The sequence below is a fragment of the Dasypus novemcinctus genome, chromosome 18, assembly GCF_030445035.2.
Source record: "Dasypus novemcinctus isolate mDasNov1 chromosome 18, mDasNov1.1.hap2, whole genome shotgun sequence".
In the NCBI taxonomy this organism is placed as follows: Eukaryota; Metazoa; Chordata; class Mammalia; order Cingulata; family Dasypodidae; genus Dasypus; species Dasypus novemcinctus.
This window is the reverse complement of record NC_080690.1, coordinates 75,629,184-75,701,272: the sequence shown is the minus strand read 5'-3', so window position 1 is coordinate 75,701,272 and position 72,089 is coordinate 75,629,184. Positions and strand designations below refer to the sequence as shown.

The following is a 72,089-nucleotide window of genomic DNA, read 5'->3' as shown; positions in this document are numbered from 1 at the left end:
CACAACAAAAAGGGAGACAAGCAAAAAAAACCACAAAGCACACAGAAGAACACACAGCAAATGGACAGAGAGAGCAAGACAGCAAGCAAAAGAAAAGCTGCAAGGTGGGGCGGGGGGGGGGGATAAAATAAAAAATAAAAAAAAAGATATCACAATAAGTTTACTCTTGGGCCTGGTCCATTGGACCAGGCCCAAGAGCATGTTTTTTTGAGGTACATACAGCCCCAAACCAACACACTATACATTGTCAAGACTAGTAAATTGAGACTCAGGTAAATTAAGTAATGATCTTAACATTTAGAACAGTGGCTCTTTTTATTTATATTTGTACCCTTTGTGCCTTTTATATCCTGGCACATAAAACCCTGAGCTTTTAAATGACCGGTTTGGTAGTGCATTTCCTCATTTCTTTAAGGTGACATGACCATGTTATCTCTGACCCTCAGATCTGTCTATCCTCTCCTTTCCTCTAATACAGTTTTAACTGGAATTCAGGGTCCCATACAGAGTCCATTCTTGGCCATACTGTGTACAGATGGTGTGGCAGAAAAGATCAGCCTTTCTCTTTTTACACTACCAATAAGCAAGCTGTCCCAATTAGAAGCTGCCCATTATCCTAGGGGAGGATAAACACTTTAAGCAGTCTGGGTGGCATCCCACCATTAGACCAGGTCAAACAGATTGCTTGCTGAGCCAGTGTCCTGGAGGATGGGAGCCCTGTTTGCTGTCCCTACATTCTGGGGACTGGAAGCCTTATGTCTCTGGACATCCCCAGGGCCTTAGAGTTCTTGGGAGCTGTCTGAGTCTGATTCTCAGACCTTGGCTTCCAAACTGGACTTCCCTGCTAAGAAAGGGACTGGCTAGGGACCTTTCTTTTCCCTACTTTGCAGAGATCTTAGGAGATAGCCAAATGAGGGGGTTCATTTCATGGTCACTCACCAAGTATGAGTCCCACAGTCTAACTCAACATTAAAAGGCAATCAAGGGAAGCGGACTTGGTTCAAAAGATAGAGCATCTGCCTACCACATGGGATGTCCAAGGTTCAAACCCAGGGCCTCCTTGATCCATGTAGAGCTGGCCCACGTGCAGTGCTGATGTGTACAAGGAGTGCCCTGCCACTCAGTGGTGTCCCACATGTAGGGAAACCCATGCACAAGGAGTGCACCATGTAAGGAGAACCACCCAGTACAAAAGAAAGTTCAACCTGCCCAGGAGTGGCACTGCACACATGGAGAGTTGACATAGCAAGATGATGCAACAAAATGAGACACATATTCCCAGTGCCACTGACAAGAATAGAAGCAGACACAGAAGAACATGCAGCAAATGGACACAGAGAACAGACAACTGGGGGATGGGGGAAGGAAAGAGAAAGAAATAAAAATAAATATTTTTTAAAAAGGCAATTAGGAAAGGACAAGTGAGTTTATATGGCTAAAAAACGAGTCTCCAAAAACAAGTCGGGGGGTCATCGGGGGTGATGCTTATACATGCCTCAGCAGGGTACCAGAGACAGCAAAGGTAAATGGAAACCCAGGTGCTGGTTCTCCTGAGGGATGCAGAGACCCACAGGTTCTATGGTCAAGGCAGATGGCTCTGGAGTTCAGGGCCATGTCAGTTGGCCCTACTTTGGAGTTTGTGTTCCTGAGTGTGATGGAGTTGGACTCAGATATAACCTTTCTACACATGCCTCTTCTGTCACTTTTATCAGACCCGTGGTTGGCATTTGGATTGGTGGATACTCAGGAGATCTGAATCTCTGAACTGTCCATGTGACAGCCAGGCCCTGGGCCTCAGCAGACTTGTGGCTCCTACCCTCTGGTTTCTTGAACTTACCCTAGCCAGCTGACAGAGAGATGAAGAGGGTCAACCACCACACCAGGGAGCCAAGAGTGCCTACAGCTGCAAGCAGGAGAATTGCATCCATCATCCAAGTGGAATCTAAACCCCCTTTTGATGTAGAGGGGGACTGGACATAGCCATCACAGGTCCACAAGATGAAGGAACAGAGTATGGATTAGAGTGGACTTACTGGTATTCTGCTGGGGAACTATTGTGACTAGTAAGGGAAGAAACTTCAGTAGTGATGTGGAGAGGGTGGCCATGGTGGCTGCTGATGGTCGGCAGAGGGAAGAAGAGATATGGTTTGGGGGCATTTTCAGGATTTGGAGTTGTGCTAGGATGGATGTTGGACGTTGTGTGTCCTGTTGTGACCCACTGGGTGGACCGGGGGAGAGTGTGGACTACAATGTGGACCACTGTCCATGTGCTGCAGCGGTTCTCCAGATGTATTTGCCGGATGCAGTGGATGGGCCACAATGATGGAAGAGTTTGTTGATGTGGGAGGGGTGGTGTGGGTTGGGTGGGGGGTATATGGGGACCTCATTTTTTTTTTAAGATTTATTTATTTATTTATTTCTCTCCCCTTCCCCCCACCCTGGTTGTCTGTTCTCTGTGTCTATTTGCTGTGTCTTCTTTGTCCGCCTGTTATTGTAAACGGCACGGGAATCTGTTTCTTTTTTGTTGCATCATCTTGTTGTGTCAGCTCTCCGTGTGGGCGGTGCCATTCTTAGACAGGCTGCCCTTTCTTTCATGCTGGGCGGCTCTCCTTATGGGGCGCACTCCTTGCACGTGGGGCTCCCCTACGCGGGGGACACCCCTGTGTGGCATGGCACTCCTTGCACACATCAGCACTGAGCATGGGCCAGCTCCACACGGGTCAAGGAACCCTGGGGTTTGAACCACAGACCTCCCATGTGGTAGACAGACGCCCTAACCACTGGACCAAGTCTGCTTCCCCATATTTTTTTAATGTAACATTTAAAAGAAAATAAACTAGAAAAAAAGGCAATTAAGAAGCAAAGACTTATCTGCAGCTTACAGGCAATAGGCAAACAGCTTCAAGGGCCCCAGAAGTAATGAATTAAGAGGAATTTCAGGGCCTCCATGGGGCTGAGTAAAGAACAAACTTCCTGGCGCATCCAGGGAGAACATCTTGGGGCCTCACTAATTAAAGGAGGGCTTTAATTAAAACTTAACAAGGGAAACCGACTTTGGCCCAGTGGTTAGGGCGTCGGTCTACCACATGGGAGGTCCGCGGTTCAAGCCCCGGGCCTCCTTGACCCGTGTGGAGCTGGCCCATGCGCAGTGCTGATGCGCGCAAGGAGTGCTGTGCTACACAGGGGTGTCCCCGAGTAGGGGAGCCCCACGCGCAAGGAGTGCACCCATAAGGAGAGCCGCCCAGCGCGAAGGAGGGAGCAGCCTGCCGAGGAATGGCGCCGCCCACACTTCCCGTGCCGCTGACGACAACAGAAGCGGACAAAGAAACAAGACGCAGCAAAAAGACACAGAAAACAGACAACCGGGGGAGGGGAGGGGAATTAAATAAATGAAAATAAATCTTTAAAAAAAAAAAAAAAAAAAACTTAACAGAACTCAGCATGGGTTGAGCAGCACCACTTGGCTCTCCAAATAATGTTACTGGATGGCTCTGGTTTCTGGCCATCTAGGTTCTGGGCTTATGTCATATAAAAGAATTTAAGGACATGCCAAAGGTGTAAAGAGTTTACTAAGACACAAGAAAATAAGAAAAGTACATGGTTCATGCCAAGGTATGGAATACAGGCATACTGCAGGGTGACTTGCATGCATGGGACCTCAGGTCAGGGCTTTTTTTTTTTTTTTTTTTTTTTTTACAGATTTAACAACACTCCTTTAATAACAGTCATCCAGCATTATTATCTATTACATATCAAGCTCAGTATAATGTACCAGATGTTTTGATGTTTAAGTTGAAGGTGCTTTAGTGATGCACAGTGTAATTGTGGTCATTTTGTATGTATTGTATATAATAGTACTGCGGAATGTTAGAATTAAATTTAACCTCAAACACCTTCTAGTTCTGCCACACAGAAGTTACAGAAATTCTATTTGGGGGGGATTTCTAAAATTTACATTTTTAATAAATTCATTTATATTTACACTTTATATAATGGAACTATACGATATGTTACACAATATATTTGGTTCATGGTAATGCAATCATACAGTATTTGTCCTTTGTGTCTGGCTTGCTTTACTCAACATAATGTCCTCCAGGTTTATCCATGTCATCATATGCTTTACAACTTCATTTCCTCTTATAGCTGCATAATATTCCACTGTGTGACTACACCACAGTTTGTTTATCCATTCATCAGTTGATGGACACCTGGGTTGTTTCCAACTTCTGGCACTAGTGACTAATGCTGTTATGAACATAAATGTGCAGATGTCTATTCATGTCATTGCTCTCAGTTTTTCTGGATATATACCATACAGTAGTGGTATTGCAGGATCACGTGGCAATTCCATATTCAACCTCTTTAGAAACTGCCAAACAGTCCTCCACAGCGGCTGTATCATTCTGCATTCTCACCAACAGTGAATAACTGTTCCTTTCTCTCCACATCCCCTCTAACAATTGCAGTTCTTTGTCTTTTTAATAGTGGCCCTTCTGATAGGTGTGAAATGATATCTCATTATAGTTTTGATTTGCATTTCCTTAATCATTAGTAATGTTGAGCATATTTTCATGTGTTTTTTTTTTCCATTTGTATTTCTTCTTTAGACAAAGCTCTACTCAAGTCTTCTGCCCATTTTTAAATGTGGTCATTGTCTTTTTACTGTTGAGCTATTACTTGTCTTTATATATCATGGATATTAAACCCTTATCTGACATGTGGTTTCCAAATATTTTCTCCCATCGAGTTAGAGTCTTTTTAACCTTTTTGACAAAGTCCTGTGAAGTACGAAAGTATTTAATTTTGAGGAGGTCCCATTTACCTGTTTTTTTCTTTAGTTGTGCATGCTTTGAGTGTAAGGTCCACCTTACACTCCTACCACACCTACCACAATGTGTTTAAGAGGCTTCCTTACATTTTCTTCTAGTAGTTTCATGGTCTTAGCTTTTATACTTAGGTCTTTGATCCACTTTGAATTGGTTCTTGTACATAGAGTGAGATAAGGGTCCTTTTTCATTCTCTTGATTATAAATATCCAATTCTCCCACCATCATTTGTTAAAAAGACTGTTCTGTCCTGTTAACATGGACTTGGTAGATTTGTCAAAAACCGGTTGACTGTAGAGGTGAGGGTTTATTTCTGGACTCTCAATTCTATTCTACTGATCAATGTGTCTATCTTTATACCAGTACCATGCTTTTTCGACCACTGTAACTTTGTAATATATTTCAAGGTCAGGCACTGAAATGCCTCCCATGTTGCTCTTCTTTTTTATAATTCTTTTGGTTATTCATGTGCACTTTCCCTTCCAAATGAGTTTGGTAATTGCCTTTTCTAATTCTGTATAGTAGGCTGTTGGAATTTTGATTGATACTGCATTGAATCTATAAATCAATTTGGGTAGAATGGACGTCTTCATGATATTTATTTTTCCAATCTTTGAACATGGAACATTTTCCCATTTATGTAGGTCTTCATTGATTTGTTCTAGCATTGTTCTGTAGTTTTGTGCATCTAGCTCCTGTACTTCTTTGCTTAAATTAATTCCTAGGTATTTGAGTCTTTTTGTTGCCATTGTAAATGGAATTTTCCCTGTAATTTCATTCTCAAATTGTTCAGTAGTAGTATACAAAAACATTACTGATTTTTGTGTGTTGATCTTGTATCCTGACACTTTGCTGAACTCATTTATTAGCTCAAGTAGCTTTGTTGTGGACATTTCAGAATTTACTAAATATTTGATCATGACATCTGCAAATGAGAGTTTTACTTCTTCTTTTCCTATATTAATACCTGTAATTTTTTTCTTATCTAATTGCTGTAGCTAGAATTTCTAGTACAATGTTGAATAACAATGATGATGGTGGGCCTCCTTGTCTGGTTCTCGATCTTAGAAGTAAAGCTTTCAACCTTTCCCCACGGAGTATGATGTTGGCTGTGGGCTTTTCATTATGCCTTTAATATTAAGGAATCTTCCTTCTATTCCTATCTTTTGAAGTGTTTCTTATCAAGAAAGAATTCTGGATTTTGTCAAATGCCTCTTCTGTGCCAATTAAGATGACCATGTGGTTTTTTCCCTTCAATTTGTTATGTTAATATGGTGTATGATGTTGATCAATTTTCTTACACTGAACCAGCCTTGCATATAGGAATAAATTCCATTTGGTCATGCTGTATAAGTCTTTTGATATGCTTTTGGATTAGATTTGCAGGTATTTTGTTGAGAATTTTTGCATTTATGTTCATTAGAAAGTGGTCTGTAATTTTCTCTTCTTCTAGAGTCTTAAGTAGCTTTGGTATTAGGGTGATGCTAGCTTCACAAAATGTGTTGGGTAACTTTCCCTCCTCTTCAGTTTTTTGGAAGAGTTCAAATGGGATTGGTGTAAGGGAAGCGGACTTGGCCCAGTGGTTAGGATGTCCGCCTACCACATCAGAGGTCCACAGTGAACCCTGGGCCTCCTTGACCCATACGCAGTTGACCCATGTGCAGTGCTGATGTCCACAGGGAGTGCTGTGCCACGCAGGGGTGTCCCTGCATAGGGGAGCCCCATGCACAAGGAGTGCGCCCCATAAGGAGAGCTGCCCAGCGCGAAAGAAAGTTCAGCCTGCCCGGGAATGGCGCCGCACACATGGAGAGCTGACACAACAAGATGACGCAACAAAAAGAAACACAGATTCCCATGCTGCTAACAACAACAGAAGTGGACAAAGAAGAACACACAGCAAATAGATGCAGAGAACAGACAACTGGGGTGGGGGGAAGGGAAGAGAAATAAATAAAAATAAATAAAATCTTAAATAAATAAATAGATGGGATTGGTGTTAATTCTTTATGAAAAGCTTGAAAGAATTAATCTGTGAAGTCAGCTAGTCCTGAACTTTTCTTTGTTGGGAGATTTTTGATGATGGATTCAATCTCTTTAAGTATAATTGGTTGTTTTTCTGTTTTTGTTTTCGGTACTGGGGCCATTTCTTTGCCTTTTGTTTGTGTTTTTGTTTTTGGGAGGCACCAGGGACTGAACCCAGGACCTCCCATGTGGGAGGTGGGCACTCAGTCACTTAAGCCAAATTGGCTCCCTGATTGGTTTGTTAAGTTCTTTTGTAGCATCAGTGTAGGTTGTTCATGCATTTCCAGGAATTTGTCTATTTCATCTAGGTTGTCTAGTTTGTTGGCATACAGTTTCTCTAATATCCTCCTATGATCCTTTTTATTTCTGTGGGGTGTCATAACTTCCCCTCTTTCATTTCTTATTGCATTTATTTGCTTCTCCTCTCTTTCTTCTTTGTTAGTATAACCAGGGCTTTGTCACTATTATTCATCTTCTCAGAGAACCAGCTTTTGGTTTTGTTGATTTTCACTATTGTATTTTTTCTCTCCCCCACCCTGTTGTCTGTGCTCTGTGTCTAGTCACTGTGTGTTCTTTTGTGTCCACTTGGATTCTTGTCAGCAGCACCAGGAATCTGTGTCTCTTTTTGTTGCATTATCTTGCTGCATCAGCTCTCTGTGTGTGCGGCACCACACCTGGGCAGGCTGCGCTTTCTTCGCACAGGGCAGCTTTCCTTACAGGGTGCACTCCTTGCACGTGGGGCTCCCCTATGCTGGGGACACCCTTGCATAGCAGTGCACTCCTTGTGTGCATCAGCACTGCATGTGGGCCAACTCACCACACAAATCAGGAAGCCCTGGGTTTGAACCCTGGACCTCCCATGTGGTAGGCAGATGCTCTATTCATTGAGCCAAATCCGCTTCCCATTGCTATTGGTTTTTGTTCTCAATTTCATTTATTTCTGCTCTAGTCTTCATTATTTCTTCTCCTTGCTTTAGGATTGGTTTGCTATTCTTTTTCTAGTTTCTCTAGCTGTTCATTTAAATCTTTGAGTTTAGCTCACTCTTCTTTTTTAAAATAGGTGTTTAGGGCTTTAAATTTCCCTCTCAAAACTAGCTTTACACTATCACAGTTTTGCTAAGTTATGTTCTTGTTTTCATTTATGTCAATATATTTACTAATTTCACTTGCAATTTCTTCTTTCATTCACTGATTATTTAGGACTGTGTTGTTTAACCTCCAAATATTTGCGGATTTACCTTTTTTATTGATTTCCAGTTTCATTCCATAATGATCTGAGATGATTTGTATAATTTCAATTTTTTTATATTTATTGAGGGCTGCATTATGCCCTAACATATGTTCTATCCTGGAGAAAGGTCCATGGGCATTTGAGAAGAATGTATAACCTGCTGAGATTGGATGCAATGTTCTCCATATGTCTGTTAGGTCTAACTTATTCATCATATTGCTCAAGTTCTCTGTTTCCTTACTGATCTTCTGTCAAGTTGTTCTATCTAATGATGTGAGTGGTGTATTGAAGTCGTCAATGATTATTGTAGAGATGTCTATTTGCCAGAGTGTGCCTCATGTATTTTGGGGCACCCTAGTAAGTTGCACAGATATTTATGACTGTTATATCTTCCTGGTGGATTGTCCCTTTTATTAATGTATAATGGTCTTCTGTATCTCTTATAAATTTTTTGCATTTAAAATCTGTTTTCTCTGCTATTAGTATAGCCACCCTTGCTCTTTTTTTTTAAATTATTTGTGTGGAGTATCTTTTTCCAACCTTTCATTTTCAGCTGGTTTTTATCCCTAGGTCTAATTTGAGTCTCTTGTAAGCAAGCTATGGATGGCTCCCATGTTTTTTAACCATTCTGTCAGCCTGTATCATTTGACTAGGGAGTTTAATCCATTCACATTCAATGATATTACTGTAAATGCATTATTTACTTCTACAACTTTATTCTTTCATTTTTACATGTCCTCTCATATTTTTGTCTCTTTTTATTCTTTTGATTTTCCTTTCTGCTACTCTTTCTTCTATACTTTCCTCCAGACCTCTTTATCCTATCTTTTTCTTTCAGCCTTTAAGTCTTCCTTTAGTATTTCCTGCAAAGTGGATGATTTTTTACAAACTCTCTTAGTTTCTGTTTGTTTGTAAATATTTAATACTCACCTCCACATTTGAAGGACAATTTTTGCTGGATAAAGAATCTTGGCTGGTAATTTTTCTCTTCCAGTATCCTAATTGTATCATATCATTGTCTCACTTAATGTCTTCTAGATGTCATTTATCTCTTTAGTCATTTTGTCCATCAACTCATTAATTTAATTCTGGAAATTTGTGTGCATCTTGTTCTCTCAAATCCTGCATCTCTTCTGGGGCTTTTATATATTCCTTTTCTTGGACCATGTCTTCCATTTTCTTGCTATGGTTTGTAATTTTATGCTGATGTCTAGGGATCTGATTAGGATGTGGTTTACTCAGAAGTTCAATTTCTTTCTCTTTCATAGAGATTTAGTGGTGCGAGGCTGTGCGTTACTGCTTCTCTCTGAGTCTTGGTTCAACCTGGATTGTTAAGATTAACCCTACTTCTTGCACAAAACTAGACTCTGTACCCATTAATTGGTTGGAGACCTGCTTTCTGGGGCCTTGGGAAGGGAGGCTACAAAAGCTGGAAAAAGCCTCTCTTGCTTTTAATTTTCTCATGTGCACCTCCTTGGTCTGCCAGCAGATGGTGTGCAATGGCAGTCCTCACAGTTTAATGCTTGGTGGAGTGTGTTTGCTGCAGTACAGATCCCATCAGTGTGATAGAGGTTCCTGTCTGGAGGCTAAGAGCCTTGTAACTCAAACTTTCTCAGACACAGTTCTCCAGCTTTCTCTGGTGACCCTCTCTCTTTTTCCCAGTAGAAAGTATTTCCCATCCCCTCTGTATCCTCTTTAGACCTTTGCTTGCTCCCAAGGCAAAAAATGGCCTGGTCCCTGTCAGCCCAGAAGGGTTGGTGGGACACAGCAGACCAAACTTGTGCATCAGAAGCTGAGTCAACCTTAGGCTGTGTCCTTCTCTCTCTCCTTTCCTGGAGTGGTGGATCCCTAAAGCCCCATTTGTCTGTAGCCTTCAGCCCAGAGGCTGGGTATCTACAATGTCTTTTGTGTGTGAGAGGGTGCCAGCAGCAGCAACCACTGGTTCCAACTCACTGTTATTGTGCTTCCCCTTCTTTATCCCTCTCTCCTCTGGGCAGTGTCCAGCCTTTGCCTGATGTCCTAAACACTAGAAGATCAATTTTCAGACTGTTTCACCCTGTTCTTTAGCTATTTTTCTGGAGGAGAAGAGAGTCCCATGTCTTTCTAGTCTGCTGTCTTCCCAGAAGTCCTCAGAGCTTTTAAAATTCTGCTGTCCTGATTGGCTGCCCAAACCATCCTTTCTCAGGGGGCCAATGGTAAGGCATTTGAGGGTCTCCGGGCCTTTGCCTTGATCCCATATGAAATTCTCATGGCCGGGATCTCACAGTTTCTTTCCAGCAGCCTTCTTCTTAAGAGATTTCCGGGCAGGGTCTCACAGCCATGTGGTCTGTCGGCCATGTTATCTGTTGGCCGTGTTGTCTGCCAGGCAAACCACCTTCATCCACTTCACTATACTAATTTGCCTCAATAGCTGGTCCCATTTCTTCAGGAGGGAATGATAAAGGGGCATGGGTATCCAAGCCTTCAATTCCAACTGCCCTCAGGGTGGTCCTAAGAGTGCAGGGGGGTGAATGGAGCGAGGCTGGGAAAACCAATCCTGCACCCATGCTGAGGAGACAGGTGCCTACGGAGTTGTATCAGTCAGTCAAAGGGGTGCTAATGCAAAGTACTAGAATATTGTTGGCTTTTATAAAGGGTATTTATTTGGGGTGGAGGTTTACAGTTAAAGGCCCTTAAGGGTCCAAATCAAGGTACCTTAAAAGGTACTTTCTCACCCAAGATGGTTGCCATATGTTGAAGCATGATGGTGGGCAATATCTGCAAGGGTTCACCCTTCCTCTTTCCTCTTAAGGGCCCAGCTTCTTCCTATCTCAGCTGTAGGCTGGCATAGGGATCAGCTGCTCTGTTCTCTTCAGCTACAAACTATCAGGCAAAAGGCTCATCTGTCTTCCTGGGGGTGCAGGTCCAAAGTTCTCTTCTCTTCTGTGTCTATGGAGCTCTTTCCTTTCCTCTGTGTATCTTCTTCTGTGTGCCTTCTTGAGTACCTGTTTCTATCAGCCCTCCAAGGGGGCGGAGACTCAACCCTGAGTCACACCCTACTGACATGATCCAATCAAAGCCCTAATATTCTTAAAAATTTTATCTTATTTCTGGGAGTCTTTTTTTTTTTTTAAGATTTATTTTATTTATTTCTCTCCCTTTCCCCTCCACCAGTTGTCTGTTCTCAGTGTCCATTTGCTGTGTGTTCTTCCTTGTCCGCTTTGTCTTCTTTGTTGTTGTCAGTGGCACGGGAATCTGTGTTTCTTTTTGTTTCATCATCGTGCTGCGTCAGCTCTCCTTGTGTGCGGCGCCATTCCTGGGCAGGCTGAACTTCCTTTTAGCACTGGGTGGCTCTCCTTACAGGGCGCACTCCTTGCATGTGGGGCTCCCCTGTGCAGGGGACACCCCTGCGTGGCACAGCAGGGGGCACCCCTGCAAGGCATGGTCCTCCTAGAGCACATCAGCACTGCACATGGGCCAGCTCCATACGGGTCAAGGAGGCCCGGGGTTTAAACCGCAGACCTCCCATGTGGTAGACAGACGCCCTATCCTTTGGGCCAAGTCCACTTCCCTCAAAGCCCTAAACTTAATTCAATCAAGCAAACCATAAGAAATGTTTGAATTTAATACAATCAAATGGTATTTCACTGAGAACACATCAGTTTACAAACATAATCAATTTTAAAAAATTTTTGTTAGTTTGCGAGGCTTAGACAATTGGGACGTGGAGACCAGTGATTGCAGGCAAGTTTTACTGGGAAGCTCTCTCAATGGAGGGGGTCTGAAGAATAAATTTCAGCCCAACTCTGGCAGAGGCAGTCATGAATTTATACAGTACACCTACAGGCAGGAATACACTCAGTTGGGAGTGCAATGGGGCTTGGGTAAGACTAGAGGGCCTATAGGGATGGCTAGGGGGTGGTGGGCTAAGGGCAGTGAATTCTAGGGGTGCAGGAGGGGTTGGTGGGATCATGTGGTTTCTTTGTCTATTCTTGTGAGGAAATGAACTATATCTGGACATGTAGGCCCAGGATGGGGGCTGTTCTATGTCATGGAATGTGGTTTCTTCTGAGTAAATTGTTAGTCACACTTCCACAATGGGGCAGGTTAATAATAAACTTGCAGCTCCTGCAAGTTGTGGCTGTTATGGGGCTAGGAATGGGGCCTAGTCCTGATTAGGTTTTGATTATAATAATAAAAAATAAAGTAGGTCTAAGAGTGAATAGCCAGGCTCACATGTGAAGGGTGGAAGAAAGGGGGCATTGACACATTCTGGCTTCCTGCTGTCAGGGGGCATAGGGAGTTTCCTTCTAGTGCAGCTTGGCTGGTGGGATTTTGCATTCTGAGGTGGTTATTGATTCTTGTTCTCATAACAGGAAGGACCCATTTACATATTCTTGGGTGGTTGTTTGAACAACTGAGGGGATGAATTGGGTGAGGAGCTATAGGAGATAAGGGCCACACATAAAAAGGAGAAAAATTATTAGTGAGGTTATTAGGGGTTTTAGTACAGCCTTTTAAAGATGAAGAAAAATATGAGAGACATGTAAAAGCAAAAATGTTTTGAGAATTTTCATCTAGATTGTGAAAAAGGCACCTTTGAGGTCTATTATTGTGTAATGTGTGGTTTGGGGAGGGATATGTGATAGGAGGCTATAGGGGTTGGGGACCGAGGGGACTATAGGTTGGGTTGTCTGGTTAATAGCTCTTAGGTTTTGAACTAGACAATGACTGCCATTAGGTTTTTTGACAGCTAGGATAATGTACTGAGTGGAGAGTTGGTGGGGCATAACAGCTCTGTGGCACAAAGTTTGTCAATGGTGGGTTTAAGTCCATGCTTGGCAGGGAAGGAGAGAGGATATTGGGGAATGCTGATGAAAGCAGAGCTGTCTTCTAGGGTGATTCTTACAGGGGGGGGAGGTGTGAGGCTGTTGAGGAGAGTCAGTGTTCCAGACTTGGGGGTTTCCCTCCTGTTGTAAGATAGGAGGGATGTCAGTAGGAGGGGAAGTAGGAGTTAAGGCTGGAGCTGGGGACAAAAGGAGAAGGAAGCTAGCTTGGATAGAGGGTAGTGAAAAAGAGATAGAGGAATGCAGTTTGAGTAGAATGTCTCATACCAAGAGTGGGAAGGGGCCTGGTGGTATAAACTAGGAATTGGTGTGAGAATGTGAGATTTTCTATAGAACAAGGAAGGGGATGTGTAATTAAGGGAGAGGAAGGAATACTGTGAACCCCCACAATAGAGACTGAGGAAGATGATAAAGGTCCTGAATGTTCTGAAAGGACCGAATACATGGCCCCTGTGTCAATTAAAGAGGAGATGGGCTTACCTCCAACCTTGATGATAGCCCTCATTTCAGACTTACTGATGGAGATGCAGGGCCTCTCCAAACCCGGACCCATCAGTCTTCTGCTGTTATTCTAAGTAGGTCAGGAAGGGAAGATGATTAAGGTTCTAGACCAGTAAGGCGTGTTGGAGGGACTTTCCTGGAAACTGTGTTTTCGAGACAATCTGACTTCCAATGACTTTTACATTGGTACACCGGACAAGGCCCCAGTGGGGGTCCTGGATTAGGGCAAGTGCATGCCCAGTGTCCTTCCTTCCCACATTTAAAGCAGGGTCCCGGTGACGGCCGCAAGGAAGAGGAGGGATGGGGTTTTTGAGAATTGACTCTGCGGGCAGCAGCAAGGAAGGAGCCTTTAGCTTGGTCTCATTTGTGTTTTTCTAATTTAACTTCCTCCTGGCTGCTTTAATTGGGTCTTTTTGAGGGGTTTGAGGGCCCTCCTCTAATTTCTGCAGTTTTTTCCTGTTATCTGGGTATGCCTGAGTGACAAAGTATGTATTTGAGTATAGTCATCCGGATTCAGAATCTGAGTCTAAATTAGTATATTTGAGGAGTGAGTCATTTAATCTATTCATAAGGGCAGCAGGGTTTTTATCTGATTTTTGGGAAATTTCTTTGATCTTGTCATAATTTACTGCTTTGAGGGCTGCATTTGTCATGCCTTCTATTATGCAGGTTAGAAAGTGTGCCATTCAGTCTAAACCTCTAGAGCCTTCCTGATATTCCCATGGAGGGGAGGCTGCTGGAACTGCGTCAGTGCCAGGGCGTGTAGGTGAGGGCCATGTGTGTGCAGGGAATGGGCGAAGGCAATGGATGCAGCCCAAATGCGGCTTTTTCCCTCGGGGGTGATAGAAGTTATCATGACATAGGCATCCTGATATGTGAGATCATAGGAGCCAGTGAGGTTTGAATTCTTTAAGTTTCTTGGGTCTGATATCTTCTTCAGGATATAAGGTTTTAGGGCTCTGAAGGACGCAGCCCGGCAGCGTAGTTTTCGGAGGAGCGGAAGGAGTGTTTCCCATTTTCGCAAGCTGGGATGAGGTCAGGGACTCTCAAAGATTAACTGAGCAAGTCGGGTGTCTCCAAGTTAGTCAGAGAACCTATCAGCAGGAAGTCCACACCCAGGGAGGGGAGAAATTGATAAAAAAAGGTCAGCCTTCGCCTCCGTGGGTCCTGCCCCTTGCCCGCTTAGCCTTTGTCAGCGGGGACGAACGAAGGAACGCCTTGGTTGCTAAGAGCCCGGGGACTTGGTTTCCTTCACCCGCTCCTAGGCTCCCGGAGGCCCAGCCTCCTCGATTCGACCAATGGCAAACCGCAGGGGGCGGGACTTGCTTTGCTCGGACCAATGAAACGCGGGCTGGGCGGGGCGACGCGCGGCAAAGGACGGCAGGGTGGCTCGTTTAAATGTCCGGGGCTCCCGGTTCCCCCCTTCTGCTCTTCTCCCGCCTCTTTCGCGCCCTGTGTCCCGTGAAGCGCGGCTCTGACCGGAGGCTGACCGAAAGGGAGGGGGCCAAGATGGCGGCAGCCGCCGGTTATGAGGGGCTTCACCCGGCCGCGGTGCTCACAGACGAGCTCGACGACGAAGATGTGCCGGTCAGGAGGCTACGAGCGCCTCGGGGAAGACGTGAGAGGACGTGGGAGGCCCTTGTGGAGGAGGCACCGCGTTGGTACTAAGTGTGGAAAGAGGCGTGGCCAATCAGCGTCCAGCTCTCATCTCTCCAGGTCCTCGGACCCGCTGAGACGACGCCACCGATTGGGTGTCGGGCTGCGGCGGGCTGGGGAGTGCGCGAGCCCGGAGGGTCTCAGCTCTGCCGAGTGCGCCGCAACCCCTGGCTGGCCCTTCTGTTGAGCATAGCCGTTCAGGCGGTATCTGTTCTCGGAGCTGGTGGTTCCAAGTCCTTGGTCACGTTGCAAGAAAGGATTCAGAGCCGCAGCACAGTTTTAAGAAAGTTGGAAAGTTTAGTAAGGGAAGAGTATACACTGAAGACGAGTGAGGGCGTGCTCCCTGGGGTTCCCGGTTTTGAGCCATTGTAAAGGGTTCGAGTTTGTGCTGATTGTGTATTTGAGACAAAGCGGGTAAACTCATTGGGTGGTCTGGATTGTAGGGGTTGCTGTCCGGCTGGGGTTGGCTTTGGCCACGGTGCCGAGTCCTGCTGAAATTTGCTGTTCGGGTGCTGATGAAAGTGGTGGGTGCTGTGGTGTAAGGCTGGAAGGTCAGCCTGGGAAGGCCGACTGAATATCAGAATATTCCAAAGAAACCACATGGGTAAGCCAGCAAATGTCATGCCATTTATTTACTCACGTGTCAAGCTCCAATGCTGGCCATAGGGTAACAGGTGCATAGTACAGCAGGAGGACAAAAATTATATAGGCTAGACAGCACAAAGCGGGGGTCAGCTCAGGAGTGTACGTATTCTGTTGAATAATTAACCGAGTGCTTGCTTACGGAGGGAGGGGGGATCGTGTGAGTTCCCAGAACAGTGCTGGGCAACAAGTCCGCAGGTTAATGATTACTACACCTAGGGTCCTGTGTGCACTGTAGCGGAACCTTCCAGCATGGATGGATGGCCAATTCCACTGCACCCTTTCCAGCAATCTACACAAATAGCTAGTGGGAGGGGGAAACGGGCATTTCACGTCCCTTCGTGTGAAAATGTCCTTTTTCTCTCCTCTTCACTGGGTGGACTTTGCATGCTAAACCCGATAACTGGTTTGTGCAGGAAGGCAGGGTGCAGGCTGTTGGAATTGATTGATTGCCCAGCTGACAGGTGAAAGTTGCAACTAGTATCGTCCCCGCCCCTTCTCCCCCTCCTGCCCCAGTTTGTTTGCTGAATCCAGCTGGATGTTGCCTCAGTATTTCCCACTGGGTGGGATTTGTGTGGAGACTTACTGGTTTTCTGCCCCTTCTTAGGTCCCTATTCTGTTCTGTCTCATCAGGAGGTCTTCGCTGTGGTGGGAGTGGGAGTGGCCTTTGAATGACCCTGGGTGGGAGCGAGCAGCTGGCAGGGACCCAGGTATGTTTTTCCCTTCCTGGGGTTCGGCCGTGGGGCTGCAGCACTGGGGGGGAGGCCCCAGGAATGAGCTGCCTGCTCATTCCTGCCCTTCTCTCCAGCTGGGGGGGGGGGGGGTGTAAAAGCAACATCCCCCAGGGGGAAACTTGCCAGTGTCAGGGGTGAATTGCAATGTAGCAACCCACCCATGTCCCCCTCGTCCTGCTTCCCGGTCGCCCAGGGAGTAGGCAGCTTCCTTCGCAGGCTCCTATTTTTCTCCTGAGTGGGTTATAGGAGGGTAAGAGGGCCCTGATCTCGTTCTGCAAGGCACTGAGCAGATGAGGGCTCCCTGCTTGACCTGGTGCTAGGCCCAATTCTACATCCCAACACTGCCTGACCTTCAGTGAGTTACTTCACAGCTCTGAGCCTGTTTTTTATAAAATGTAGCCTAAGAACAGTCCTCCTGGCCTCATTGGGTGGTTGTGAGGACTGCTTGCATTAACAATACAAGGAATAACAACAACAAAAAAACAATACAAGGAAAACTCACTGCATCTAATCTCTTGTAAGGACCCAGTCAGTATTAGCTGGAATTGTTAAGAGTGGTGAGTGAAGCCTTCCATCCAACCTCTTATCCTCAGTTTCCCCATTTATAAAAAACTGAGGGGGCTGCACTGGAAAAGGTGGGCCCAGCTCCAAGGTTCTGAGTCCATGCCTTGATTTTGGAGTCAGACAGGCTGAACCTTTTGTTCTCCAATTTGATTTTTTCACTTACGGTTTCTTCCAGATCTTTCCTTGCTTGTATCTGTAGATCTGGCCTTGTAAGGAGTTGGCGCATTTCCCCAAGCAGCAGAGAAAGAGACTGAGAGATGGCATCGTGTCCTTGTCTGTGGGGTCCTGGGGACAGGGCTTGGGTCTGATTCATGCCCAAAGACTCAGCTCCCAGCATAGACCTGAGAACACAGAACAGGGAACACAGGAGCTCAGAGGGTTGGAGAGGTACTCGTGACCGCCGGCCTTCACTGGGTGCGGGCAGAGGCTTTAGGTCCTTTCTGACTTCTCACCACACCGTGAAGGAGGGTCTGTGCTTACCCCCAGGTCCCAGATAAGAAGATGGAAGCACTGGAAGGTAGGAAGTAGGTCAAAGCCCTGCAGCAAAAGCAGAGGGAGGAACCCGGGAAGTAGCATCTGAGGGCACAGGAGGGTTTGAAGTGGGGCCTTGCTGACTATTTCTAAGCCCGATACTTTGTATTTTAAAGGAGACAGTCCAGGATGCTAGAAGAACATGGGATTTGAAATCTTATGGCCTCCATTCATTCAGCAAATGTTCTCTGAATACCTTTAATGAACCAGATTCCGATGTAGGTGCCAGAGACCCAGGAGGGAGCAAAAGAGCACAGCAGCTGTGCTGGTGGCGCTTACATTCTATAGGGGAATCGACTGTGGCCTGTCCCGATGGCAGTGGGATGACAGCTGAAAGGAAGAAGGAGGCAGGAGAAGGGGCTAGAGCAAGCCCAGGGCTGCTGGGGAAGGCTTCCCTGAAGAGGTGTCCTTGTGCCGGGGCTGGAGTGGAATGAGGGACCTAAGGAGGTGGGAGAGCATCTGGCAGGGGAGCAGCTGGGTCAGGGCCTAGGGCGGAACAGCCCGAGGCCCGTTGGGGGAGCAGGGTGGGAGGCGAGATTGTGCCTGTCAGGGTGAGGACAGGGCCTGTGGTCCAGGGTGTAGGCTGGTGAGGTGGGGAGCCATTGCAGGGCTCTGAGTAGAGGGACACCATGGTGTTCCACCTTCATGCTAAAAGGGTCCCTCTGGCTTCAGAGGTGGGTCTTGGGGGAGGAGGCAGAGAGAGCTGTGGCACCCTTGTGTCCAGTGTTAGAGCTGCACTGTGTGGGACAGTAGGCTGGAGGCCTCTGCGGGGGGAGCATGGTGGGCCATGTGGAGGGAGGAGGCAGGTGTTTCCTGGCTGGAGCCCAGCTCTCCCAGTCAGTCTCTGTGGGCCCCGGGGCCTGTACTGCCCCATATGCAGTTCCAGAGCTGCCATCTGTAAAGCTGGGGTTGTGATGAGGGCTCAGCACCTTCCTAGTAGTGAATATGCCAAGGGAACATGACCTGTTAAGCGTGAATTGTGTTTCTTAGCGTGTGTTTCTTAGCCCCAGTGATCAAGGGGCCTGGTGTCTGTGTTACTCTCACTCTATATCTCAGTTTTCTCATCTGTAAATTGGGGATAATTTTGTGACTTAGCTCACAGGGGTGAAGCCTAAATAAACGTCAGTTCTTAGCACAGTGCCTGACATTAGTTCACGATGGCATCCAGCACTGATGGTGGCATCACGGGGCTTAGTCTGTCTGGGGCACTTGGGGCATTTTTTAAACCATTATTTTAGTGGGGTCACACCCACACCCACATCCATATAGGCTGCATGGATTGAAAGTGAGATTGGCCTTAGAGAAGGCAGCATTTCTACAGGTGGATGTAGTTGTGGGAAGGGGGTTTGTTTTTATGTCTCCCGTGTACTGGTTCCAGTCCCAGTCCTGCTGGGGACATGTCCCAGTCCAGGCTAATACGTGCTGTGCTGGAACCATAGAGGTGGACTGAAGTCAGTGCCGGGGGGTGGAAAAGGGCATGTGGGGGACTGTGCACAGGGATGTCTTCTAGAGTTGGGACGTGGTCAAGAGCTAGTCAATGTTTCTCCTTGACATTAGTGGCCCTCTCAATCACAGTGTGTTCATGGCACACTTCAGCTATTACTGGTCTCTTGTAGTATTGTTTATGCCCATTGCTGTTCCAAAATGATGGTCATCATTGGAGTTGTGAAGGAGTTGTGCTGCACCAAATGGATCCAGAAATATGAATAAACAGTTGTGATGAAGAACCTGGTGGCTGGGGTTCAAATCCCGGTCCTTCCCCTATGGGGATCTGAAATTACTTCACCTTCTCATGCCTTTGGTTCCTCTGCCATCAAATGGATAATCCTGTACTTACCTCTTGGAGTGGTGGTGAGGGTAAAATGAATTAAAACCTGAAATCCTTCTAACAGAGCCTGGCAAAACCTAAATAATAGGGAAATGTCTATGAAAGAAGAGCAGACCTCGGCGGATAGCTCACTGGCTGCCATACGTGCCCGGCTCAATGCCGTAACAAAATCAGGATGCTTTCAGTCAGGGATGCTGCCACCCCAGCAAAGCAATGGCGTTATCGTCCCCATTTTACAGATGAGAATATCAAGGTGTGGAGAAGTGCAGAATTGCTGCCCAGGACTCCACAGCTAAGGGGCACTGCTGCAGTCAGCTGGTTGTTATTTTTCATGTTCTTCAGTAATTCTGGGTTTTTGTTACTAAACACATTTTCATTTTTGGCATGTGTCAAATTTGGCTGCATCTGCACTTGAAGATATTTTACAATTAGCATCAGCCTTGTTTCCTTTTTGTAGTGTAGTGAATAACTTCTCATAAACGTAGGTATCTTAGATTTGAACAAAATGGAAATTTTTTCTTTGCAACAGCACTCAGTCTAAGGTAACTTAGCAATTACCATTGAATTTTGGTATTTTACCCTCATCTGTATATACATGTATTTTTCGTATGTACATGAGAACTTGTTATATAAATGAGACAGTTTCATTCATTTTACATAAACAGGGTTTCTTAACATGAGAAACGTGAATTCGACAGATCATCTTGAAAGGGGGCTTCCCTTGACCTCCATGAAACTGTAGTCCTTGGTGTTCATCAGGCTTTCTGAGGAGAGGCTCGTAGCTTTCAGTAGCTTCTCAGAGGACTCTGGAGCACAAAACACTGTTAAGAATCCTGAGGCTTCAACAAGGAGCCTCAGGCCACAGCGAGTTGGGATTCAAGCTTGCTGTGGCTGCAGGGGTCCTTACCTGCCAGCTCTGGGTTTTCCACTGATCATTTTCAGTGAAGAAAACCACAGTCATCCCGCAATTCCTTCTTACACAATGATCCAGAGCCATGGGTCTCTTACATTTGTTTTTACAGTAATTATGCTGAGACGTCATAGGGATAGGGTGCAGCGGCTCAGGCTCCTTTCCACTGGTTCATGTCCTTTTCTGGGCAGAGCAGGCTTGAGCTTCAGTTTAACCCCACATACCTTTGTCTGTGGCTTCCTTTTCCTGATGCTTTTCCTTCACACATTTCAGGAAACTCTCTTGGCTCTGAAGACTTCCTATGATCAGTCCTTAAGTTTATCCTCTTGGCAGGAATCTTGCTCTTGTTTGCTTCCAACAACACAAGCAGCCTGCTGGGTAGCACTGTAGACTTCTGTCTTTGCTGTGGTCACATTTATGGGGTGTTCCTTTTTGAACAGTGCTATTCCCTTGATGACTAGGATATCATCTTTCTTGTGGATTCACATTTATGAGGACAAAGGAACAGCTCCTTGTTTTCTAAACAGCCTAGCTGGGGCCTCTCCTCTTTCCCTCTGTGTTTGTCATTTTGGTGAATTACTGTAAAATGCTGGTTCCTGCCAAAAGCCCCACACTTCTTTCTGACAGACTATCTGGAAGCCTCGTGTGGGCCAGGTAGCCAAGGAACCCAGAGCTCAGGAGGACTGGTGCTCACAGCACACACAGTGTCCAGGGGCCCATTCCTGTTGCCTCATGCACATTAATCTGTCGAGCCCTCACAGCCTCCCTGTGATCTGGGTACTGGTGTTGGTCACATTTCACAGATGAGGAAACTGAGGCAGAATGACTTGACTGAGCTGGTAGAGGCAGAGCCAGGATCAGAACTGAGCTCCTCCTTATAATAGCTGCTCTGTCATATATTCAAGCTGTTCCTAGGTATAGAACAGGCGGCTGAGAGCTGTAAATGAGAGAAGCAGAGGGGGCACCAACCTGGTTTGGATGGGATGCAGAGTCATGAAGGAAGGCTTCCTGGAGGAAGAAGCAGCTAACCTGGATCTTGACAAGTTATGAGAAATGGAAAATAGTGATTGCACAATTCATTTATTCCATAAGTATTGAGCAAGGACTCATGGCATTAGACATAGGCCCATGTGGCTACAGCTCTAGGCCTGTTCTTACACCAACAGGGCTTCACTCTTGGGACCATGGGTCTCTTTGAGAATCTGATGAAGACTCTGGACTGCTGCCTCCTAAAAGTATACATAACTTAAGCAGGTTCATAGCTTCTTCCCACCTCTTTCCCTCTGGCCACAGAGTCCATCTTTGGATTCTCTGGGGATCCATAGTCTCCAGGCTTAGTAACCCTTGTTCTGCAATCCTTTATCAAAGATGCCTCACTGCAGTGGTTCTCCCTGAACTCCACACTTGACCTTTCTTAATAAAGCACTTTTCTGGGTCCTATAGATCTGGTATAGTTCTGGGTGGAGTAGTTCCCAATGCTCATGCTATGGGTGATTGCTTTGAGAACCTCTCTCTGCAGTAACCTAGTGGGGAAGAAACTCCTGGATAACATCTGCTCAGCCTCTTCCCCTAGGTTACTGGAAGTTTGAGCAATGGTCACACAGTAACTCCTTTCATTGTCTCTAGCTGCTTTGCTTGGAGGTAAAATTCTGGGAGAAGGGTCACTCCAGTGAGACCTTTCCCTAGCCAGTGTTTGCCAGTGAAAACAGTGCCAGGGACCAACGAAGGGGGTGTAGACCACTAAGTTCTAAAGTGCCCTGGGGAGAGGAGACCAGGAATAATGCCTAACACAACCTTTGGTGGCTCCCGGAAGTGTGCTCTCTTGGCCTGCCCAGCAGGTGGCAATCTTAAGCCAACTGTTCCTGCAGCCCTAAGGAGTCACTTTGTTTTTTAACCACCATTGCCTCTGCCCCTCTTAGGGATGGGATGTTGAAACTGAATATGGCAGACTTCTTTCTGAGCAGGTTGAAAGAATAGCTCAGAGTGGGACCAGTGATCTGAATTCACTAACCCAAAGCTGTGATCAGTGCTTGGCCATACCTACCCCCCTTTTGTCCCTGTTTTAGGGAAGAAGATACATTTGTCTCTGTGTGACAGCAGAAGACAATCTGCAACTGGATCCCCAGGTGGCCTCCAATAAGAAAACAGAGGGATGCTGGCAGTCACTCAAGGTAGAGTGCTACTCAGTTCTGGGCATTGGTTTCTCAGTCTCTTCCTCCTGCTCTGCTTTTCCTTGGATGCTGTACAGTGCTCTCCTGGCCTCTGGGACCCCAGAGCTGTTGTCTCAGACAGCCCCTGCCTTCCAACCAGTTATTTTGGAGGAAAGAGTGAATCTTGGAGTTCCCTATTCCATTATCTTCCCTGGAAACTCTCCTAGTTCTTATTTGAATGGGAGTTTCTCTAATGTTCCCCAGATATATGATGAGGACTTTATTAGTTAATTTTATGAATACACATCAATTCCTAATTCACTGTATGTTTTATTTAACATTAATCTCTGTTGAATTTTGCCAATAGTATTTTGTATTTGTGAATACGTACACAATATTTTCCCTTTCATCTGTATAAATACATTAGTGGACTTTCTTATGTTGAATGGCTCCTACATTCTTGTCATAAATTACATTTCATCATGCAAGGGCAATTTAATGGGCCATTGCAAACCATTTGACAAGATTTTATATAAGATTTTCCTTCATATATGCAGACATGAACATTATCGCTAAGTTTATTTGCAATACTTTGTAAGAGCTCTAGGTTTCAATGTTCAAATTCAAAAAGTATTTTGAAGTTTTCCTACTTCTTCAGTGATTTTTTAATATTTCAAGTAGCAATTGATTTTTTTTTATTTCACAATACATCTTCAGCATAATTCTTTTTTTTAAATTAGAACTTACAAAACAATTGTGTATAATGTGCAGAATTCTTGTATATTACCCTCCACCAACACCTTATGTGGAGAAGTAGGAGCCTGTGACCACCCCCACCCAATCACCCACAGCCCCCTAACCGCATATATCTCGCTTCTGTAATAAGCTTGCTCGACTGTAAAACCTTATCTCAAGGCCTCCTCCTGTAGAAAGTGTCGTCAGCCCCTAGACCAACCTGACTCAGACCCTTATAAATAAAAAAAGCTCCCCAACCACTTATCTCTCCTGATAGAATTCCCAGCGCTCGATTAACCGCAAACACCTGCTTCTGTACATGCTTGCTTGCTGAGCTATTGCCCCCTGCCCTGAACCTAAAAGCCTATATAAGCAAACTCCCCCTGCGACTCAGGGCTGCTCTCCCCTCTGCGTAGGAGATGCAGTTGCTGCGCGCCTAATAAAGCTCTCAATTGGAACTTTATTCAGAGTCTGAGTCTGGTCGATATTGCTGGTCTATAACATTTAGAAGCCCCAGCGAGATTGATCAATGAGATCCCCCACTCCAGCGGGGTTGATCTCCTCAGACTCAGGGAGACTTATACGTTCTGGGGACGGACCTGCGGTCTAGGGGAAGGCCTCCGAGAGAGGTTCCTCTGCCCCAGACGCTGCCCTGACCTGGAACTTGCCTTCACCTAAATTCTATCTGGAGAGCGTCAGGAATTCCTGGGCCCTGGATCAGCAAACAGGACGTCCCTGGGTTAGTCTGTTTTCTGGAGAACCTCTGCAGAGTCTGTGGATTGTGGGGAAGTGGATCTACTGGTTTTAACTCCCTGTGTATACTCTTTTTTAAAAATTTATTATATTTATTTACTCCCTGCCCCTCCCCCCACTGTTTGCGCTTGCTCTCAGCTCTCTGTGTCTTGTCTGTGTTTGTTCATTGTATGCTCTGTTCTTCTTTTTAGAAGGTATGGGGAACCAAACCTAGGACCACCCATGTGGGAGGAAGGTGCCCAGTTGCTTGAGCCACATCCACACCCTGCTTGTTCTGTCTCCTCATTGTGTCATCTTGTTACATCAGCTCACTGCCTTGCTTGTTTTCTTTAGGAGGCATGGGGAACCGAACTTTGAACCTCCCGTGTGGTAGGCAGGCACACAACTGCTTGAGCCACATCTGGTCCTTTGTGTATATTCTTCATATTTAGCACATATTAATGAGACCATATAATTTGTTTTAAAGATTTATTAATTTTCACCCCTCCCGCATATGGCTCCCTTGACTGCTCCTTGTTTGAGCTCGCTATCGACTCTCTGTGTCTGCTCACTGTATTTGCTTGTCTTCTTTAGGAGGCATGGGAACTGAACCCGGGACCTCCCATGTGGGAGATGGGTGCCCAGTCACTTGAGCCACATCCATTCCCTGTTCACTGCATCTCCTTATGGCATCTCCTCATGGCATCTCCTCATCTTCTTTAGGAGGCACTGGGAACCAAACCCGGTTCCTCCATGTGGGAGGTGGGCACCCAATCACTTAAGCCACATCTGCTCCCATGAGACCATACAGTATTTGTCCTTTTGTACCTGGCTTATTTTACTAAGCATAATGTTCTAAAGGTCCATCCTTATTATTTCCTAATTTTGCTTCTGATTTCCTCTTTAAGCCATTCGTTGTTTATTATGAGTATGTTGTTTATTTCCACATATTTTTGAATTTTCCGTTTTTGTGAATTTTTCATTTCTCCATTATTCATTTCTAGCTTCAATCTGTTGTGATGGAAAAATATACATTGTATGATTTCAATATTTTTGAATTTATTCAGACTTATTTTGTGATCCAACATATGGTCTATACTCTAGAGTCATCCATAAGCACTCAAGAAGAATGTATATTCTGGTGTGGTAAAGTCTCCTGCTATTAAGGTGGAACTGTCAATTTCTCCCTTGAAATTTGTCAATATTTGCTTCATATGAATTGGAGGTTCTGTTGTTAAGTTATCCTATGTGTCCCAATTTCATTTACTCTTATAGCAGCATAGTATTCCATCATACTTATATACCATATTTTGTTTATTCATTCCTTGGTTGATGGACACTTGGATGTTTCCATTTTTTGGCAATTGTGAATAATGCTGCCAGGAACATCAGTGTTCAAATGTCGGTATTCGAAGATCTCCTTCTTAAAAAAAAACTAATAGTACTATATGAGCACAAGCTAATGTCTAAGTACTTCCATGGGCTAGGGAGATTCTGATACTAAGTGAAGGGGGAAACTATGTGAAAAAGGGAAGAAGATAAAAAAGAAAGTATGATATGATATGGTCATTATACATACATATGTGTAAGAAATTGGATAAAATATTTTTAAAAGCTTTTATTTGCTAAAAACAAACAAACAAACAAACAAAAATAACCCAGAAAATTACAAGTATTGCAGAGGATGCTAAGATTCCTGGTGGCAATGTAAAATGGTATATTTAACTGCCTATTAATGATTTCCATCTTGCTACACCAGCTCTCTGCATTGGCTGGCACTCCTGTGTGGGGTGGCTTTCCCACGTTGGGTGGCATTCCCACTCAGGGTGGTGTTCCTGCATGGGGTGGCATTCCTGCATGGGCTGGCACTCTGTGTGGGCCAGCTCACTTCATGGACCAGCTTGCCCTCACCAGGAGACCCTGAACATCGAACCCTAGACCTCCTATATGGTAGATGGGAGCCCAATTGGTTGAGCCACATCCATTTCCCGACTTTTTTTTAAAAAGGCAGTTTTATTGAGATATATTCACATATATTTGACTTATTTCTTCCTGGTGGATTGCCCCTTTTATTAATATATAATGGCTATCTGTATTTCTTAAAACTTCTTTGCATTTAAGGTCTATTTTGTCCAATATTAGTGTGGCTACCCCTGCTCATTTTTCTTTACTATTTGCATGAAATATGTTTTTCCAACCTTTCAATTTCAGCTGATTTGTATCCCTGGGTCTAATGTGATACATTTATATCCCTAGGTCTAATGGATGGCTTATGTTTTTTAAATTAATTCTGACATTCTTTATATTTTGATTGATCTGTTTAATCCATTCCACATAATGTTTTTACTACAAATGCATTATTTACTTTCACCTTTTTAGTGTTTAGCTTTCAAATGTCATCTATTTTTCTCTGTCCTTTTATCCTTTTGGTTATCCGTTCTCATAACTAGACTCTCTTCCAACCCCTCTCTCTCCTGCCTTTTCTTTTTTTAAAAAAAATATTTATTTCTCCCCACCCCCTCGTTGTTTGTATTTGCTGTGTCTGTTGTGTGCTGGTCTTCCTTTTTTTTTTTTTAGGAGATACTAGGAACTGAACTCAGGACCTCACATGTAGAAGGGAAGCTCCTAATCACCTGAGCCACCTCCACTCCTTGCCTTGTTGTGTCTCTCATTGTGTTTCCTTGTTGTGTCTCTTGGTTGTGTCATCTCACTGTGTCATCTTGTTGCACCAGCTCACCATGCAAGTCCATTGCATCAGCTCACTGTCTTGCTCATCTTCTTTAGGAAGCACCAGCAGCTGAACCCAAACCTCACATGTGGTAGGTGGGAGCTTAATCACTTGAGCCACATCCATTTCTCTGACTTTTCATTTTTATTTTTTATTATTTTTTTAAGGAGGTATCAGGGACCGAACCCAGGACCTTGTATATGGGAAGCACGCACTAAACCACTGAGCTACACCAGCTCCCTCTCTCCTGTCTTTTACTTTTGGACTGTAGAGCTCCCTTTATTGCTTCATGCAGAGCTGGATTCTTGTTTATGAACTCTTAGTTTCTGTTTGTGAATATTTTAAATTCACCTTCATATATGAAGTAGAGTTTTACCAGATAAAGAGTTCTTACCTGTCAATCTTACAGTTTTTTAATGGAATGAAGGTAGGAATTAATAATAGGTGGGAAAGTGGAAAAATGCAAATGTGCAGAGGCTAAACAACATACCCCTAAACTATCAGTGGGTCAAAGAAGAAATTGCAAGAGAAATTAGTAAATATTTCAAGATGGATGAAAATGAGAACACAACTTATCAAAACTTATGGGATACAGCAAAGGAAGTGCCGAGAGGGAAACTTATAGGTGTAAACACCTATATTTAAAAAAGATGAAATAGCTACAATTAAAGACCTAAATGAACACCTTGAGGAACTAGAAAAAGAACATGAAGCCCAATCCCAAAGCAAGCAGAAATAACTTGCAAATAAATAAAATCAGAAATGAAAGGGGCATATTACAACTGACCCCACAGAAATTAAAGGGATCATGAGAGGATATTATGAGAAATTGTATGTCAATAAATTAGACAACATAAATGAAATGGAAAAATTACTAAAAATGCACAACCTACAAGAAATAAGAGGACACAACAAACCAATCACATTTCAAGATTTTGAATTAAGGGAAATATTAGCTTGTGTAACATGGTAACAGAATAAAGTTTTTAAAAATCCATAGAAAAGCAAAGCCTGAACCCTAAGTTAAACCATAGACTTTAATTATAGTTCCATTATAAATGTGTTGTCATCAGTGGTAACAGATGTTCCATACCAGTGCAAATTGGTGGTCGTGTGGTGGTATATGGAAATCCTGTATTTTGTGCATGATTGTTCTCTAAACAGGCAACTTCTCTAACAAAGGGGGAATATACAAAGTGTTTTATACTGTTGTTTTTTGTTTTTTTTTTAGGTACTGGGGGCCAGGGATTGAACCCAGGACCTCATATGTGGGAAGCAGGTGCTCAACACCTTGAGCTATATCCACTCCCCTGTGCATTCTTTTTAAATTTTGCTACATTTTTATATTTTTCAAAGTCATCTGTTAACTCCATCATCTCATTTAATAAGCGTCCCTTCTCCATTTTCCACTATAGAGCAAAATATGCCAACAATTTGTTCATATTCTCTGACTTCATTTCTTGCCTCCAATTGACATTTGAGCCCTATCCAATCATGTTTTCACATCTTCCCTTCCACTGATAGTTCCTTGTCAGAGTTGCCAAAGATCTCCCCTTTCCAAAATCTAGTCAACTAATTCTTTCATCATCCTACTTTTCTTATCAGCATTGTGATTTAAAACACTCTTCCTGTCTTTCAGGACAATAGGTTGTTTTTTTTGAAAAATGTATCTCTGTGTTGCCCAAATGCCTAGTCTTGCAGCAGAATTTGTAGGTTTCATTAGGAAGGGAGGACATTCTAAGAAAAGTATGAGAAACTCACGGCTGGTTTCTGTAAAGGAGTATATTGTCCCTGAATACCCCCTTACAGATGACAGCTCAAGGCCGTCTTTTTCCCCATGTTGAGGTCCTTCCTCTATGTGTGGTTCTGGCACATGAACGGGGCATGTTGAATCTAAGCATTAAACAGCATATTTTCAACACTCAGGATTGACTTTTTAAGACTGATCTTGCCTGAGAAAAATGCCTGGAGAGCTGGTGAGAAAAAAGTGTCAGGAATGTCTCTTTCCCAGGGAAATATCACATTCTTGGTTAATTCTTTTGTCTCTCCTTCCTGAAATGCTATTTGTTGGACTTCCTAATCTATGACTCTGACTCTGATGTGTCCTGCCTAACATATTTGTACTTGCCCAGGGGATCATCATGGGAAGTCTTCCCAAATACAAATGGATTGGAGACAGGAGTGGGTTCCATGGTGTGAGGACAGCAGGAATTCTTTAGGATTGTACATCTGGATGCACTGTCAGCTCTCTATATACCAAGATGCATGAAACTGTATTTACTTAATGTGCAGGGACAATGGAAAATTCTGTAAAAGAATGAGAAGAAACCTGCCCTTCTTGAATTGGTGCTGAACTTGAAGCTAAACGAGTAAATCATATTTCTGACTCCAAAATATTAATGATTTGGATTAGAGTGTAATGTTTAACAACAGACAGCAATAATAGAGAACATTGCAATTTCAAACTGACCTTCCATAACCTGCATTACTTATATATAGGTACCATATTTTTTTAGCCACCACATAATTTTTTTTAGCAAATCAATTTTTTGATACATATTAATAAGGCACATAGGGCGCAGAGGTGGCTTAAGCAATTAGGCACCTCCCTCCCAAATGGGAGGCCCCAGGTTCAGTTCCCAGTACCTCCTAAAAAGACAAGCAGTGAGTACAAACAATGAGGGAGGGGTAATAAATAAAAATAAATAAATCTTTAATAAGACATACAGTTCATCCAAAGTGTACAATCAATGGTATTTGGGTATTTGGTAAAACACAATTGTCCATTCATAGGCACCATATAATTTTTTTAAAGGTTTATTTTCATCTCCCCTTCCCCCCCGAGATGACTCCTTTGTCTCCTCATTTATGCTTGCTGTTTGTGCTCATAGTCTGCTTCTTGTGTCTGCTTGTCTTCTTTACGAGGCACTGGGAACTGAAACCGGGACTTTCTGTGTGGGAGGTGGGTGCCCAATTGCTTGAGCTACATCCACTACAGGCACCATATAGTTTTATATCCTCATGCTCATTTTGTGCCTTAACATCCATGGCTTCCATTGGTCTTCATGAGGTGAAAAATATACTAAGCATATGAAAGATAAATAAAAGAAAATTTCGGGACTAAAGATAAAAACAACTCAATGTTTTCCTGCTTTGAGCTCTCACTAAATAATACGGAGCATTCCCAGTTCATGGATTTCCCTTTATGACTGAACATAAACAAAAGAGAAAGTTGTTTTTTGGTAAATAAGTAAATTCATATATTCCATAAAATAGTTTTAGTTAATTCATAGTTTTAACCAACTTAGAAACATACATTTGGTTCAAAAAATTCGATTTGGATATTGACACCAATAATTCCACAAGCAAAAGGGGGTTGAGAATGTTTATTACATAATGAGACTTTCTGGAGAGAGCAGAGCAGTCTTCTCAAGCTGTTCCAAAATGGATTTAGAGATCAGGGAAAGGAAGACTAGCTTGGGCTCTTAATTGTGCTTTGGGCCTGTGCGACGGCTTGCTCGGTCGGTAGAGGTGGGGTATGGCTGCGGACGAGGGGTCGGTCCAGCTCTGGACGAGGGGTCGGTCCCGCTTGGGACGAGGGGTCGGTCCCACTTGGGACGAGGGGTCGGTCCGGCAGCAGACAAGGGATCGGTCTCACAAGGGGTTGCGCGGTTCGGCTGACGGGGTCACCCGGCGACGAAGGGGTCGCCCGGAGAAGCCGGCGACGAAGGGGTCGCCCGGAGAAGCAGGCGATGAACTGGGGACAAGGGAGGCCAGGCCCTTGTCGGGGGCTCTCAGGACTGGAGGGCGCACGGCAGAAAAACTACCGTGGAGACAAGGTAAACACGCAAGTCCACTTTATTGAGGGAGAGGCAACAGTTTTATAGGGGCTGGGGAAGGCTGATTGGTCGAAGCCACGCCCTGTTCTGATCGGTTGCCGGAGAAAGGTCAGTGGGAGGTACTGGACAGGGGAGGGGTGGTGGTTAGGGATTGGCTGTCGCTGTTGCTGGGGGAAGGGGCAGGGTTTAGGGATTGGTGGCTGCTGTTGCTGGGGTAGAGGGTAGACTTGAGTTTCCCGCCCATGCCTGGCTGTTGCTGCCATCAGGGGGAGGGAAAAGGGCAGACTGGATTTTTCCGCCCACGCCTGGCTGTTGCTGCTGTCGGGGGAGGGGAAAAGGGCAGACTGGAATTTTCCGCCCTGCGCCTGCGCAGGGAGAAAGAAGAAGAAGGGTGCCGCCCCACAGGCATCGTGTGGCGCCATCCGGGAGGAGGGGCAGCCGCGGAAGCATGGCTGCCGAGAAGGGGAGACCCGAGGGCACTCTGCGCCCATGCCGAGCTCCCTTCAGGGGTGGCGGTGAGTCCGACCAGCCACCCTATTATGGGGGCAGTGGCTTGGCCTGCCGCGGCTGCTCCCCCGCCAGGCCAGCAAACCACACTTCAGCCCGAGGGGTGACCGCAGGCCTGGATCTGGGCCTGGGTCTGGGGTGAGAGTACCCATGCATGGTTTGTTATTCCTGCTTATGCTAAGGAGAGGAGGACATGAGACTATCAGTTTGGCCAGGTGCTGGGCAGAAGTGAAGGACGGTTTAAAGCTGTCAGTAATGAACATCAACACATGGGAGTCAGGCTTTTTAATACAACACAGAATGTTTACTGTTGAAGCTCCTGATTCCATGGTTGGGAAGGAGCACAATTTTCCTCTTGTTTGAACCTTCCTACACAGCCTTTGCTGATTCACAACTAGGATACTTTGTTCAGTATGGTCAAAGTGCTTGTGAAATATTGTTTAGGTAAATTTCCTAAGGCAATTTTACACTAACCTTAAAAAAATAAATGCATGGAAGTAGACAACAAATAAAATTTAGTAAAAGCCATTTTTGAAAGATAAAAATTTGAATTTGTAAATATGGTGTTATGCATTGTTACATGACTTTCACAAATCTCAAAATTCCTTATATATGTATGTACACTTGTTTTCTTTGTTACTGCAGTGAGAAATTTAGTAGATATATAAATCAAGGGACTGTTTTGGGACTGATATTAGATGACAATTCAGCTATGGCATAATAGATACATAGTAGTTCCTGTCTAAATATGAAGAAAGAAGATCTTTAGCTCATGAAAGAGTCAGAATGATTTAAAATGATGAACTGAAATACTGTAAAGGGAAGCTGGTAATGAATTTATTATCTGAGTTTGGCTTAGAGAGAGGCTGCATTTGAGTAACAAGGTTTTCATGAGGTAACTCTTTGGCATTAATTATAATTAGGCTAATTTTACTTTTACAGGAATAAGGTCCTACGTTAAGCATTAAGACCATGGGCTTGGCATATTGGCCTGTTTCTGTTGGAGTCACGGACCTGAAGGGTATCGGGAGTGAAAGACAAAGAGAGATTGGGATCAGGGGATGTGCAAGCCTTGAAGCCTCAAGCTCATCAGACAAGTTTATTAATCTCAGGGGCTTCTTTATATACCCCAAGCAATTGTGAGAACCAGCAACTATTCTAGCTAACTATTCCCATTACCTCAAGCTGTGTGACACAATGGATCAAATGCTATGATTATAATTCAAAGTTCAAAATTTCAATGTTCTATTATATTGTTGAGAAAACATACCCATAAATCTTGTTGCCCAGGTTGTCCCGTTCTACCTAGTCCTCATTCCACCTGAGCGTACACATCACCTTGCTAGATTTATGACCTGCACATATAGCTATGGAGACAGCATGACTCAGTGGTCAAGGAAGTAACTTGCTTCCATGGAAACAACATGCCTTCGTTTCCCACATTTCCCCCTTTTTGTTTTAGTCAAGGTGGCTGTGCCTGTCTTAGGTTGCCCTCCTCTGAGAGTCTTACCCATCATTGACTATCAGCCAACTGCACTGACCATGAGGAACTCATTGCAATGTTCTTGCAAGTACCAAATTATTGGCTTGTCCCATAGCATTCACGTGGTGCAGTCTTCAGCAAACACCTCATCCCAGGCAGGCAACAACAATGAGCAACAAGATTAACATAAAGTCCTATTCCGAATGCTGATAAAAAATGTTGAGACTTCCACCAATTTACTGGATTAATCTTATTGAAATGAGAAATCAAATCATTAAAGATATCCTTATCATCAGCTACATAAATCTGATTATGAGACATTTCCAATATCTTTTTCTGTGATTTTTCTATTTCTAATGACATATTACCCTTATGACCTATTAAATGATTTTTAATTTTTTCCCAAACATAGAATTATTATAGGCAAGTGGAGTAATACAAAAATTACTCTCATTCCAATCACATTTTAATCCTCTAAGTAAATTTAAGTTATATACTTGATCTCCAAGATGTAAAACTGCTGATTCTAGATCATTAACTCTACTGTTTAATTCTTCATCAATATGTTCTTGACTATGCCATAAGTCACCAGCATTCTTATACCAATCATGCACTTATTGCTGAGTCTGCACAGTCTCATGCAAGGCCACAGTAGCTGTAGCAGCAGCTGTAATAACACCAGTCAGTCCCAGTATGCCAGCTATTAAAAGTCCCACAAATCGCTTTGAGCGCTTCAGGATTTCTTGAGCCATATGGAACAGCAGTTGACTCTCAGGTGACGATTGCCAAATTTGGTTCATTCACACTGGAATCCACACTCCCCACCACCTTCGAGCCATTGTAATGAAATCTCCATTCTGTAAAATATTCTCAGGCAAACAGGTATGCAGTGCCCCACTTTTATAAAATAGAGCATTCTTGGTTATAGTTAGTTTTCCAACCACAAACACAAAAGGATCTCTTATACATGATTGAAAATGATGAGTTTGATCCAAATGCAAATATTGACCATTCTCACTATTATTCCCAATCCATTCTATAGTAGATGCTATTCCCAGAAAAACTTTCCACAAATTCTTTTGACTATGCATAGATGTAATATTACACCATGGAGAAGGGATCCATTTTCCTTTATATTTCCAAACACTATTATTTTTGGTAAAAATTATTTTCTTATCCAATTCAAGGGATTCATGAAAGGGATATTGCATATTTCTAATTTGCTGTCCTTTACTATTTAGACCAAATAAATCTGCCATTATATTTGGTTGGACTCCCCATAGGGGCACTTTCCCACACTATTCCATAGGAATCATTAAAAACGACAGAGCCTCTTCCTATATGGCATTCTTGCCATCCTTCTTTATCCCCAATATCTCTTTGTGGACAGTTGTAGGTAGGTTTTTTTAGTCACCATATAATTATAAGAAGGAAATAACATCACTAAAGACTTATTATTTTTGAAGATAATCATAGTCCGATTTTTAACATACATACATGGAGGATGGTTACCAATGCATAGGAGTCGATAATCAAATGGTAATATGAGATTATAGATTCTTTGTCCTTCCTCATGGGGCTTAACTGGTAACCTATCATCAATTGGTCTAGAGAATATATGGGTCTTATTTAGATAAATAGGAAAGGATGGATCTTTCCAGGTTAGCACTCTGAGTAATGGGGGGTTAGGTATATAGGCCAATATGTGTAATTACCCGTGGCTTCCTCATTACTTACGATCACCATCATCAGAAGTTATAGGAGACCCCATCTCTTCATTCTGTGGCTTAATCCTCTTTGCAGGTAGCCAAATTTGCTCTCCATTTTTTGAAATGACAAGAGCATAGCCCTGCCCCCATACTTTAATCCTGCCTTTTTTCCATTCATTGCTTAAAATATCTTTCCAGAATATTGGTTGATCTTCATTTCCAGTGTCCACTGTAGATGTTTGACATTTTCCAAAGTGACATTCTGCAGGTGTTGGTGAATTATAAACATTAAGAAAATTTGAAGTAAATAAAGCTTTTGCCAATTGATCTTTTGGTGTTATAATACCATCATCTCCCCCTTTTTATTTTAAAAGCATAGTTTTTAGGGTATGATGGCTGCTTTCAGCTATGGCTTGACCTGTCAGATTGTAAGGAATACTAGTAACATGCTCAATAGCATACGTAGAACAAAAGGAAGCAAAAGACTTACTGGTGTAAGAAGGGCCATTATCAGTTTTAATTTTCAAGGGGCATCCCATCACAGCCAAAGCAGACCACAAATGGGAACGAACATGATGAAAACGTTCACCACTTTGTGCAGTAGCCCACAAAAAATGAGAGTAAGTGTCAATACAGACATGAACATATTGTAATTTACCAAACAATGGTACGTGAGTGACATCCATCTGCCACAGTTGATTAGGAGCCAGGCCTCTGGGATTAGTTCCAGCTTGAAAAGGCACTGTGGCCAAGGGTCCACATGTGGGACAGGTGCGAATAATCTTTTGAGCTTGATGTTTTGTCAACTGAGGAAATTTATGTCTAAGTCCCTTGGTATTAGTATCAGTCAATGCATGATATTTAGTTGCATCCTGCAAACATCCCACTAACAGATCAGCTTGGGCATTTTGGGTAGCTAGAGGACCAGGAAGGGAAGAATGAGACCAGATATGAGTAATATATATGGGCTGACTTCTTTGCCGAATGAGGGCTTGAAGGTCAGCAAAAAGTTGAGACAATTCATTAGTAATAAAAAATATAAGCTGTTTCAATATGGGCTACAGTTAAACACATATTCAGAATCAGAGACAATATTTAAGGGCTCTTGAAACATTTGTAAAACCTTAATGATGGCTGAAAGCTCTGTGCATTAAGCAGATGAATAAGGAGTCTGCCAAACTTGTTCTTTTTGAAAGGTAATGTATGCTGCTTTTCTCAGTAAATGTTGTATATGCATTTTCAATAGGAACAGTTTTCACAATTTTGGTACAAAAAACGTGGTTTTTTGTAAAAATGTTAACAGTTTGGAAGTAGGATAATGATTATCAATAATTCCTTGAAATTACTAATAGCTATTTGCCATTGAGGATTAGTTATATATAAATGTTGAATTTCTTCATGAGAAAGATGACAAATAATTCTATCTGGATCAGACCCCTTTAATTGTAACATCCTCACACAGCCTTTGCTATTATGGAAATAATTTTTTGGAGGTATGTTTGCAATCTCTTTTGTTTATTATCAGGTAAAAAAAACCATTCCAATATACCTTCTTGCCAAAATAAAGCCATAGGAGATTGAGGGGTTGAGAAAATAATTAAATCAACAGCTTCTTTAGGGTTTATTTGTGTTAACTGCCCTTGAGAGATACGATTTTTTTTAAAATGCCAATTCTTTTTCAGCCTCTTTAGACAAGATGTTAGGGCTAGACAGATCAGAATCTCCTGTTAATGTTTGAAATAAATGAGTTAACATATAATTAGGGATTCCCAAGGTAGGCCGAATCCAATTAATATATTCTAGTAATTTTTGGAAATCATTTAAAGTATTTAACTTGTCCCAGTGTATTTGCACCTTTTGTGATGTAATAGTCCATTAGCCAATTTCATACCCAAATAACAATATGGTGCATTCCTTTGAATTTTTTCAGGGGCAATTTGAAAACCATACTCAGGAAGAATTTGTTCAGCATACTGAAATAATTGTTGCAGTTTATCATTTGAAGCATGAGCAAATAATATATCATCCATATAATGAATAATCATTGCTTTTGTTTAATATGCTGAAATATTTGTAAATTTATACACTCTTAAGCATTTGTAGAAACCTTTTACTCATACAACTTTAATTAACAGAGGGTTAAAGAAAAACTTGTTAATTTTATACACTTTTAAACACCTTTTATTCAACTTATAAAATGAACTTAACTATTTAATTTTTCTTTCAAGGTAAAAGAACAAATCTCTTATAATTAGTTTGGAATAAAAGCCTACTTTTTAGGATTTGATTTTGAGAAAGCAGGTTTGAACGTTATGTTATTTTAAAAGAGATAAAACTTTTCCTTCTTAGAACACCAAGGAAATGATGAGGTTAAAGCACAAGAAGCTATTTTAATAAAACAGACTTTCTTTGTATACTGATTATTAAGGATAAAAATTTTTACCAAAACAGATTAATGACTTGAGAGACTTTGAGAAAGAACAAAATATTAACTTTGCATTAGTATACTACTTGATACTAAATCTTTTAAAATTTTATAGATAGATCCATCAAATTTTATTTAACTTTAATCATAAAAATTGCTTTTCTATGAACCTTCTACACTTTATTATTCACCTAGGTTTTGTTCCATGCTCTACTCTTTCCCAATAATCAATCATTTTATCTTAGGACAAAATCAACTCCTGTTTCCTTAATAATAAAAACACATTCCATATAGCCCACATACGAAGTTATCAAGCAAACTTCTTACAACATAATACCATCAACACTAAACAAGCTTGTTAAAATAATGAACTTTTCTTCACTTTAAATACTTAGTAGCATGCACTATTAGAAACAGTCTCCTAGAAACAAGTTGTCAGGGGAGGCTGGCTGCTGCCAAGTTTTCCTGTTATAAAATTACCTTTTATTATTATTATTATTATTATTAATTCAGGTTTGTTTAATAATGACTTTTGGGAATTAGCCATTTAAACACTTTAATTTAAACAATGCTTTGTTAAATTTCTTATAATTATTTATAATCATATAGACTATAATTATATTATTTTAAGACAAATTTTACCTTCACAGAACACATTTCTTTAAAGTTACCACAATACTTTCTATAACTTGCCACATGCATTTAAGTTCCAAGAGTTTATGAAAATTAGCCATTCTACTTTAGGACAAAACACACTTTTTAGAAGAAATTTATTAAATTTCAGTCAGCATTTTCACAAACTTTTAACCTTCTTTAATATTCATTTAAGTTTTACATCCTTCATTTTATCCTATGAAGAAAAATAAACTATTCATTTCAATCAAGGCAAGAACAACCTTTTATGAAAAGACTTATAGTAATTTTGTTAATCAAGACTTACAGTTTTTATCATTGTAGAGATTGTATTAACATTTAAACTTAAGTATTAATATAAGTGCTTATTTATTTTTTTGGCCATTTGAATAGAGTTCTTTTTTTAAAATTTTTATTAATTTATATTACCATCCAGAGGTATCAAAATTTACACTGACATTGAACAAACAGACAAACACAGAACAATCACAACACATTAACAGAAACATACAGTTTACAATTAACCCATAATTCTTACTTTCTTGGTATAGCTGTTTTTAAGTTCTCCATTATATCACATCTTAGATATCACTTTTTAAGAGTTCTTCTGGAATCCATGTTCCCTGTAACATGCAAGCTTGTGCTTGGAAACATTTTTATTAGTTAGCAGCAATCAATTAAGATAAATTGAGACAGACCATTAACACACATTTTTGGATTATTACTCTGTAAAACTATACTGAGACTTAAAATTCAGGAGTAAACTATTGATTTAAAACTGAAAATTCCTTTTTAAACCTTGATAAACATTTTGTCCTAATTTTATTATCTTGGTTAAATAAGCCCAATCAGAATTAGCATGGAAACATGGCTTAACTCTATTAACCCCCACTAGCACACAGCTATATTGTCGTGTAGACAGCAGGGGGTTTGCAGAGTTGCTGCCAGAATAGTTTCTTTATCTTAGTGAACATTTTAACAGAGAGTTTTCTTACAAGCCTGATTTCACTAACAAGGACTTTATTTAGTATTTTTACCTGTTTTAAATCTTTCAATAGTTTAAGAGGTATTGGTTCAAGATGGAACTCAACACCTCCCTGAAGATTATTAGCATCTGATGGAGTTGGTCATAATATAACCAGAAAAGCTGATAATAATTGCATGGCCTCTGGATCCCCTCATTGAGATCTGTGCAATAAAAGGGCATTAAAAGTGTTTGAGAAATGGAGTTGGGAACAATTATCTTATTAATATAGGGTAAAGTGTCTGATTGTAAAGGATCTAAGGTGGCAGCAATTTGCTGGCACAAAGCCCACACAGATAAAGGAGATATACTCTTCGTAGTGCCTTTATTACCTGTTTCCACTGTTTAAGATTTAAAAGATTTTTTCCTTGTGGCTGAAACCAATAACAGTGTTTTTGTACTAGAGCAAAAAGTTCAGTTAAATCAGCAGTTTTTGCTGAGACTCTGACAGTATTTAAGAGAGTTTTAGTACCTGTGAATATTCTTCCAGGCGTCCTGGTTGATTACCCATACCCTGATGCTAGCAGAAACAAAATTAATTAAGATTCTTACCATTGTATGGTCACACTGGAGTCACCCTTTTGATAGACGCCTCAACCTTTCAGGAAGGTTTTCAGTTTCTGTGTTCCCGATACTATCGTGGAAGAATCTCTGCTGCAGTCACTACTTCAGGCCCCACATTGGGCGCCAGATGTTGGAGTCATGGACCTGAAGGTATTGGGAGTGAAAGACAAAGAGAGATTGGGATCAGGGGATCTGCGGGCATTGAAGCCTCAAGCTCATCAGACAAGTTTATTAATCTCAGGGGCTTCTTTATATACCCCAAGCAATCGTGAGAACCAGCAACTATTCTAGCTAACTATTCCCATAACCTCAAGCTGTGTAACACAGTGGATCAAATGCTATGATTATAATTCAAAGTTCAAAATTTCAATGTTCTATTATATTGTTGAGAAAACATACCCATAAATCTTGTTGCCCAGGTTGTCCCGTTCTACCTAGTCCTCATTCCACCTGAGCGTACACATCACCTTGCTAGATTTATGACCTGCACATATAGCTATGGAGACAGCATGACTCAGTGGTCAAGGAAGTAACTTGCTTCCATGGAAACAACATGCCTTTGTTTCCCACAGTTTCTTTTACCAGCCACTGCCTATATGTTCCAGAGATTTTGACATTTTTATTTGAGAAAGTACCAGGACTTGCCAGATGGGAATTTAAAACTATTCTTCCTTCCCCCTCAGATGGCTCCCTCATCTGTCTGGTCATTGTGTCTGCTCATTTTCTGCTTGTATTCTTTAGGAGGCCCCAGGAACTGAACCCAGGACCTCCCATTTGGGAGGCAGATGCCCAACTGCTTGACACGTCTGCTCCCCCAAACAGAATTTCATATTTTGTCTAAAGAATAGGTAGCTTCAGGAAGCAGATGTGGCTCAAGTGTTAGGGCTTCCACCTACCATATGGGAGGACCCAGGTTTGATCCCTGGGGCCTCCTGGTGAAAAAGAAGAGAAAGTGTGCCTGCGTGGTGAGCCAGTGCCCATGTCGTGAGCCGAGTGCCCATGTGGTGAGCCAGTGCCCACACAGCAAGCCAGTGCCCATGGTGAGCTGAGTGCCCCCATGATGAGAGTGCCCACACAAGTGAGTCACACAGCAAGATGATGACACAACAAAAAAGAGACAAGGGAGAATCAAGGTGAAGCACAGCAGAAACCAGGAACTGAGGTGGCACAGCTGACAGGGAACCTCTTTCCACATCAGAGATCCCCAGGATCGGACCCTGGTGAATCTTAGAGGAGAAAAATGAGAAGACCAAAAAGAGAAATAGATACAGAAGATCACACAGCGAATGGATACAGACAGCAAAAACAGAGGAGAAGGGGGAGGGGGGAATAAAATAAATGAATAAATCTTAAAAAAAAAAAATAGGTATCTTTGACAGCATGAATGCATTCATATCCCATAGAGGTATGCTTTAGGTGCATTTCCCCCCATATATTACCCCACTGTCAACTCCCAGTGCTAGTGATATACCTTTAATATAGATCCTGAAAGAATATTCTTATAATTGTATCCTTAATCACAATCCTCAGCCACCCCAGTGTTCACTGAGATGCACTGCCATTGTTTTTATCCTCTTGCTTTACTTCTGGCATCATGTATGGCCCAAACCTTCCCCTTTCAATCCTGTTCACAGTCACATGTGCCATTTATTAATTCATATCACTGTGCCACCATCCCCTCTGTCCATTGCCAAACCAATACCATCAACCTTATTATAAAATCTGCCCAGGGGAAACGGACTTTGGCCCAGTGGTTAGGGCGTCCGTCTACCATATGGGAGGTCCGTGGTTCAAACCCTGGCCCTCCTTGACCCGTGTGGAGCTGGCCATGCGCAGTGCTGATGCGCGCAAGGAGTGCCGTGCCACGCAAGGGTGTCCCCAGCGTGGGGGAGCCCCACGCGCAAGGAGTGCACCCGTGAGGAAAGCCGCCCAGCGTGAAGAGAAAGAGCAGCCTGCCCAGGAATGGTGCCGCCCACACTTCCCGTGCCGCTGACAACAACAGAAGCGGACAAAGAAACAAGACGCAGCAAATAGACACCAAGAACAGACAACCAGGGGAGGGGAGGAAATTAAATAAATAAATCTTAAAAAAAAAAAAAAAAAATCTGCCCAGGACAAAACATTCTCTTACCAATCTCCACTCCCCTTCTAGCACATAACATTTCTTCCTTACTCTACCTTCATGAGTTTGCTCAATAGTCTTAGTTCATGTCAGTGAGCTTATGTGGTATTTGTCCTTTAGAGACTGGCTTACTTCACTCAACATAATGTCCTCAAGGTTCATCTATGTTGTGGCATGTGTCAAGACTTTATTACTTATTACAGCTGAATAATATTCTATCCTATGTATAAACCATTTTGTTTATCCATCTGTTGATGGGTACTTGAGTTGCTTCTATCTTTTTTGGCAAATGGTGAATAATGCGGCTATGAACATTGGTGTGCATATATCTCTTTTTGTCCGTGCTTTCAATTCTGGGATTTTTGGATCATATGGCAATTCTATACTTCCTGAGGATCTACCAACCATCCTCCAAAGGGGCTGTACATTCTACATTCCCACTAGCTGCATTTGTAGTTTTCTGCTTTTACTGGCAGCCAGTCTCGTAGGTCTAAAATGTCATCTTACAATAGTTTTAATTTGCATTTCCCTAATAGATAGTGATGTCAAGTATCTTATGTGCTTTTTAGCCATTTGTATTTCCTCTTTGGAAAAGTATCCAAGTCTCTTACCCATTTTTTTAATGGGTTGTCTTTTTGTTAATGAGTTTTTGGATTACTTTTATATATGAGGGATATTAGTACCTTAACAGATAAGTTGCTTCTGAATATTTTCTTGCATTGAGTATGCTGCCTTGTCAGTTTCTTAACAAACTCCTTTGAAGCACAAACTTTTTAAATCTTGAGGAGGTCCCATTTATCTATCTTTTCTTTCCTTGCTTGTGCTTTGGCTGTAAAGTTTATGAAACTCTTTCCTGCCAGGAGATCTTGTAAACTTGGAACTTTTAAGTTCAGGAAGGACTTGTGGAAAGTCTTATGTCTGATGATCAGCCAAAGGGGTGCTGAAGCAAAATACCAGGAATCAGTTGGTTTGTATAAAGGGTATTTATTTGGGGTAGGAGCTTACAGATACCAGGCCATAAGGCATAAGTTACTTCCTTCACCAAAGTCTATTTTCACGTTTTGGAGCAAGATGGCTGCTGGCGTCTGCGAGGGTTCAGGCTTCCTGGGTTCCCCTCTTCCCAGGGCTTGCTTCTTTCCAGGCTTAGGGTTCCTCTCTTCCTGGGGCTCCAGCATAAGGCTTTGGCATCAAACTCCAGCATCAAAACCCCAATATCAAAAAACCCCTGCATCTCTGTCCTTTGCCATGACTTTTATCTGTGAGTCCCCACCGACCAAGAGGTAGGGACTCAATGCACTACTGGCACAAGGTTTACCTGATTACTTAATCAAGTAAATCTCTGAATCCAATATAATCTAATATGCCCAGAGGAAAAGATCAGTTTACAAACATAATCCAATATTTCCTTTTGGAATTCATCAATAATATCAAACTGCTACAGGTGGCTTGGACCCCTGCTTCCTGCATGCTAACCAGCAAGCTTTTTGAGAGAGCGGTATGATTAAAATCACTGTCAGCCTGGACTAAAATGGACATGCAGGGAAAAGATGGAATGGAAAATAGCTTTAAGAGGAAAATCATGGAAGCTGAGATCTGGAATTAAGACATTTTCTTGGGCAGAGAGGGGCCCCACCCATGTGTATGGAAAGGGTGAGTTTGCCCAGGAAGCTGAGTTTGCTCCTGCTGTTCAGTGGGAGTTTTGCTGCCCCAGGCTACAGAGAAGATACAGCACATTCCCCAAGGGTTGGGGAGTGTGAGGTTAACAATCCATAGTTCAAAAAAAAAAAACAACCCATAGTTCTGATAGAGGTAGATTTTTCCTCCATAGATTAGGGAAGGCCAGGTCACCAACTCCTTGCTCTGAGAGGGTCGGGCCTGTTAAGCCTGAGATAAGGAGACTGTTGCTATCATCTCACTGTACTAAGGGGCTAAGACTGTACACTGTACCCCAGAGATGGAGAAAGGTGTGGCCATCACCCCAGTGATTGAGGGTGGGATCTGGAGCTCAGATGCTTGATGTGGCTGGAGCCAAGAGAATGGCCTTTTGACAACCCTGTGGAAAGGATGGGTCCCCATGAGGCTCCAAGGATGAGAAGAAACCATCATCTTAATGACTCTCAGACTTTGGAATCTAATGGGGTATGCCTTGCTGGTTTAGGGAACTGTAGGGGACACCTGACTCATGCTTCCTTCCCAATTTCTCATTATGGTAATATAGATGTTTGTCCGTATAGATATTTGTCTGTTGTCCCTTTTTTGGAAGCTGATAATTTTTTTTTTGTGTAAGATTCACAGGTATACAGTCAGATGGGACTTTGCCCAATGACAAACTACTTTAAACTGATTGTGATGTGATTTTGCACTTAGTATTGCTAACAAAAAGGAATGAAGGTATTTTTAAAAAAATATATCTTTTTGGAATTCGGAGAGTGGAGTATGGTTGTTTGATGTTATTTATGAATTCCAAAAAGAAATCTACATTGTTTGTAAACTGGTCTTTTCCACTGGACATGAAACCCTTTGATTGTATTAAATTCAGAGGTTTCACTCTTAATTTATTAAATCAGGATTAGGGATTTGACTTAACATCATTTGGGCATACAGGGTTAAGTCGCTGCCCACTGATAGTCAAAAACAAAGAGGTAGATACGCAGAGAAGATACACAGAGGATCCTGCAGTCCTTGGGAAGAGAGGTGAGCCCAGTAGCCTATAGCTGCAGCTAAACCCAGAAAGAAACAAGCACCAGGGAGAGAGAGAAGCCTTATGCCAGCCTACAGCTGAGATAGAAAGAAGCTAGGACCACCAAGCCTTAAGAGGGAAAGGAAGGGTGAACCCTCACAGAGACTGGCAACCATCTTGCTCCAACTCATTTGTCTTTACCCCTTTCCCCTTTTGAGCAAGGTCTTTTCCAGTTGCATTGCTAGTTGGTGCTTTGTAGTAATCCCTCAGTGCCAGTGCCACACTGGGGGAAAGGTAATATATTATATTTTTGGGGAGTTTAATTCATTCATATTCAATGATATTAATGTAAATGAATTATTTCCATTTTATTCTTTAATTTTCATGGGTCATATATTTTCACCTGTCTTTTTACTCTTTTGGTTATCCTTTCTGCTATTTCTTCTAACCTCTCTTACAAGCCTCTCTCTCCAGTCTTTTTCTTTCTGGCTCTAAGACTTCTTTTAATATTTCTTGCAAAGGTCAATTATTTTTTAAGAACTGTCTTAGTATCACTTTGTGATTATTTTATACTCACCTTCAAATCTGAAGGACAGTTGTACTGGATAAAGAAGTTTTAGCTGGCAGTTTATCTCTTTAATATCCTAATTCTATCATACCGTCTTCTCATCTCCATGGTTTCTGATGAGAAATCTGCACTAAATCTTACTTGGTGTTCCTTGTATGTGATGGTTTGCTTCTCCCTTGCTGTTCTCAGAATTTTCTCTTTAACATTTGACATTGAGTAGTATGTCTTGCAGTAGGTCTCTATCAATTTATTGGGGTAGGGTGTGCTTCTTGGACATGTAAGTTCATTTTTTTGTGAGAGTTGGGATATTTTCAGCTCTTAGTTCCACAAATACTCTTTCTGCCCCTTTTCCCTTCTCTCCTCCCGTAAAGTCCTATTGCCCCGGCCCGTGGGACGGCAACGAGGGCTCGAAACCTGCCGAGAAAGAATGGTGGGACAAGAGACACGAAGAATGACAGCAAGACAGTGTTCTGATCAAGCTGCGAATTTTATTGAGGGAACAAAGCATATATACTCTTGGGAAGGGGAAGGGCAGTGGGTGGAGGTGGAAGCTAGGGATTGGCTACTTCTGTTGCTGAGGTAGAAGGCAGACTTCAGTTTCACGTCTTGCGCCTGCGCACTATCTTATCAGTCTGGGCAGTGGCGGAAACGGAGAACAAAGGAGCAGGGAGGGAGAAGAACAAGGAAGTGACAGGGCAGATTTGAATTCTGCCATGATGTGGGACCCACCATATTGTGGTGAACTAATTATAGTTTACTCAAATGAGAAAGTTGGCTCCTCTCTGGCAGCCGTGCTGCTGGCTCTACTGAGTTCGGCGTGTACTTTATTTTGACTGCTCCCAACATCCTATGACATGTATGTTGTGCTTTTGTGTTGTCATTCAACTTCCTAAGTCCCTGTTTAATTTTTTCCATTCTTCATTGTATTCTTTTCCTTCTTCAGTTTTAGCTGTTGTTTTCTGTATCACTCTATTTTCTCTTTTATCATTTTAAATTTGCTGTTGTATGCTTCTACTGTGCTTTTTATCTCAACTGTCATGTCTTTAATTCCCATCAGCTGTTACTTTTCCATTTAGATTTTCAAATTCTTCTTTGTGTTTGTTCAGTGTCTTCATGATGTCATTTATCTCTTTAGCCATATTGACTTTCAACTTATTAATTTGATTCTGGAAATTTGTGTGCATCTTGTTAATTAGTAGTCTCAAATCCTGTATCTCTTCTGGGTCTTAAGTAAATTCCTTTCCTTGGACCATGTCTCCCATTTTCTTAGTATGTCTTCTAATCTTTTGCTGATGTCTAGGCATCTGGTTTAAGTGGTACTTTACTCAAATGCCAAATTTCTTTCTTTCGTAGGGACATAGGGGGAGGCAGTTACTGCTGCTCTTCAATTCTTGGTTCAGCCTGGATCATAGAGAATGTCCCTGTTAGTTGCTCAAAATTGGGCTTTGTACCCAGTAATGGGTTGCAGACTTGCTTCCTAGGGCCTTGGGGAGGGAGGCTATAAAGACTGGTAAAAACCTGTTACTTATTTACTTCTAATTTTCTCATGTGTACTTCCTTGGTCCACTAGCTGATGGCAGTCCTTAGCATCCCTCTTGATGTGGGCTATGGGTGGGAGGCTGTTCATCTCTTCTGTAGATAACCTAAGCTGTATGTGTCCTGACCTGTGGACAGTAAAAGGCTGCAGCCCTGCCCTTGGTGACCATGGCAACGACACCAGTCGGGGAGAAACAGTTTAGCAATGCAAACTCTTTAAGCTTTAAATATTAAGCTTTAAATATTCAGGGAAAATGCAAACCAAATATGTGAAATGCTTATTTGGAATGTATGAAGTCCATGCTAAAAGCTTACCTAGGATGTGGAAGATATATGCTAATTCAAGTCTATTGAGCACTGAAACAAAATGATTTGGCCCTTCCTCTGTATAAAAGGAACTCAAAAATCTTGTTTGGGGCTCAGGTTTAAAACAGAATGCTCCTGAGTCAGGCTGGCTGTCAATAAATCATTTTTTCCTTCTTAAAATCATTCCTGAGTCCTGGCCTTTCTATATACAAATAATTGAACCTCTGTCATTTTCTACAACATTCTCAGTTCAATGGTGGGAGTGTGTTTGCTGTAACACCTATTGGATCAATGTGATAAGAGGTTCCGGCCTGTAGGATGGTGGTGATGGAGGCACGACTTTGTGAATGTAATGAACTCCACTGAATTGTATATTTGAAAGTGGATAAAAATGGAAATTTGTTGTTTGTATATATGTTAGCAGAAAAAAAAAATTTTTTTTAAATAAAAAAAAAGGTGAGTCCACCTTAGGGTGTGTCTTCTCTTTCCCCTTTCCTGGGACTGTAGATCCCTGGAGCCCCCTTTATCTGCAGCTGGCACAGAGGCCTGAGAATTCTAAACTGTCTTGCCTTTAGTGTGGGGGAGAGTGCCAGCAGTAGCAGCTGCTAGTTTCAACTCAGTTTTTTTTTGTTTCTTTGTTCTCCTGTGACATGGACATGTCTTTTTTATAGGGTCATCATTCAATACACTACAAGATCCTGCTCTCAGTGAGAATCTATTGTGTCCCTGCCATGAGTTGCTATGCATGTCTACATGGAATACTAATTTTCTTTATTCAACTCAGTTTTGCTGTCACAATTTTTTGCCTTTGTCACTCTTCTGGGCAGTGTCCAGCATTCGCCTGGTGTCCTGAACCCTATGTGATTTTTCCCAGATTTTTTTCTAGATGCCTTATAGCTATTTTTCTGAGAGAAGAGAGTCCCATCTCTTTCTAGTCAACCATCTTGACAAAAGTCAGGCTTTATTTTAAATGGAATCTGGACTGAGGATGTTGTTAGGGCCTGCAGATCCCAAAGGGCAGAAAGAATGCTTTGCTGAGTGCGGATTCTGGGAGAGGTTGGGCTCTGTGACCATAGGTGTGTTACCCTGACATGTGAGGCAGGAATTGGGGCCTGTAAGCTAGGGGCCGCTTCACCTGCATCTTTTGGCAAGCCTTATTTGTGTCTGTGCCCACAGTGCTTCTGGGGGTGTACTTAGGGCCGTGTGGTTGCTCCTCACGACATCTGCTTACCGGAAGGTGGTGCCCCGCCTACACCTGCTTGAGGGTTGGGACCAGAAGGAGGAGGTGGAAATGGGGGAAGTGGCCATTAAGAGGAGGGAGCAGATGTGGCTCAAGCACTTGGGCGCCTGCTATGACATTGCGGGGGCGGGGGGCAACGGGGGAGGGGGCCTGGGTTTGGTTCCCAGTGCCTCCTAAAAAGAAGAGCTAGCACAATATCCTGGCACAGCTAACTGATGGAACAAGGAGATACAACAAGCAGGGAGCAGATGTGGTTCAAATGAATGTGCGCCTCTCTCCCACCTGAGGTCCTGGGTTCAGTTCTAGTGTACCCTAGAAGAAGTCAAGCAGATAGACAGTGCAAATGATGGGGGTAGGGCAATTAAATAAATAAAATAAATCTTTAAAAATAAATAAAAAGATAGAACTGAGTTACAATTAAAAGGTTTGCAGACTTTAAAAAAAAAAAAAAAAAAGGCCCAGTGGGTGGTAGGACTGACTTATGCCACAGATTGTGATCATAGGTAGGCTAAGGCTCTGTAGCTTCATTCTGTGGGCTGGGACCTGCCAAGAAACTAGGTGGGTGGTCAGAGGCACTGGTGGGTACAGCAACCTACTTGCTGCAGCTGCTCTGGTCTCGAAAGGTAGGGATGGGGCTCAAGTCCTCTGGGCCCCCGTGGAGCATTATAGTGGGGAAGGCTGGGCTAAGCAAGGATCCAGTGTGTTCTAAAAGAAACAGTCACGTAGAAGTCCTGGGAGCACGCATGGTGTTGGGGAGAAGTGCGAGTCAAAGACTCCCCCCTCAGGCCCTCTCTTCCTATGAAGGTGCTAAATTTTTGAGACCCCGCAGCACTGGGGAACTCAGCAAGCAAGAGAAAAGTGATGAAAAATTAAAGTAGAGTGGAGCAGGTAGAGTAGCTCAGTGGTTGAGTGCTTGCTTCACTTGTATGAGGTCCCAGGTGCTATCTCCGGTACCTCCTGAAAGAAAAAAAATAGAAAGCAGAGATATGCAGTGACAGTTATTTGGATATTTTGTTTTACAAATCTTTGCAAGTACAATTACCATTTACTAACCAACAGTAAGAATGTGCCAACCTTATGGTGCACCACTCTTAAATCTCCAAAAGATACAGAAAATCTCCATGTGAACTAGTCAAACTGATCAATGGCCCATGGTCCATAATAAGCAAGAGAGAAGACAGAAAGATATACTCAAAGTTGAACACATATCAACAGCTGTGTTTCCATAAAGATGATACTCTGCTAATCTGCAGGGAATTTTTTAAAAAATGTTAATTAAAAAAAAAGTTTTATTTCATCCCTCCTTCCTCCAGTTGGCTCCCTCACCTGTCTGCTTATTGTTTCAGGTCTGTTTGTGCTGCTCATTGTCAGCTGGTCTTCTTTAGGAGACACCGGGAACCAAACCTGGACCTCCCGTGTGGGAAGTGGGTACACAACTGCTCGAGCCATATCCACTCCCCTTGGGAGGGAATTTGATTTCATGATTTAGGCAATTCGATATGAAAATAACTCCTTCATAGATTAGAGATTGAGGGAAGGAATTCCATTGGACAATAAACCTATGATGATGTATTTATGTAGATTTTTAAAAAATAGAATCTTACTGAGATGTGCTTTTGTGTTTATATGGGTATGCCTCTGTCTCCAACTATTTTATTGTATAAATATCTTACTAAAATTGTCTCTATGTGTATTAGTTTTTTCTTACTGAGAGGAAGTCACCACCAATTTAGCTATTTAACACCTATTTAATTTCTCATGGTTCTCAGAGGTAGAAGTATTTTGGGATTGAGAGTTGACTTTTCTTGTCTATTTTTTTTTACTATTACTAAAATAATGAAAATACTCTGATAATGATTGAAGTGATGAATGCATAACTATGTGATATACCAAATACCATTAATTGTACACTTTGGATGAACTGTATTTTTTATTAATATGTATCAATGAAATTGATTTGTTAAAAATTTTTAAGAAAACAAAGTATTTTGGGCTTCGCTGCATACTCTGCTTAGAGTATTCCTGGGTCTAAATCAAGGTGTTGGCCAGCCTGCGCACGAATTGACAGAATCCATTTCCTCCTCCTGCTTTCCATGTGCTCCTCCTTCCCCAATAGGAAGTTTTATCTTTCTCATATTTTAAATTTCTTACTACTTCTATCACCTTTCTTAAGGCATTCCTTCCTAAGAGCTCGTGTAATTATTTTGTGCAAACGTGTATAGCCCAGGCTAATCTCTGCACCTTCAGGTCAGGTGATGAGTTAACTTGAACTACAACTGCAAATCCCCTTTGCCATGTAACACATTCATAAGAGACGTCTCCCCAGGTTTCTCCCTGAGTCCAGAGCTATAGAAACCATCCTCCTGGTGAGCACCTTTGTCCATTTGTACACCCTCTCCTCCATCTTTCAAGTTTGGCCATTAAAAAAATTCCAGATGTTGTCTGGTGAACACCTCTATATTAATCACTGTGTTTCCCAACTGTCGGTCATTTGTTCTCATAATTGTGAATGCAGGATATCCAGGCTCTATTTTTTTTCAGTATAAGCATACAAAATGCCACCACCCCACATGAGCTTAGACACATCCCATACCGAATATAATTTTACATAACTTTTATATTATTATATAAAGCTTTTGCTTTATTCAAGGAGGACATCAGACTCAGACGGCCATAGTTCAAATACCTGGGACAGATTCCTCAAGCTATGCCTCAATTTCCTAATCCATAATATCCATCTCATAGGGTTGTTGTGAGGGAGTGCAACTTACTTTAAGTGTCCATCATTTGGCATCAATGTTTTATTGTATGGATATTTCTTTAATTAGTAAGGCTGCAGTTTTCTTTTCGTATTTGGAGCCAATAATTAGATCTTTTCCTTTTGTCTCAGATTTAAAAAAACACCAAGTGTCAAAGCGTAGCTATTTCTTCTGAAATATTTTATTAAATCCTAAATTTCTTGTGTTTTGAAGCCTTACATGGGAGCTGATGTGGCTCAGAAGGTGGGCACTCACTTCCCACAAGGGAAGTCCTGCCCAGCAAACAAGGAATAAACAGAGGAGGGAGCCATCTGGTGGAGGGGAAGATAAAAATTTAAAAAAACCCTTACAGACCTTTGAAAATTCCTAGGCCTTAACTACCTAAAGCATAAAAGGCCCCAATCCACGGACCCTGAGCAGTGTGACATCAGAGCAGGTCCCGCTAAATAAGAAACAATCCACGGCCTCAGTGCTCTTCAGCGGGGAAGCGTGGGAACCTGGAGGGCCGGGGCTAAATACCCCGACACACAGAGACACACACACGCATTTTGTAATGTGGCGTAGCTTCCTGACCCGAGTGGGTGGGGGCGTTTGGAGAAGATGCCTGGGGTCTTCACACCTGTTCAGGGCTCCTAGCTGGGCCCAGCCCTCCAGGTGGGCATGATAAAGGGGGCGGGGGTGTCCAGGCCTTCCTATAGGGACCACCCTCAAGGTAGTTCTTAGATTGTGGGCGGGGGGCTGTGTGGACTGAGGCTGGGAACACCACCGGTCAGGCCCGGCCCTGCGCCCACGCTGAGGAGGAGACAGGCGCCTACGGGATCACGACCCCAGGCGGGGTGTGGACACTTGTGAGAGGGAGGCCCAGAGGACAGAGGCAGGGAAGGGGGGGACCTATGGGGAGATCTGACCAGTGAACAGGGCTGCGCTCCACGAAGGTGCGACTTGGAAAAGCCAGACGTGCTGAGGCGGCTCCAGTTTGCCAGGACTGCTGGGGGAGGGGGGGGGGCGGTGAGGAGGGCAGGGGGGCGACGGCGGTAAGGGGGTGCGGGACGCAGACCCACGAGGGCCTTGGGTGTCACGCAGAGCACGCCACGTCGCCCCTGCCCAGGCATAGCCGAGGACGCGCCCTCCCTCCTCGCGCACAAAGGCCCGGGACCCGCCGCCAGCACCAAGCTGCGCAGGCCCAGCGCCAGGCGACGTCTCGCCTTCCTACCTGCCGCGCGCTGCAGCCAACTCCGGGACTCAAGGAAGGACCCACTTCGCCTCCGCGGGTCCCGCCCCTTGTCCGCTTAGCCATTGTCAGCGGTGACGTACGAAGGAACGCCCTTGGTTGCTAAGAGCCCGGGGACTTGGTTTCTTTCTTTCACCCGGTCTTCCTCTCCAGCAGGCCCAGCCTCGTCGATTCGACCAATGATAAAACGAAGTGGGCGGAACCTGCTTTGCTCGGACCAATGAAGTGGGCGGGGCGAAGCGCGGCAAAGGACGGCTAGGTGGCCCGTTTAAGTGGCCCGCGTCCCCACTTGCCGCCTCTCCTCCTCTCTCGCCTCTCTGGCCCTGTGTCCTGTGTAGCGCGGCTCTGATCGGAGGCTGACCGGAAGGGAGGGGCCAAGATGGCGGCGGCCACTGGCTATGAGGGGCTTCACCCGGCCGCGGTGCTCACAAACGAGCTCGACAACGAAGACGTGCAGGTCAGGAAGCTACTCGGTGCTCAGGGAAGAAGTGAGGGAACGTGGGAGGCGCTCGCGGAGGAGGCACGGCGTTGTCCTTAAGTGTGGAAGGAGTGGCGGCCAATCAGCGTCCAGCTCTCATTTCTCCAAGTCTTCGGACCCGCTGAGACGACGCCACCGATTGGGTGTCGGCCAGTGTCAGGCTGCGGCGGGCTGGGGCGTGCGCGAGCCTGGAGGGTCTCAACTCTGCCCAGTGCGCCGCGGCCCCTGGCAGCCCTTCTGTGGAAAATAGCCATTCAGGCGGTGTCTGTTGCCAGAGCTGTTGGTTCCAGGTCCTTGGTCAGGTCGGAAGAAAGGATTCAGAGCCTCAGCACAGTTTTATGAAAGTTGCACAATTAAGTAAGGGAAAAGTACACACTGAAGACAAGAGTGAGGGCGTGCGCTCCCGTGTTTGAACCATCGTAAAGGGTTGGGCTTTGTGCTGACTGTATTTGAGACAAAGCGAGTAAATTCTTTGGGTGATCTGGATTCTTGGGGTTGCTTCTGGCTGTGATTGGCTTTGACCGCGGTCCCGGAGCCCTGCTGGAGTTTTCTGTGCCGATGCTGATAACAGTGGGTGGGTGCTGTGGGAATGTCCTGTTTTCTCCTCTTCGTTGTGGTCGTTGCACGGTAATTCTTATAACTTGTTTGATCAAGTAGGCAAGGTGCAGACTGTCAGAGCTGATTACGCAGCTGACATGTGAAAGTTGAAAGGCGTCCCCCCCCGCAATACATACATACACATACACTCCCTGGTAACTTGTTTGTGTGACTCCAGCTGGGTGTTGCCTCAGTATTTCCTACTGGATGGGATTTGTGTGGAGACTTACTGGTTTTCTGCGCCTTCTCCTTAGGTCCCTATTCTGTTCTGTCTCATCAGGAGGCCTTTGTTGTGGTGGGAGTGGGAGTGGCCCTTGAATGGTGTTGCCTGGGGGCGCGGGGCTGGACAGGACCTGGGTTTGATTTCTCCTGGGTTTCAGCCGCGTGTATGCAGCGCTGTGGGGAGGCCCCGGGAATGGGCTGCCTTTGCCATTCCTGCCCTTCTCTCTGATTGCCGGCATAGGCCCCCTAAAAGGAGGGGGGGGGGGTGTAAAAGCAAAACCCCCCCAGAGAGAAACTAGCCAGTGTCAGGGGCGAATTGCAGTGTAGCATCCCGCCCCCTTGCCCCTCTATCCTCTCCCCGCTCTCCCAGGGGTGTGAGTAGCTGCCTAAGCAGGCTCCATTTTTCTCCTGTGTGGTTTGTAGGGTATGGGGGGCCCTGAGCCCCTCCTGCAAGGCACTGAGCAGATGAGGGCTTCCTGGTGGCCCTGGTACCAGTCCTAGTGCCACCGCACATCCACTGCGTGACCTTGGGTGAGTTACTTCACTACTCTGAACCTGTTTCTTCTATATTTTGGGCTCATAGTCCTCCTGGCCTCCTTGGGTGGTTGTTGGAAGGGATTGCATTAACAATGCAAGTAACACTTAACACATCTGAGCATTTGTAAGGACCCAGTCAATTTTAGATGTAATTCATGGGAGTGGTGAGTGAAGCCTCCCATACTCAGTTTCCCCAATTATAAACCTAGGGGTCTGCACTGGAAATCCCGGCGCAGCTCCGAGGTTCTGAGTATATTGCCCTGATTCTGGAGTCAGACAGGCTGAACCTTTTGTTCCACAGTTTTGTTTTTCACTTAGTTTTTGGTTCAGAGTTTTCCATGCACATAACTGTATATCTGTGGTTGTAAGGAGTTGAAGCATTTCCCAAAGAATCAGAGAAAAAGACTGAAAGATTGCAGAGGGTCCTTGTCTGGATTATGGTTATGAACATCTCAGCAGGGTCTCTGACTGCCCAAGTAGATACTACCCTACGTAGCAGGACTCCTGAGGGCTCTGGATAAATCCAGACACTGTAGTCAGGGCAGGTAGCTCAGCAGTTTGGCACCCAAAAGTGGGCCCTACTTTGGAATTTATGGTCCCTAGAGTGACAGAGTTGGACTCAGTTGTGGTTTCCTTACATAAGGCTCTTCTGTCCTTTTATATGAACCTATAGTTAGTGTTAGAGTTGGTAGGTATATGTCCAAGAGACTTAATTCTTTGGGCTGGCCATGTATCAGCTGGGCCCTGAATCTTAATGGAGTTGTAATACCTACTCTCCAGTTCTTTGGACTCACCCAGGACAACTAACAAGGAGGTAATGATGGACAACCGCCACATGAAGGAACCAAGAGAGTCTACAACTGTAATCAAGAAAGTCCCATTCACCAGTCATATAGGACTGAAGCCCCCTTTCAGTTAGAGGTGGAGTGAGCATCACCATCTGTGGCAGTTTAATATTGTTTATGAATTCTAAAAATAGATATTGGATTATATTTGTAAACTGGTTTGTCTCCCTAGGCATATTAGATTATATTGGTTTCAGAGGTTTCACTTTTACTTGATTAAATAATGATTAAGGCTTTTTTGGGCCATATCAGTAAAATGTTGAGTGCCCACCTCTCGGTGGGCAGGGACTCACTGAGAAAATGACAAGGCACAGGATTTAGTTGGAGTTTTGAGCTGAAGCCTGGGAAGTAAGCACACAGAGGAGCAGAGCAGCTGAACCTGGAGAGAATTGCTCCCCTGGGCTAGAGACTGAGCCAGTCGCCTGATAGTCTGTAGCTGACCTTGTGGAGAGAGCAGGGCAGCTGAGCCCAGAGAGAAATAAACCCCAGGAAGAGAAGAACCCAGGAAGCCTGAACTCTTGGCACATGTCAACAGCCATCTTGCTCCAACACATGACAGGACTTTGGTGACAGAAGTAACTTATACTACCTATGGCGTGGTAACTGGAAGCTTCTACATCAAATAAATACCCTTTATAAAAGCCAACAGGGGGAAGCGGATTTGGCTTAATGGATAGGGCATCCGCCTACCACATGGGTAGTCCAAGGTTCAAACCCAGGGCCTCCTGACCTGTGTGGTGAAGCTGGCCCACGTGCAGTGCTAATGCACACAAGGAGTGCCATGCCATACAGGGGAGTTCCATGCGCAAGGAATGCGCCCTGTAAAGAGAGCTACCCCACGTGAAAAGAGTACAGCCTGCCCAGGAGTGGGGCCGCACACACAGAGAGCTGACGTAGCAACACAATGCAGCAAAAAGAGATACAGATTCCTGGTGCCGCTGACAAGAATACAAGCGGACACAGAAAGCAGACAACTGCGGGGGGCGGGGGGGAGGGGAGAGATAAAAAATAAATAAATCTTTTTTTAAAAAGGCCCACAGATTTCTGGTATTTTGCATCAGCACCCCTTTGGCTGACTAATACACTATCCCAGAATCCTCAGGATTGGGGAATGAACTATGGATTAGAGTGCACTTACTAGTATTCTACAGTAGACTTGTGAATCTAGCAGTGGAAAAAATTCATGTGGTAGCAGTGGCCACTGGAGGTTTAGAGGGCAAGGACAGGGAAAACAGGTGTAATATGGGAACATTTTTGGGATTTGGGAATAGCCCTGAATGATATTGTAACAACAGATACAGGCCATTATATATCTTGCCATAATCTACAGAATGGTATGGGACAGAGTGTAAAGTACAATGTAAACTATAATCCATGCTTAGTGACAGTGCTCTAAAATGGGTTCATCAGTTGCAATGAGTGTACCTCACTAATGAAGGATGTTGTTAATGTGGGAATATGGCAGCTGTGAGGAGTGGGACATATGGGAATCTCCTGTATTTTTTATGTTACATTTATATAATCTATCTTTAAAAATTTTTTTTAAATGATAAAGGACATGAAGAGCTTCAAGCAAGTGTGTCCTACATTTTTTATGTGGCATTTGCATAATCTAAGTATCTTTAAAAAATAAAATAGTAATAAAAAGATCAAAGGAGACAGTCAAGGATACTAAAAAGAACGTGGGATTTGAAATCTTATGGTCCCTATTCATTCAGCAACTGTTCTCTAAACACCTCTTGTGCACCAGATTGTGATGTAGGTTTCAGAAATATAGCAAGGAACAAAAGAGTAAAGCAGCTGCCCTCATGCCGCTTACGTTCTAGTCGGGGAGACCGACTGTGGCCTGTAGGGATGGCCGCAGGGATGGATGACAGCTGAAAGGAAAAAGGCAGAGCAAGACCAGGGCTGCTGCTTTTGACAGGGCAGCTGGGGAAGACTTCTCTGAAGAGGTGCCCTTGACCCGAGACTTGAGTGGAAGGAGGGAACTGAGGAGGGGGGAAGAGTATCTGGCAGGGGGAACAGTTGGGTCAAAGCCCTGAGGTGGAAAAAGCCAGGAGGCCTGTAGGGGGAGCAGAATGGAGGTGAGATTGTGCCTGTCAGGGTGAGGACGGGGCCTGTGGTCCAGGGTGCAGGCTGGTGAGGTGGGGAGCCATTGCAGGGCTCTGAGTAGAGGGACACCATGGTGCTCCACCTTCATGCTAAAAGGGTCCCTCTGGCTTCAGATGTGGGTCTTGGGGAAGGAGGCAGAGAGAGCTGTGGCACCCATGTGTCCAGTGTTAGAGCTGCACTGTGTGGGAAAGTAGGCTGGAGGCCTCTGCGGGAGGAGCATGGTGAGCCATGTGGAGGGAGGAGGCAGGTGTTTCCTGGCTGGAGCCCAGTTCTCCCAGTCAGTCTCTGTGGGCCCCGGGGCCTGTACTGCCCCATATACAGTTCCAGAGCTGCCATCTGTAAAGCTGGAGTTGTGATGAGGGCTCAGCACCTTCTTAGTGGTGAATATGCCAAGGGAACATGGCCTGTTAAGCTGTGAATGATGGCCTCACTGGGCCATTACCATGGCTCCTGGTGTTATACCTGGGGAGAGTGAGAGGCAAACTGACATCCCTTGCCTAAGGCCACCCATCTTGTGAGAGACAGGGGGCCCATTGCAGTCTCCTGGAGAATTTGAGGCCCCTTGTTTCTTAGTGTTTGTTTATTAGCCCCAGTGATCAAGGGGCCTGGTGTCTGTGTTACTCTCTGTATCTCAGTTTTCTTATCTGTAAAATGGGGATAATTTTGTGACTTAGCAGCTCACAGGGTTGTGATGAAGTCTAAATAAACGTCAGTTCTTAGCCCAGTGCCTGACACTAGTTCACAATAGCATCCAGCACTGATGGTGGCGTCATGGGGCTTAGTCTGTCTGGGGCACTCGGGGCATTTTTTAAACCATTATTTCAGTGGGGTCATACTTGGCACACCCACATCCATGAAGGCTGCATGGATCGAAAGTGAAATGGGCCTTATAGGAGGCAGCATTTCTACAAGTGGATGTAGTGGTGGGGAGGGGGGTTTGTTTTTACGTCTCCTGTGTCCTGGTTATGTGCCAGGCTGATACATGCTGTGCTGGAACCGTAGAGGTGGACTGAAGTCAGTGCCGGGGGGTGGAAGAGAGCATGTGGGGGACTGTGCACAGGGATGTCTTCTAGGGTTGGGACGTGGTCAAGAGCCGGTCAAGGTTTCTCCTTGACATTAGTGGCCCTCTCAATCACAGCGTGTTCATGGCACACTTCTTCTTTTACTGGTCTCTTGTAGTGTTGTTTATGTTCATTTGCTATTCCAAAATGATGGTCATCATTGGAATTCTGAAACAGTTGTGCTGCATCAAATGGATCCAGAAATATGATAAATAGTTGTGATGAAGAGCCAGTGGCCGGGGTTCAAATCCCGGCTCTGCCACCCATGACAATGTGAAGTTACTTCACTTTCTCATGTCTTTGGTTCTTCTGCCATCAAGTGGATAATCCTGTATTTACCTCTTGGGATAGTGGTGAGGCTAAAATGAATTAAAAGATGAAATCCTTTGAACAGAGCCTGGCAAAAACCTAAGTAATAGGTAAACGTTTATGAAAGAAGAACAAACCTCAGTGGGTAGCTCACTGGCTGCCACATGTGCCCGTCTCAATACCATAACAAAATCAGGATGCTTTCAATCAGGGATGCTGCCACCCCAGCAAAGCAATGTCATCCTCATACTCAGGCGTTCCCTGCAGTATGTCTCTCTTGGTCCTTGCAGCATCCTTCACACGGGAGGAATTATTGTCCCCATTTTACAGATGAGAAAATTAAGGCATGGAGAAGTGCAGATTTGTTGCCCAGGACCCCGTGGCTCAGGGGCAGTGCTGCAGCCAGCTGGTTATTTTTCATTTTCTTCAGTAATTCTGGAATTTTGTTTCTAAACACATTTTTATATTTGTCATGTGTGAAATTGGGCTCTATTTGTACTTGAAGGTGTTTTATAATTAGCATCAGCCCCTTTTCCTTTTAGTACTTAATGAAATAACTGTGCTACTCATAAATGTAGGTATCTTGGATTTGAACAATATGGCAATTTGTTTTCTTCCCAACAGCACTAAGTCTCAGAAAAGTTAGTAATTACCATTGAATTTTGGTATCTCACCTCTCATCTTTTTGTTCATTTATGGTTGATATGTACATGAGAAAATGTTATAGAAATGGGACAATTTCATACATTTTACATAAAGTAGGGGTTCTTAACATGAGGAACATGAAGTCAACAGCTTCCCTGACCTCCTTGGAACTGGAGTGTTGGTCAGGCTTTCTGAGGAGAGGATACATAATTTTCAATAGCTTCAAGGACTCAGGAGCGTAAAACACCATTTAAGAACCACCCCCTTCGATGCAGAGGTCTTAATTTTTTTTTAACAGAAATTATACTGTGAAGTCTTAGGGAATAGGGTGCAACAGCTCAGGCTCCTCTCCACTGGTAGTCTCCTTTTCTGGGTGGAGCAGAGTTAAACTTCAGTTCAACCCCAGCTACCTTTGTCTCTGGCTTCCTTTTTCTGGACATTTTCCTTGAGGCCTTTCAGGAAGCTCGCTGGCCTCTAAGGGCTTCCTGTGCTCTTGATAGGAATTTTGCCCTTAACTTGTTTCCTTCCAACTTCTAGTTTTGTTATGGTCACATTTGTGGGATGTTCCCTTTTGAAGAGTGACATTCCCTTGTATCTAAAATAAAACCTTTTATATAGATTAACTTTTATGTGACCAAAAGAACAATGCCTTGTTTTCTAAATAGCCTAGAGAACATCTAGCTGGGGCCTCTCCCCTTCCCCTTTGTGTTAGTCATTTTGACAAATTACTGTTCCTGTTGCCTTAAGCACAGAAATCAATCTGTCAAGCCCTCACGGCCTTCCTGTGATTTGGGTACTCATATTGGCCACATTTCACAGATGTGGAAACTGAGGCACAGACTGGTTTGAATGACTTGACTGAGCTGGTAGAGGCAGAGCCAGGATCAGAACCGGGCTCCTCCTTGTAGTAGCTGCTCTGTCCTATATTCAAGCTGGTCCTAATTATAGAACAGGCTGCTGAGAGCTGCAGATGAGAGAAGCAGAGGGAGCACCAACCTGGTTTGGATGGGATGCAGAGTCATGAAGGAAGGCTTCCTGGAGGAAGAAGCTAACCTGGATCTTGACAAGATATGAGAAGTAGAAAATAGTGATTGCATAATTCACTTATTCCATAAATATGGAGCAAGGACTCATGGCATTAGACATAGATCCATGGGGCTACAGCTCTAGGCCTGTTCTTATACCAACAGGGCTTCACTCTTGGGATCATGGGTCCCTTTGAGAATCTGACACATAAGCAGAGTTCCAAATGCCAAAGATAAAGAGAGTGTTCTGGAAGCAGGTAAGGAAAAGCAAAACTTCACATCCAGGGAATGTTCAATATGACTTAGAGTAGATACCTCTTCAGAAACCGTGGAGGCAAGATGGCAAATGTATGATATAATTAAGTTACTAAAAGATCTGCCAGCCAAGAATTCTTTATCTGACAAAAATACTTTTCAGATATGATGGTGAGTTTATGATGTTCTGAGATAAACAGAAACTAAGAGAATTCATAATCAAGAATCCAGTTCTGCTGGAAATACCATATGGAGTTCTGTAGCCAGAAGAGAAGAGAAGAGAAGAAAGAGCCTTGGAAGAGACTCTAGAAGGAAAGACTATCAGAAAGGGTAACCAAAAAGGTAAAAAGATGAACAAAATAAAATATGACCTCTGAAAGCCAAAGGATAAAATGGCTAAAGTAATACCTTTACATTAATAACACTGAAAGTTAATGTATAAATCTCCCTAATCAAATGATATATGCTGACAGAATGGATAATAAAACATGAGCCATCCATATGCTGTCTGAGTGAAACTCACCTAATGAGAGAAACTCATTAACACTTTTTGAGCCATGGACTCTTTTGCCAGTCAGGTGAAAACCACAGACCCCTTCTTAGAATGTAGTGGCAGATAGTTTTATGTCACTCAACACTGGCATGCCTTTACATTTAATTTTAAGATTATTCAAAATTAAATCAAGCTCACAGACCCACTGAAATTTTTCCACAGATCCCCTTGAGAGTCCGTGGACCCCTGGTTAAGAACTTCTGCCCCTGACCCAAGGATGCAAATAGACTGAAAGTAAAAGGTTGGGGAAAGATATTTCACAGCAATAGTGACCCAAAGAAAGCAGATGGTGTCAGACAAAAAAGATTTAAACACAAAAAAGTGATGAGATGTAGAAGGCCATTATATATTAATAAAAGGGACAAATCACCAGGAAGCAGTAACAGTGATAAATATCTATGCACCTAACCATGGTTCCACCAAACATGTTGTCTTCTTACTATCCTGTTTGTTTTTATCCATATTTTCCTTCTTGAATTCATTTGAAAATCACTTTATTATAAATATGTTAAATTCTTTCCATTGAATTAATGGTTTTCTACATTATCATGTTACTGAATTAATAGTATGAAGAACAGTAACTCATTCTGTGTTTCAATGCATCTGTGTGTCTGTGCATGTATATAATGATGTTTTATGCAGTCCCGAGTTGTCAGACTTGAACTTGTTTCTAGTTTTCTCAGTTAGGAAACCCTCCTTTTATTTTTTTAATCATTAGCAATTATTCATTATTTTGAATTGATTGTTTCTCCCCTTCCAAAAAACATGTGGTTACCAAGATGTACTCATACATCAACAGCTCTTCTTAAGTGTTCTCCATTCTGACTTCCCAGTAACCACGTCAGCAGAAATGCTAAGAAATACCAAAGAGGAGCACTTCATTCTTACTCCAAATCGCAAAAGAAAAATTTTAGCGTCCAAGGCACGAGGAAAGCCTTTTAATGCTGAATGTGTTAATTAATTGACTCTTTAGATTCAATTGCAAAGCCCAACATCCTAGGTTCAGGCCCTACCATTTATTAGCTGTTTAATCTGAATTACATTCTCTACATGCTTTATGACACAGTTTCCTCCTCTCCAAAGTAGAATTAGATTTTACTCTAATAAACGTTTGTCATTATAGGAGTGACTCATGAAGCATTTAGAGTAAGGCTGAGCACATGATAAGTATTCAAAAATTGTTAGTCATTGCTCTTGCTGTCTCCTCAACAATTTTTAAATTCTGACCTTTGTAAACCAATTTGTTCTTTGTCATTCCTGAAGACACCACTTCTGCTTTAGCTCATCTAAAAATTGACTATCACATGTTGTGTGCAAGGTAATATCTAGCCCTTCCATATAGAGGAATGCTGTCTGAATATTTTTCACTTGGATATTTCTTTTACAGTCCACAAAGATTTGAAATTCATAGTGATTTCATGTGTATTTTACCCTTTCACGAAAAGCATGATGAAAAAATTAGAGATATATAACTTGCTCGGAATTAAGTTATATGAATCTCTGTACACATTCCCATCCATTGAGTTGATCCTTAACACGTCTGCTCTCATTCTGTGGGAGGGTAAGAACTCTCCTGATGGCCACTTAGTGAAATATATTTTTCATTTCAGGGACTTTTGACATTCCGGGATGTGACCATAGAATTCTCTCAGGAGGAATGGGAATGCCTGGACCCTGAGCAGAGGGCGTTGTACAAGGATGTGATGTTGGAGAACTACAGGAACCTGGTCTCCCTAGGTGAGAATAACATCCTTCCACAAATCAGTATGTGCCTTTGAGTATCTTTGCATTTGGCCTTGGGAATCTCTTAACTAAAATTACCTTGTGTTGATTTCAGAAATGAAAAGCATAATAATATAGCATTGGACTTTAACCACATACCTCACACTGTATTAGTGGTGGATCTAATTGTTTGAGTAAGCATAAAACCTTATGTCAGGGAGCAGATGTAATTCAAGTGGCTGAGCACCTTCTTTCCCATGTACAAAGGCCTGGATTCCATCTCCAGTACTCCTAAAAACCAACCAAACAAACAAAAAAACCAACTTTATTGGGGAGCAGATATAGCTCACTGGTTGAGTACTTGTTTTCTATTTATGAGGTCTTTGATTCAATCCCCAGTACCTCCTTAAAAAACAAAAAACAAAAAAAATCTTATGCCAAGCTATTTTCTTAATATCTTTATTGAGATATTATTCACGGTCTGCACAAGTCTTTCATATAAGTGGTATATTTCAGTGGTTTTTAGTATTTTCACAGATATTTGCATCACCTCAAAATGAATCCCTTTACCCTTTAGTTGTCAACCTTGCTTCCTCTAATTCCCTCCAGCCCTACGCAACCACTAGTCTACTTACTGTCTCTGTAGATTTCCCTTTTTGGAACAGTTTTTACGAATGAAATCACATGGTGTGTAGTCTTTTATGACTGGCTTCTTTTTTAGCATCATGTTTTCACCCATATTGTAACATAAATCAAGACATCATTCCTTTTTTTTTAAAGATTTATTTTTTTAATTTATTTCTCTCCCCTCCACGCCCTCCCCCAGTTGTCTGCTCTCTGTGTCCATTCGCTGTGTGTTCTTCTGTGACTGATTCTATCCTTATTACCAGCACCGGGAATCTGTGTTTCTTTTTGTTGGCGTCATCATATTGTATCAGCTCTCCGTGTGTGCGGCGCCATTCTTGGGCAGGCAGCACTTTCTTTTGCGCTGGGCGGCTCTCCTTACTGGGCGGCTCTCCTTACTGGGCGCACTCCTTGCGCGTGGGGCTCCCCTACGCGGGGGACACCCCTGCGTGGCACGGCACTCCTTGCACGCATCAGCATTGCGCATGGGCCAGCTCCACACGGGTCAAGGAGGCCCTGGGTTTGAACTGCGGACCTCCCATGTTGTAGGCACAAGTCTGCTTCCCAACATCATTCTTTTTTATGTCTAAATTATGTTCCATTGTATGATATACCATATTTTCTTTTTCATTCATCACTTAATGGACATTTCAGTGGTTTCCAGCTGTTTGATTATAATGAATGATGCTGTTATAAACATTTGTGTTTAATTATTTGATTGAATACATGTTTTCAATTCAGTTATGTATATATATAGAACTGGAATTTCTGGGTAATATAGTACTGCTAGGTTTAATCATTTTAGGGCATGCCAGATTGTTTTCCAAAGTAGCTACACCAATTTACATTCTCACCAACAGTGTATGAGGGTTCCTGTATTAGTTTCCTGGCTGCTAAAACAAATAGCATACAATGGGCTGGCTTAACAACAGGAATTTAATGGGTCGTGATTTCAGATGCTAGAAGTCTCTTGCTGGTCATCAGTTTTCGGAGTTCCTTAGCTTTGCTGTCACATGGCATTGTACATGGCAGTGTCTTCTTTTTCCTCCAGGTACTGTTGACGTCTCACTTCTCCCCACGGCCTTTCCTCTTTTAAAGGACTCCAGGAATCTTGACTATGAAGGATATTTACTTGTGGTTAAAAAAAAAAAAGCTTACAGTTACAAAGCTGTAAAAAGTCCAATTCAAGGTTGCTTTCTCACCAAAGTCATTTGTCATGTGTTGAAGCAAGATGGTCAATGATCTCTGGCTGGTCTCTGCCTTCCCCTTCTGGGCCTCTTCTTCCTCTTGAGGCGCCTTGGGCTGTGCCTCTTGAGACTTAGTCCTTCAGTGATCCTTTTTTTTTTTTAAGATTTATTTTATTTATTTCTCTCTCCTTCCTCCCCCCGGTTGTCTCTTCTCCGTGCTCACTTGCTGTGTGCTCTTCTGTCTGCTTCTGTTGTCAGTGACACGGGAATCTGTGTCTCTTTTTGTTATGTCATCTGCTGCATCAACTCTCCGTGTGTGTGGCGCCACTCTTGGGCAGGCTGCACCTTCTTTTGCGCTGGGCGGCTCTCCTTACAGGGCGCACTCCTTGCGCGTGGGGCTCCCCTATGCAGGGGACACCCCTGCAGGGCACGGCACTCCTTGTGCGTATCAGCACTGCATATGGGCCAGCTCCACACGGGTCAAGGAGGCCGGGGGTTTGAACCTCAGACCTCCCATGTGGTAGACGGAAGCCCTATCCACTGGGCCAGCTCCGCTTCCCTGTCCTTCAGTGATCCTGTAGTCCTCTGTCTCATGGAATAGGGCTTCTTTCTTTCTAGGCTTCCTATATCAGTCTTTGTTGCTCTGCGTTTATCCCAATCTCAGCTGTAAACTGTCAAGCTAAATGTCTCATGTCTCCCCTGGGCCTCAGCTATTTGAGCTTTCTCCTTTGTCACACAGCAGGATCCAAAATGACAGTTCTCTTTTTCTTGCTGTATATTTCTTTGAATGTGAATTTATATCACACCCAGCCATGGGCCAGAGATGCAATCTGAGGTGACTTATTGACATAGCTCGATCTAAAGCTCTAAATAGATCTTATCAAGTAATCTTAATCAAAGGCCCCATAGCTGAATTTATTACAATCATGGGTATCACACCCAGAGGAATAGATTAGTTTACAAACAATCTTTTGGGCATTCATAAAATAATCTCAAACTGCCACAATGTCCAAAATAGGGTACACAATTCAGTCCACATTTCTAATTTCTCCACTTTCTTAAGAAACCAGCACTCAAAATAGCCTGACATTTTGATTTTAGTCATCCTAGTGGGTGTGAAATGGCTTCTTATTGTAGTTTGGATTTGTATTTACCTAATGACTAATTATAAGCATCATTTCTTGTGCTTATTGACCATTTGTATATCTTTCTTAGAGAAGTGTCTGTTCACATCTTTGACCCATGTAATAACTGGATTGTGTGTCTGTTACTCAGTTGTGATAGTTCTTTGTGTATTCTAGTTACAAGACCCTCATCAGATATATGATTTTCAGATAATATCTCCAGTTTTGTGAAATGTCTTTTCACTTTCTTCATGGTGTCCTTTGAAGAACAAAGTTAGTTAATTTAAACAAAACTCCACATCCACCAAACACATATTCTCTCTCTGCTTCCATTCCCTGGTAACCTCTAATCTACTTTTGACTGTGCAAATTTACTATTTCTAGATATCTCTTATAAGTGAAATAATACAATATTTGTACCTCTGTGTCCTGTTTATTTCATTGCATATTTTCAAGCATCTTCCATGTTATAGCACATCTCCAAACTTCATTCTTTCTTATAGCTAATTATTATTTCATTTGGTGTATGTACCATATTTTCTTTATCCATTCATCGGTTGTTGGGCATGTTTTGTTTCCAACTTTTGCCTATAGTGAATATTGCTGCTATAAACATTATTGTACAAGTATCTATTTGAGACCCTGTTTGCACTTTCTTTGAGTTTATTTCTAGAAGATGATTTGCCAGCTCATATGGTAATTGTCTTTTTAATTTTTTGAGAAACTACCATATTGCTTTCCACAGTGTGTACCATTTTAGACTCCCACCAACAATGGACTTCAGTTCCAGTTTGTCCGTATCCTCTTGAACATTTGTTGTCTTTTTGTTGTTTAAATACCATCGTCTTTATAAGTTTGATATGATATCTCATTGTGAGTTTGGTCTGCAGATCCCGAATGCAAACTTCTCTTGCAGAAAAGGTTTTAATTTTGATGAAGTCATACTTATCTGTATTTTCTAAATGTTGTTTGTGCATTTGGTCTCATTATCTAAGAATCCATTGCCAAACACTAAGTCATGAAAATTTGCTCCTTTTTCTTTCTAATCATTTTATAGCTTTAACTCTTGTATTTTGGTCCTTTTTCCACTTTGTGTTGTGAGAGACTTCTAAATTAGGCAAAATAAAGGCATGCTCCTAAATGGACAGTTATTTCCAATATAACTTTGATTAGCTTCCAGAGTTGTTATTAAATAGATTCTGTCAGGATTTGCCAGTTTTTGCTATCTTTTTTCAGGATGCACTTTTAATTAAGAGTTCCTACTTGCCATTTTTGGCACCACCCTTCCCCAATTCTTAATCTTTATAATATTTTGTTTTTGTCCAAGATCAGTATTTCAATAGGCAGTGATTCTCAATATATGTTTCAGTCTCATATTTTGTGCTACAGGAATATAACATTGCAAAATGCTGTACTGAATAAAGTTAACTTTATAACAGCAATTCATAAAAATAAATGTTCTTCCACCAGTGGTTTTTTTTAAGTACTTCCTGATTTTCCTATTACCATTTTAGTTTTGCAACTCTGAACTGGCATTTATTTTATTCATTACATAAGGTTTTTGTGTATTTTATACATTACATAATTCTGTGCCTTAGTATTTCCGTGTGTACAGCAATTGTGCAGTATCCTAGAATCAAATATGTTTCTCTCCAAATATCAGACACCTATATGTCTAATGCCAATTGATATGTATGTTGAGATGGCAATGGAAAAATATTCCTTGTTTCAAGATATATAAGTTTACATAGTGTGAGTGGACTGGACATAGAGTACTTGAAACTAGGCTTTGCTTAAAAGAATTTCAATTACATGTAGTCACTGTTTATTGAAGGATCCTGGTCTCTGTGTTCCTAAACGTTTGAGGACCATGATTGAGAGGTTTCTTAATTCTTTTCACTCTAAGAATCACTCTATCATGTTCAAGTATCATGTTCCAACTGTGGTTAATATGAAGTCTATGATCTTTTCTTATCTTTCAGAAATCTCTCCTAAATGTGCAATGAAGGTATTATTGCCAAAAGAGGACTTTAGGATGGGAGAATTATGCCAACCAGTGATACTGGAAAGACATGGAGTTGAGGATTTTGACTTCAGGAAAGTCTGGAAAGATACGAATGTATTTCAGAATTGGCAGGGATATGGCAAAGTAAATTGTAAAACATTGCCTGTGACCCATAATGATGTCACTTGCAGAAGAGAGCACCAACATACCAAATTTTGCAATAATTTCTCTCTAAAACACAGTGTTTTTGTTAGAAAATTTGCATATCAATACTTCAAACATGACACATCATTTTTAGAGACTTCTTTGAATCTAAGAAGTAACGGAGGCTGTGCAGGGAACAAGGATGTTGAGTGCTTTGAAAATAGAGTTGACTTTCAATCAAATCTGGCTGAAATGCAGAGATTTCAAACTGAAGAGAAAACTTACGAATGTAGTCAAGTTGAGAAATCCATCAAAAATTGTTTCTTGGTGTCACCAGTTCAACAATTTCCTAGTGACAAAACCAACATTTGCAATAAATATGGTAAGGGTTTTGTGCATCATTCATTGCTTGCACAACAGCAGAAAATTCCCATTAGAGACAAGTCTTACAAATGTAAGGAGTGTGGAAAAGCCGTTAACAGCTTCTCAAACCTCACACGACATCAAAGAATCCATACCAGAGAAAATCCATACGAATGTGTTGGATGTGGCAAGACCTTTAGGCACTGGTCTGGCCTCAAGAGCCACCAAAGAATTCATACTGGAGAGAACTTTTTAAAATGTAATGAATGTGACAGGGTCTTTAAACAACATTCTGGCCTCATGATCCACCAAAGTATTCACACCAAGGAGAAACCTTACAAATGTAATGAGTGTGACAAAGCATTTAGTCAGTTGTCATACCTCTCTAAGCATCAGAATAGACATGCTCCTCCTAGAGAGGAGCCACACTCATGTCATCTGTGTGGCAAGACTTTTATCCATCTTTCACGCCTTCTGAGACATCAGAGAATTCATACTCGAGAAAGACCACACAAATGCAATGAATGTGGTAAGTCTTTTAGGCGAAGGGCACACTTTGTGGAACATCAGAGAATTCATACTGGGGAGAAACCTTACAGATGTAACGAATGTGACAGGTCCTTCAGGCGACAGTCTAACCTCAAGATGCACCAAAGAGTTCACACTGGTGAGAAACCTTACATATGTAAGGAATGTGGCAAAGCCTTTAAGCGATCCTCACACCTTTCTGACCATGAGAATACACATACTGGAACGTTACACAAATGTAATGTGTGTGGCAAGACTTTTATCCACAGATCAAATCTTGTGAATCATCAGAGAATTCATAGTGGAGAAAAAACACACAAATGTAATGAATGTGGTAAGGCTTTTCTGAAATATTCAGACCTTTGGTGTCATGAAAGGGTTCATACTGGAGAGAAACCTTACATATGTAATCAGTGTGGTAAATCCTTTGGGCAAAGATTGAATCTTGTGCACCATCAGAGAATTCATACTGGGGAGAAACCTTACAAATGTAAAGAATGTGATAAAGCCTTTAGGCGTTGGTCTAGCCTCAAGACCCATCAAATAATTCACACTGGTGAAAAACCTTACAAATGTAATGAATGTGGCAGAGCCTTTAAGCGGCTATCACACCTCTCTAACCATCAGAATACACATGTTAGAGAAAAGATACACAAATGTAATTTGTGCAGTAAGACTTTTATCCATAGTTCAAGCCTTAATAAGCATCAGAAAATTCATAGTGGAGAAAAACCACACAAATGTAATGAATGTGGTAAATATTTTGGTCGAAAATCCTATCTTGTGGAACATCAGAGAATTCATAGTAGAGAAAAACCTTACAAATGTAGTGAATGTGGAAGGGCTTTTATGAATTGTTCAGAACTTTGGTGTCATGAGACAGTTCATACCAGAGAGAAATCTTACAAATGTAATGAATGTGGTAAATCTTTCGTGCGAAGATTATATCTTGTGGAACATCAGAGAATTCACACTGGGGAAAAACCTTACAAATGTAATGAATGTGATAAGGCCTTTAGGCATCGGTCTAGCCTCAAGACCCACCGACGAATTCACACTGGAGAGAAACCTTACAAATGTAATGAATGTGGCAAAGCCTTTAGTCAGCGGACACCTTTCTCTAGGCATCAGAATATACATACACATCCTGAAGAGAAGCCCTACAAATGTAACATTTGTGACAAAGCTTTTAACTATGTGTCTGTCCTCAAGAACCACAGAAGAATTCACACTGGAGAGAAACCTTACAAATGTAACAAATGTGGCAAAGCCTTTAAGCAGTCCTCACACCTCTCTAAGCATCAGGGTACACATGCTGGATAGAAGACACATATGTAATGTTTGTGCTAAAGTTTTGTTCATAGTTCAATCCTTGTGAAACATCGTAGAAACCTTACTAAGGTAATAAAGCTTTTACTTCTGTGCCTCAATTTGCATATGAGGACACATTCTGGAGAGAAATCTTACAAATATAATGAGTGGTAAAGCCTGCACCCCATTTACAAATCTGAATAGACATCACAAAATACATACTGAAAAGAAATAATTGTGAGTCTAATGTAATATGAAACAGAACAGGCCAGGAAAATAGGTGACTAAGATATTTATGGGAGCAGAATGGTAAGTTATTAGTTACTGCTTAAGTCGTCAAGTTAATGGGAAATAATGGTCACCCTCACCTTTGAAAGGAAATAGTGGTTAATATAAGAGATTAATGAAAAATTTGTCTTACTCATGATAACTGAAGAGAGAGGGGAAACTTCAATAAAAAGAACCAGAATATTATCTGGGATTCACATTTAATCACTGCTCTGATTGTGTTTGGTACCATTTTATTTAGAATGTATGATCTCATGTTTCAATTAATAAAATTTAGTAATCTTTAATAACTGAATGAATCTGTTTCCTTCTATCAAGACAGACCTTTCCCTCTTCATTTCAGTACTTGGTAACAAACATTAAAAATAACCCAATAGGTTCTCAAGTTGGAATGGCATTTGTAGTTTCTTACCATTGTGGAATCAACATAAAATTTGGGGAATGTATTTTCATCATTTGTACTTGTTATTCTCCTGTACTCTATTCTTTGTATATTTATGCAACTGCAATAAAATCAATGCATTGCAATTTCAGACTGCCCTTCCAAAACCTGCATTATTACTCATATATAGATGCCATATTTTCTTTTAGGCACCATATAATTTTATCTTCTCATAACCCATTTTGTGCTTAAATAACATCCATGGCTTGCATTGGGCTTGATTTATGTATTAAATATCTGAAGGATATTAGGAAATCAAAGAAAATTTCAGGAATAAAGATAAAAGCAACTCGGTGTTCTTCCCACTTTGAGTCCTCATATGAGGGCTCAGTATTTCATATGTGAAATATTCCCTATTCATGAATTTCCCCTTATGAATGAACGTATACAATAAAGGAGAAAAAATTTTTTTTGTAGATAAGGAAATTGACATACTCCTTAAATAGTTTTGTTAATTTATTTTTTACCAACTTAGAAACACAAATTTGATTCCAAAAATTTTATTTGGATATTGACACCAGTAATTCCACACACAAGGGGATCGAGAATGTTTATTATATAATGAGACTTTCTGGAGAGAGCAGAGCAGTCTTCCAAAGCTGTTCCAAAAATGGCTTCAGAGATCAGGGAAAGGAGACTGGCTTGGGCTGTTGATTGTGCTTAGGGCTGGACCTGGGGTGAGAATACTCAGGCATGGTTTGATACTCCTGCTTGTGCTAAGGAAAGGAAGACCCCAGACTATCAACTTGGCCAAATGCAGGGCAGCAGCGGAGGACAGGTTAAAGCTGTCACTAATGAACATGAATACACAGGAGTCAGGCTTTTAAATACAAAATAGAATGTTTACTGTTGAAGTTCCTGATTCCATGGTTGGGAAAGAGCACAATTTTCCTCTTGCTTGTACCTTCTTACATAGCCTTTCCTGATTCATTTGGTAGGACCCTTTGCTCAATATGGTGAAAATGCCTGTGAAATATTGTTTAGGTAAATTTACTAAGGTAATTTTACACAAACCTTATAAATAAATGTGTGGAAGTACTTAGACAATTGTAATTTAGTAAAAGCAATTTTTGAAAGATAAAAATTTGAATATATAAATATGATATTATGTTTCATGACTTTCACAAATCAAAACTTCTTATACATTTATATATACATACATTTTTTTCTTTTGTTACTGCAGTGAGAAATTTAATAGATACATAAGGGCTTTGTTTTGGGTCTGGTGTGAGATGAGAATGCACCTATGGCAATAATAATATAGATACATTGTAGTTCCTGTCTAAATATGTAGAAAGAATTTCTTTAGTTCATGAACTAGAATGGTGTAAAATGATGAACCTGACATGCTGTATAGTGGAGGAAGGAGACCTGTTGCTACCACATAATTCTCATACTGGGACTTTGGGTACATAATATATTGATTTTACCTTAAAATGATGTGTCTAGTTCTCCTTTCCATTGTCTTTGCCATCATATCTCTTGCCTCCCTTACTGCAGGGGACATTGGATGTGTTTCCAAGTCCTTGTAGATCAAACTTTGTAGATCTGAATTGGTTTTCTGAGTTCAACATGAATCTATTAGATGGTTTATTATATACATACCATAAAAATCACTTTTAAAATGTATAGTTCGGTGATTTTAGTGTATTTGTAAAGTTATGCAGCCATTAGTACTATTTAATTCCAGAACATTTTCATCATCTGAAAAAGAAACCCTGCTCCCATGAGCAGTCACTCCCAATCCCTCACCCTCAATCCCCATCCCCCACTCTTGGCAATAACTAAACTACTCTATCTATGTATTTGCTTATTCTGCACATTTCCTATAAGTACAGTCATACAATATGGGGCTATCATGTGCTTTCCTTTCACTTAGTATATTTCCAAGTTTCATATTGTGGCATTTATCAGTATTTCATTCCTTTGTGTGGCTAAATATTTCATTGTATGAGCATACGATATTTTGTTCATCCATTCATCTGTTGCTGAAAAACTGGATATTTTTTTGCTATTATGAATAGTTAAGAAACAAGAAAAGAAAAAAGTACAAAATCTGAGACATTGTGGGCATGCTGCAGGGTGTGTTATGTGTGTGGGTCCCCTTTTTATGATTTACTCCTCTCCCTTCATAAGGTTGGGGAGGCGACCCAGCTGGTGGCTGTTTTGAGTGGTTGCCCCATCTGTTAGTTCTCAGGGGGCCAATGGTGAAGACTTTTGTTTGAAGGTGTCCCAGACTTCCCCTTCACCCCAGAAAGAGTTCTAAATGGGATCTCGTGGCCAGGTGCAAGCTTCACCTTAGGTGGTTTCTGGGTGGGATCTCACAACCATGTTGTCTGCCATGCATGTTCTCTGCTACGCATGTTCTCTGCTACATCTCAGCTGCCTTCCCTCTTTCACTATACTGCCTGAAAGCCCCCCTCAGATTTTATACCTTATTATTAAGGGGTGCTGAGGGGTGATGGTA

General features: G+C 42.5%; 1 protein-coding gene and 1 long non-coding RNA gene across 3 annotated transcripts; one reads left to right on the top strand and one right to left on the bottom strand.

The window, feature by feature from the left end:
* Positions 1–45,111: 45,111 nt before the first annotated feature.
* On the bottom strand, positions 45,112–51,318 carry LOC131274223 (uncharacterized). Its single transcript, XR_011646439.1, has 3 exons — positions 51,228–51,318; positions 47,852–48,212; positions 45,112–45,574 (listed from the first exon to the last, which is right to left on the bottom strand). It is a non-coding gene; the product is annotated as an uncharacterized lncRNA (long non-coding RNA).
* A 154-nt stretch (positions 51,319–51,472) lies between these two features.
* On the top strand, positions 51,473–69,713 carry LOC101427748 (zinc finger protein 665-like). Of its 2 annotated transcripts, XM_012519754.4 has the most exons (4): positions 51,616–51,702; positions 52,966–53,073; positions 61,495–61,621; positions 66,524–69,713. In XM_012519754.4, the coding sequence occupies exons 3-4, from the start codon at positions 61,588–61,590 to the stop codon at positions 68,902–68,904; spliced, it is 2,415 nt and encodes an 804-aa protein (XP_012375208.2). In that variant the 5' UTR covers positions 51,616–51,702; positions 52,966–53,073; positions 61,495–61,587; the 3' UTR covers positions 68,905–69,713. The 2 variants fall into 2 exon arrangements, with proteins under 2 accessions (XP_004478810.2, XP_012375208.2); XM_004478753.5 differs by lacking the exon at positions 52,966–53,073 and having other exon boundaries at positions 51,473–51,702.
* The last annotated feature ends 2,376 nt before the right edge of the window (positions 69,714–72,089 follow it).

What these genes read in the sequence shown, in the direction of transcription:
- LOC101427748 (XM_004478753.5), top strand. Translation starts at nt 51,625, where the DNA reads ATGGCGGCGGCCACTGGCTATGAGGGGCTTCACCCGGCCGCGGTGCTC. An exon ending in TCGACAACGAAGACGTGCAG is followed by an intron (nt 51,703 to 61,494) that starts GTCAGGAAGCTA and finishes TTTTCATTTCAG; the next exon opens with GGACTTTTGACATTCCGGGA. An exon ending in CAGGAACCTGGTCTCCCTAG is followed by an intron (nt 61,622 to 66,523) that starts GTGAGAATAACA and finishes CTTATCTTTCAG; the next exon opens with AAATCTCTCCTAAATGTGCA.